General features: G+C 37.7%; 5 protein-coding genes and 3 pseudogenes across 6 annotated transcripts; 1 reads left to right on the top strand and 7 right to left on the bottom strand.

The window, feature by feature from the left end:
* Window positions 1-1336: 1336 nt before the first annotated feature.
* Window positions 1337-11363, top strand: LOC108995821 (annotated as a pseudogene).
* Window positions 11364-12205: 842 nt separating this feature from the next.
* LOC108995845 (cysteine-rich receptor-like protein kinase 10) lies at window positions 12206-16926 on the bottom strand. The gene is made up of 7 exons (XM_018971480.2): window positions 16086-16926; window positions 14486-14659; window positions 14021-14154; window positions 13572-13812; window positions 13228-13465; window positions 12898-13045; window positions 12206-12801 (listed from the first exon to the last, which is right to left on the bottom strand). Exons 1-7 carry the CDS (start codon window positions 16885-16887, stop codon window positions 12469-12471), a joined length of 2070 nt encoding a protein of 689 aa, XP_018827025.2. The 5' UTR covers window positions 16888-16926; the 3' UTR covers window positions 12206-12468.
* Window positions 16927-23463: 6537 nt separating this feature from the next.
* LOC108995836 lies at window positions 23464-25020 on the bottom strand. The gene is made up of 2 exons (XM_018971466.2): window positions 24946-25020; window positions 23464-24228 (listed from the first exon to the last, which is right to left on the bottom strand). Exons 1-2 carry the CDS (start codon window positions 24962-24964, stop codon window positions 23495-23497), a joined length of 753 nt encoding a protein of 250 aa, XP_018827011.2. The 5' UTR covers window positions 24965-25020; the 3' UTR covers window positions 23464-23494.
* Window positions 25021-28054: 3034 nt separating this feature from the next.
* On the bottom strand, window positions 28055-33039 carry LOC109003350. The gene is made up of 5 exons (XM_035688429.1): window positions 32527-33039; window positions 32095-32394; window positions 31394-31503; window positions 31163-31277; window positions 28055-28089 (listed from the first exon to the last, which is right to left on the bottom strand). Exons 1-5 carry the CDS (start codon window positions 32906-32908, stop codon window positions 28055-28057), a joined length of 942 nt encoding a protein of 313 aa, XP_035544322.1. The 5' UTR covers window positions 32909-33039.
* A 1384-nt stretch (window positions 33040-34423) lies between these two features.
* LOC109003351 (cysteine-rich receptor-like protein kinase 25) lies at window positions 34424-39028 on the bottom strand. Of its 2 annotated transcripts, none has more exons than XM_035688421.1 (7): window positions 38106-39028; window positions 37043-37183; window positions 36260-36378; window positions 35942-36152; window positions 35467-35704; window positions 34991-35141; window positions 34424-34915 (listed from the first exon to the last, which is right to left on the bottom strand). In XM_035688421.1, the coding sequence occupies exons 1-7, from the start codon at window positions 38938-38940 to the stop codon at window positions 34580-34582; spliced, it is 2031 nt and encodes a 676-aa protein (XP_035544314.1). In that variant the 5' UTR covers window positions 38941-39028; the 3' UTR covers window positions 34424-34579. The 2 variants fall into 2 exon arrangements, with proteins under 2 accessions (XP_035544314.1, XP_035544313.1); XM_035688420.1 differs by having other exon boundaries at window positions 36260-36381; window positions 38106-38963.
* Window positions 39029-39800: 772 nt separating this feature from the next.
* LOC109018777 (cysteine-rich receptor-like protein kinase 10) lies at window positions 39801-43488 on the bottom strand. The gene is made up of 6 exons (XM_035688417.1): window positions 42493-43488; window positions 41782-42056; window positions 41473-41683; window positions 40974-41211; window positions 40530-40680; window positions 39801-40415 (listed from the first exon to the last, which is right to left on the bottom strand). The coding sequence occupies exons 1-6, from the start codon at window positions 43328-43330 to the stop codon at window positions 40083-40085; spliced, it is 2046 nt and encodes a 681-aa protein (XP_035544310.1). The 5' UTR covers window positions 43331-43488; the 3' UTR covers window positions 39801-40082.
* A 5653-nt stretch (window positions 43489-49141) lies between these two features.
* On the bottom strand, window positions 49142-55271 carry LOC109018779 (annotated as a pseudogene).
* A 12650-nt stretch (window positions 55272-67921) lies between these two features.
* LOC108995856 overlaps window positions 67922-71567 on the bottom strand; it is a 5648-nt pseudogene continuing 2002 nt past the window's right edge.

A 71567-nucleotide genomic window follows, 5' to 3' on the forward strand; every position in this document is an offset into this window, starting at 1 on the left:
TCTCTAAATCCAAACCTCTCCGCTACTTCTTTTTTTTATATCTTTGATCAATTTTTTTAAAAATAAATACATAATATTATTAAAAAACACTTACTTAATTACTAAATAATAAAAAAAATAAAAAAAAAAGTGTGGGGACCCAATTTCAGTGAGTATAGCATTATTTATATATGAGTAATGCTAAATACAAGTCTCAAATAGATAAACCCCATACAAGTTTTTTGTAAAACAATAGATCTCACTAATAAATAATAGTTTTTTTTACACTTTTTTAAGGTGGAGTCCACTTTTTTACAAGGGCTTGTATGAGATTTGTCTATTTGAAACTTGTACAAATCATTTCTCTTCATGTATATATGTATGTATTTGCCAAGGAATTTGTGGTTAACATAATTCAAAAATGGCTGCATCACTGGGGACCCATTCACAGCTACAGGAAAACACGCGTAGATATTGGTTGTATCTTGTAAGACTGTTCATCCAGGTTTCGACCCGGGAATCCGGATATACCTGGACCGGAACCCGAATTTCAAACCCGGGCCGAAACACGGATGAACCAGGGTTTGAAGTCCGGAATCCGAGTTCAACTCGAGTTTAATCCGATTTTTTTTTTCATCGTTCGGATACAAGCATAATATTGTGATGAGATATGGCCAAAGACTTCTGATAATCAAAGGAAACAAAAAAGAATAATAATTGGATGAAGCAAACTTTCACTTTGAAGTGCATGACTAAAGTTCATACCAAGAAAATGGGATTTTAGAAAGGTGGTAGCTTTGGTACCGCTTCTTCAACTTCTTTATTATTGTTGTTGATGTTGGTGGTGTTCTGGGGCAGGCTCTCTCCTCCAAGAGACCTACTTTCTCCTTCATTAGCTGGTGTGCTTTGATTTAGTTCTCATCAAGCGAAGCTGGCTAAGGGCTTGAACTTGAACAGGGAAGGAGTCTTGTGGTCTTTATCTTGATGCAAATCTCGAGACTTTTTTAATAGCACAAAGAACCTACCCACAGAAAGATAAAATAAATGAGAGTGCAGCAGAGGCGCTGACACCCTCTCTTCTCTCCGCCCTCTCTACAAACTACACATTTACTGTGTGTCAGTGTGATGTGAAAATTAAAAGACAAAACAAAACGAAAAATTAGGAAGAAAAGGATGAGGAATAAATGAGAGTGCAGTAGAGGCGTTGATCAGAGGGAGATGTTTTTTGACAAATGGGTCCCTGTTTATCTCTCTTCTATGGGGAAAAGATAAAACTACAATACAGCCTGCCTCTCTCTCTCTCTCTAAGCGTCAGTTTCTCTCTCTTCGAATAAACATGTTCTCCTACAAAGCTTTAATGGGGGAGATGGTGGAGAGTTTCAGGTCTTTGGAGAGGATGGTGTCGGACTCAATCTGGACTCTGGAGCTCGTGCAGAGCTTTAATGGGGGAGGAAGAGTTGAACTCGTCGAAGTTGGGATTCGGGTGAGCTTGTAACTGGTGTGAGGCTTGTTTCAGTCTTTCAGAACTTCTATGAGACTCTTGGGCTATCGTTCTTCAAAAAGACCTGGGTACCCGAGTTTCAAACCCGTATCCGGATCGGACAGGTCTATGTTTTGACAATCTAGGTTCTGGCCCGGATTTGATCCGGGCATGAATTCGGATTTTCAGGTTTCGGAGCAGGCTGGGAAAAAATCCAGCCTGGAAGAACAGTCTTAGTATCTCGTATGATTTGTAAATGATAAATGATATTTTTAATTATGGAGTGCGTAAGCGTTGTGTAATTTTTTTAAAAAAGTGAGTAAATAAAGATTCACATGAAAAAAAAAGTTAATTTTTTAATAGTTGACCCTATTCTTTTTCAAAATGATTGCACGACATTTTCACACTCTACAATTATATAAACCATTACTATTTATATATAATAGTAAGAATAATAATAAATAATTTATCAATATTAATAAAATAATATAAAAATATCTTAAGTAATTGTATTCCCAAATAGATCTTAAAACAACTGATTACCATGTTTCTATTCAAAACATGTGAGTGATGAGATAACATACGTTGAAATATTGGTGATTTGATTAGAAAAAACAAAAACATAGTTTGAAATATTGGAGGCTGATCAATACGTTAGGTCGGATATTAATAAGCTAGAGCTACTCTAGAGAGCTGTCAAAATTTGTTACTTGCGCCATATTTACGGCCTGGATCATAATATGGTTAGGAGTGACGGCGACGTAGAGGGGTCATTTCGCTTAAAATATAAGATATTTTGATGATTTTACTTATTAATCGAATAATTTTAAAAATATAATAATTATGGTTCTAGATAAACGAAAAAATCACATTTAAAAAATGACCCAAATAAATAATATTTAATTATTATATTTACATAATATAATTTAATTTGAAAGAGAAATCTTAAAATTTGAATCTTCTAAATCAAATCTTACAATTTATCATTTTTTTTAAAAAAATCTTATTATTTAAGTAATATAGATGATGTGGTCTATATACCGATTTGATAATAGAATAACTCCTAATGAAATTCTAGCTCAACTTTGATATTTGGTAAATATTAGTTGCATTTCTTTAAAGTGAAAATATATTTACAATCATGAATTGTGCAACCGCCGCGTAATTACTTTAAAAAAAGTGAATAAAACATGAGATCTACATAAAAGAAAATTAATTTTTTAATATTGAATTTCACTCTTTTTCAAATTTTTAAAGTGATTACACAACGTTTATGCACTTCATAGTTATATCTAGAATTACTCCTTTAAATAGTGATAATTTCATATCTTTTTATTTTATTTATTTATTTATTTATTTTTATCTCTTTTACCCGAGAATAAAAACATGCAAAAACGCTTCCCAGTGGTCGGGCTGAAAATCCCACAAAAGCTATGAAGCTTCACGTAAGAAAATACACTGCAAGAGAAATACGCTCCATCACATAGAATCACGGTCGTATATAGCCCAGCCCTTTTGCCTTCTCATTTGCACTACCCGCCTCTCTCTGTCCTATCTTCCTCGCTGCATCCCTTTGCACCTCCCCAAGTCCGAAGTCGACGCTGATGCCGACGCAAGTAGTCTTCCCACCCGAACTCCGGTTCTCCACTGTCAAGCTCTTCAACCGGATTTTTCGCTGGTCTCCTACTGCTACTTCGACATCATCGAGATCGACGAAGTCAACACCAACGAGCTCTAAAAACACCGTCCAGCTCTACCTCAGCTCCTCCGTCTCCATCACCAGTAGCCACCTCAACCTCAACCTCACCCACGCCCTAAACTCCAGCGCCATCACCTTCGGCCTCTCCAATAATATCAGAGATAACTCATAAATCATGCAACAAATCAAGTCACATAAGTGTAGTCGAGAATCAAGGGAATAAACTGTTGGACTAATCACAAGAATCACGTCTCACAAGCTGTTACAATCCTCACAGCCACAATTCCAGCTAGCTTTCCTAGAATAGATTTTATATTCATTGTATATTCAATCCCAGCTAGCTTTCCTATAATAGATTATGCATTCATTGTATATATATAGCACTCTATTCATCTATATCGTGCGGCAATATATTGTAATCAAGTTTATCAATATTCAGTAAACACTTCATCAGACAGCATTGTTGACACCTACAACGGCGTCACCGTTCTCTGGGAACACGTCGTCACGCAAAGGCAAGGTCAAACCTTCTCATGGCGATTCCTTGGACTCGAGGGGACACTTGTGGGAGTCTATACTGTTTAAGCATCCAAGCATATTTGAGACCTTAGCCATGGACCCAACAAAGAAGCAAGAGATTATGGAGGATCTCATAGACTTCGTGAACGGTCAAGGATTCTACCAGAAGACCGGGCAAGCATGGAAAAGAGGTTACCTACTCTATGGTCTGCCGGGGAGAGGGAAATTAAGCATGATCGCAACCGTAGCAAATTTTCTGGGTTACGACATATATGACTTGGAGCTAACCGAGGTGCATACCAACTCGGAGCTAAGGAAGCTACTGATGAAGACGAGCTCCAAGTACATAATTGTCATCGAGGACATAGATTGATCTCTAAGTTTGACTCAGGTGAAATGCGAGGTGGGGGGTGTGGCTCGGGTGACGATGGTGGGAATAATATGATTAAGCTCTCGAAGTTGTTAAATTTTACGGGCGGGTTATGGTCTTACTGTGTGTAAGAAAGGGGCACCCATAGTGGGCACCCCTTCACCTTCTCTTGGTGGTTATGAAGTGGTTTAAGAACCACTTCATGAGACTTGATGACTGGCCATTAAGGGCTAGCCGGGGGTTACACTTAGAAGGGCTATTTACATAGCCCCTCTCCCCTTTGGAGAATACATGCATCACAAACAAGAAATCTCTCTCTCAAATGGTTCTCTCTAGTCCCGGCATTTAGGCTGTGGAATATGTGGGTGTTGCTCTGGTATTGCTATGTAGCACACTCCACCATCGATACGGGAGATTCCGGATGAACGACGATGACGACGAAGAATCTGTGGAACAACCACACTAGATCCTAGATATTTACGATGAGGTAATATCACTTCCGCTGTGTACTTTGATCTAGTATTTCTAACATTGGTATCAGAGCGAGAATTGGTTGTTCTCGTTTTGTGTTTGATGTGCATGTTGTGATTTCATTCACTGAATTTTTTGTTCCCAACGGAAAAATTTTTATTTTCTCTCGGTAACCACCATTCTACCGTGAGAGGTGGTTCGTGTAAAGTTTGTCACTGGATGCCGATCATTGTTAACGCAACCAATGAATCGCTGCGGATGTGGCCATATGTGGCAGCAACCTGCACTAGAGGGTATTGTGCACCCCGACGCTATGAGCGCCGCAAAAGACACTAGAGCGCACCGTTTGGGTGCTGCTGCACGGGTGTCGTATGAAGCACCTCAGTGCTGCTACCATCACAGATCAGGGTGCACCTCTGTGTTGCATCTACAAGGCAACAGCGGGTAGTGCAACGCACACCGTGCGGCGAACACTGCAAGCGCACTGCACGCGGTGCCATGCGCATCGTAGGGGAACATGGCAGATAGGAACGCTGCCAATTACCTGGGCTAGGCGCTGCACCGAGTGTAGGGAAGGAGCCTCACTACGGTGCAATGGCTATGCCGCGCGCAGAGCCAAGCACCAGGCCGTGCTTGCCGTGCTCAGAGCCTTGCACCATGGTGGTGCACTGCTGCGGGCAGATCCGCTGCTGGGACGCGTGACGTGCTTTGCTGCAGGTGGCGGCACCGCACGACTGATGGCAGCACCCCATGCCGAGAAAGGCAGCGCCACCAGGTGCTGCCCGCACCAGCAGCCGCATGCACATGGTGCTGCGCGCACCAGGTGCTGCGTGCACCTGAGACCGGTGGAGGAAGTCAGCTTTGCCGTTGTCTCTAGGTGCTGCAGCAGTGCCTTTGAGTGGGTGGGGCGCACGCTGCGGTTGGCTGCGGTTACATGTGCTGCATTTTTTTTTTCCATTAAAGCCAGCCACGCAGTAACCGTCGGCTGAAGGAGGAAGATGAACAGTGATGTTCATTTGTTTGTAATGAAGTTTGGGCTGGTTTTAAAGGGAGTTAGGCCTATTTTTTCTTAAATCAAGTTCTGGGTCCGGCCCATATTTTTTGTTTTAGCAAAACACATCTGTTTTAAGTAAAGGAAAACTGTTTTGGTTTAAATTATTTATGGGCTGTGGGCTGCAAAACTATTTGTTTCGGTTGAAAAAGAAAAGCCCGACTAGTTTTTTTTAAAAAAATGCAGTCTAGCTCATTTAAAAAAAAAATGCCCACTGGAAGATTTGGGCCGTGAGCCCAGCAGGCACAAGCCTGCTTTGCAATTGGGCGCCCAAGAAGGTGCGGCCCTTTGGCTGTCCAAGAACAGTGGCATAAAATTTTATTTTACAAAATGCTTGAGTGGTGTTTTGAACCCAAGACCTCACATACAAAGACTATGCTCAACCATTTGGGCTAAAGCCTATTATTGGTAAGTTTGCTGATTTTAGTTATTTATTCAGCATGTTATTGTGGCATAAATGTTTTTTGAAATATTTTTGCATGTGATTATGGTTATTAAATACATGTTTGCCATGATATTTTTTTTGTCACATTTGTTTGGCATTTTATTTTACGTTATAAATTGCCTAGATTATTATTTTTTGTGAATAATAATTATTTGGATCAAATGTGATGTGATCATTTTTGTACATGTATTGTGATTACATGTAAATGTATGAGCTTATTTTATCACTTGTATTGTTAGACTATTTTTTAGAACTGTCTTCAATTTTTTTTTTTTGGATGTGATAAACTAGAGGATTAAGTAGCCCGAGTTTGATTTGTCCATGCTTATGATTGGCTTAAATTGATTTCTTCGATCAAAGAAGAAATTATTTTTTCATATGACTAACTCGGTAGATTGCTTATCCTAGTGGGAGTATGGTTGAGATTAATTTAGAATTAATCTCCTATACGATATAAATTTGCGTGAAAATTAAGTTAGAAATTAATAATTAGACATTGAGGCGCAAGAGATGATTAGGAAGCTTAGCGAATTTTCGATCTTGCGACATGTATTAATTATTTTTATTCTGACTTAGATTAAAGCGGCAAATTTCTTAAATGTGTGTGGAATTAGATGCGCATAGTTTAGTAACTTTGAGATAACCATGAAGAAAGCCTAGAGATTATTTATACGACTTAATCGTCACATTAATCTCCTCCATGAGCAATAGTGGGAAACAAATAAAGATTATTTTGAGAGTCAGATAGTCTTAGACCATCATTATTGTAAAACCTCTAAAATGTCTAGAATAAAATTGGAAGTGCGCGTGGGACGCATGCACTACAATTTTTATAGAAGTTGATGGGATCAACTATCATATAGAGCTAAATCACTATTTTGCCTTTAAGAATCTTGTGGGTAATAGAAGAAATTGCACGTTGTTTTTATAACGCAAAGATTAATTGCTCATATATTTTGAGGTTGAGCATTACAATCTTAAAGCAATTTAGATTACTCATAGATAAGAACATACTCTCTAAAACTTGCCAGTATATCTGGCGGGTAAGGATATTAAAATCTGAGTGTGCAAGCGTGTTGAGGACATTCTTGATTGGCACATTCATTTTTTTTAAAGATTTTATCAGTGCACCTTTATGTGGTATTAGCACTAGTAATCTTGCTCAAGTTTTATTTCTCTCTAGCGAGAACAGATAGGTTCTTGTAGATATATAAACTTTGGAGCACCCCTTGAGAGTAATACCAAGCACCTTGGAGGTTTGCATGGCAACTGTGGCAAAAGTCTGAATAATTAGGTATGGCTTATCTAAACCTAAACTAAAAATTTTGCTCGTGGTTGCACTGATGCAAGATAGGTTTTAGGTTAAGATAATTTCTCGCAAAGTTTTTTCTTTTTCTCTCCTATAGTGGATTGAAGAATATGAAAAATATTGAGTATGCAAGAAATAAAGATATATCGCTAGTTAGTAGCTAAAACGTTACATACTGCATTTGTTGCACAAAATGATGTTTTTATTAGTGCTTTTAATGCGATATTTGTGAAGTCTATACCTAATTTGGTTTAAGACTTATTGAAAGTAGTGGTGTTAGTGAGAATTTCTAGATGTTTGGAAGTTGGATGGTCACTCATTGACTCAGTGGTATTATTTCTCGGGTGGGGAAATGATATACTAAAATATGCCATAGAGGCATAGGATGATGGGTGTGAAGCTTGAGAAATTAAAAATTTTCTCGCTAATGAGATCCCTCTCCTTGGTTTAGTAGAGTCAAAGAGAAAAGGCAATATGAGTATTTTCTATGTGAAAGTTCCTATACATGCACACTAAGGACTTTGATAATAAATATGTTGTTTCATCATATAAATGAGATCCAAAACTTTTTTTTATGAAAATATATTTTTCAGTTAAAATTTTTCCGAAATCGCAATCGTATGAGTTATATGATGAAAACAATTATATCGCAGTTTATTAACTTGCTGAGAATGGTGTTATAAATGAATTATGGCGCAAAGCAGTTGTTACATCACACTTGGGTTGATGTAATATAGGTTGCAGCCTTAATTCTGATTTGTCGTCCTTAGATCGAGTTCATTCGTTTTTTAGAAAGGCTGAGTGACTATTTTGTGCAAACGTGAATTCTATTAAAAGTCGAGAGGATCTAAGCTTGATCATTTTTTTTGGTTGAGTCAAGAAAATTACTCATATTTTCGGCGAGGGCGGGGAGTTGTGGATTTTTGTAACACTTATTTTTGGAAAGAATGTTTTCATCACATTTCATTCCACATTACCTTAACCTTAATTTTTTTTTTCAAAATTCTTTTTATAAGATCGCCGAAAATAGTGGGAGTAATTCAAGAACTAGTGGGAGCATACCTTTGAGTTAAGGTGTACCACTAGTGATAGTGACTTCTAAAAGTTATAGAATATAAGGATCCTCATAAATAGCGTGGTAGCTTTATATCAATATTCTTTCGTCGTTTAGAGACTGGAAGAGAATATTTGTAATATGGCTCTGCTAAAGGTATTGAATTCACATAATAGGAATCTCAATATAGAATCTTAGATTCGCTTCACTTATATGATCCAACCTGGGGTTGTTGATCTAATTGATAAAGGAAAAATGGAGTTGATAAAGGTATAGATCCATCTCTTGGCACTAATTGAGTTGCATTTAGATAGCTATTGATCGCATATTTATTGAAACTTTTCTTGAAGGTGTTAAATAGCTGATTCTCATAGGAGAATTAGATGGTTGGTTTTTGTGATGTTTAGGCATGAAGTACCTTGAGCGCATGATTGTTGCTAGTACTATTTTGGTACAGAAAGCGAATGAATGCTGCTGGTGCTGTTTACATGAGGCCTCAACAAACCATCTATTCAAAGATATCCAATGTACCTAGTCGTTTTTTTTTTTGTTATTAAACGACCTATTGAATAAAATGGGATTCTTTGAACGCTGTTGACAATATTAGAAAAGTGTCATCATAAGAGATATTGCAAACTGATTATCTTAGATAATTAATTGTCGCCTAATAAGAGGTTTTCCATACTATGAGGTGATGGACATGGGTTTGTGAAAAGAAGCTCAGATTTCATGTCTAGTGAGACTGTTTTTTTTAGGAAAACAGTTTCTAGGAGCTCTTGTTCAAAATCTATAGACAATTAATGAGATGGAAAATACTAAAGAATCTAGTTTTGCCTATATTGTTTGATGTTTCCATTATGGTTTGCTCATGGGAGTTAGAGGTTAAGTTTTTGTTAGAGGGTAAATATGACTTACTTTGTTAAGTGAGTTTGTGATGCGATTGTCATTAAAAGTAATGATAAGACTATTATGATTGTCTTTGAGAGCAAAGGCTCTAATCGCTTTACTCTTAATGAAAAATAAATAATGGTTATCTCACATGCTTTTGTTGAGTGCAAGAGATTTAAATGAAACATTGAAGTCGTAAATTAAGTTTGCTGAATAACATTTGTGGTCACTTTGTAGATTCTTAAAAATCGCAGTTAGACTTGCTGACTAGAATCTACGGCTTATATTGTGAGTTTGACCTAAATGAGATTCGCGATGAGTCATCGCTGACTTCATGATTGTGCAAATGACTTTTACATGTAAAAGTTGAGTCTCTTGGTACGAGCATGTTTTGGAAAGTTACTATACATTAGAATGCGTATGGAGAGAAATGGTCATTAAACACCACTTGAGAGTTGTGGCTTAATAATTTGTTGTTGACCATGTGATTTCTCTGTACCTCACGGTATTGCTCGTCATGCACATGATACTGATGTGTTCTATGATCATGTGGCGTGATTGGAAGCATTTTTTGGTATGCACACACATTCACCATAAATTTAAGAGTTATGGTGAAAAATGTATATTGACAGGCTTAGATCGGCTCACTCACACGAGCGATCGCCTTTGCGCTACAAAGAAGTAGCGAGCAAAGATGAGACAATGTGTTACTCGGTACTTGTCCCGAGAGGGATAAGTTGGAAGACACAAAAGATATGTCGCCTTAGTGGGAGCTAAGATGAGGTCTAAGGACCGTGCATGGTTACCCACATACCATGTAGCATGTGGTTTAGCCAGATGCGAGATCCTCTTTGGCGCTTTGGATAGCGAGCAAATGGAGGGACTCGGGTTAGGCGCTGAGATAGCGACTAGACTAAGATCTGTATGGTGAATTGAGAATAGATATACGCTCTTTCTTTGGAAAGAGAACTCCACCGTAGCATGTATTTCATACTACATGTGCTTTTACGACCAACAGTAGAGGTGAGTGAATGGTTCCCTGCTTCCTCACCATGTGAGTCCTGTATGTCATAATTGATGACCTTAATTTATTTATGCCCTTAGGAGACCTTTGACTATGTCACGAGGTTGATGTTTTAGTGTCTGCTACTTTGGCATGTTATCTATGGCCATGAATGATGCGGTCTAAAGAGGCATTGCTGGGGAAGCGACTGAACTGAAACTAAATGACATGAGTGCGAAGGGAAGACTATTTGGTAACACATTGATAACGGTGTATACTCATTGCCGGCAAGTTATGTTGCTTCTTGGGAGTTGCAATATAACTGTGAGTACATCATGTTTTATGGAGATTGAGCATTGCTCTGAGCCATTTGGACTCGAAAGGGATTAGGGATGCTTAGTTTGATGTGACCAAATGAGTCGGGGCATAACGAGACACTTTTTTAGGGATGTTGCTATACTGTTATTCTCTAGAAGAGATTTGGTAAAGTGCTCCCATTTTTCTTTTACAGCTGTGCTCGATGGTCGCACGGCCTATTTGCCAGTATGAACAAGATTGAGAACATATTGAGGGATGCAGACCTAGGGTCTTGCCCACTATGTGTGAGTGGGAGATGTAAGAAAGGGGCACCCATAGTGGGCACCCCTTCACCTTCTCTTGGTGGTTATGAAGTGGTTTAAGAACCACTTCATGAGACTTGATGACTGGCCATTAAGGGCTAGCCGGGGGTTACACTTAGAGGGGCTATTTACATAGCCCCTCTCCCCTTTGGAGAATACATGCATCACAAACAAGAAATATCTCTCTCAAATGGTTCTATCTAGTCCCGGCATTTAGGCTGTGGAATATATGGGTGTTGCTCTGGTATTGCTACGTAGCACACTCCACCATCGATACGGGAGATTCCGGATGAACGACGATGACGACGAAGAATCTGTGGAACAACCGCACTAGATCCTAGATATTTACGATGAGGTAATATCACTTCCGCTGTGTACTTTGATCTAGTATTTCTAACACTGTGAGAGCGAGAGGATTTTCATGCTCACCACGAACCACATTGAGAAGCTTGATCCGGTGAAAAAGTTGACTTAATATATCTGGAAACGGATTAAACATAGTAAATTAACTTTTTCGGTCCATTTTCATGGCTCCCCAGTCACAGATTCTATCAACTTCAATTCGAATTTTTTTTTTCAATGCAAAGGTGAAGTTCTGAGTTTGAGTTCGAATCAATCTTGAGAACCCTACAATTACTTCATCAGTTTTTGTAGTCAAAAAGTTTTATTTTTCTTTGTTCATCAATGGCTTGCTTGTTCTATTTTTAACAATATCATTTTGAAAGACCGCTGCCCCGCAAACCAGCCCTCTCGCCATCTTTCACACCGAAGAAGAGGCATAGAAGCTGATGTCGTGCATGCTGCTACTTCCTCTGGGTCTTCGTTCTCGTCCTCGCCGGCGCCGTTGCCTTTGGCCTTTTCTACCTCTAGTTTCAACTGAGACTCCCAATTTTCCACTTGCAGTCAGTTTCGATGGGTTGAAATTAGCTTTAAGGGGGTGTGAGGGCTAAGGGGATTCAATCGCCAAGAAGAGCTTGCCATTTTTTGGTGTAGTGCTGCTTTAAGACAATTGTGGTGGAAAGTTTGTGTTAATATGTGATTGGCAGACTGTAAATTGGCTAATAGCAGCCCGACAGGTCCTAAGGATTTCCCTAAAACGTGACAAGCCTACAAAATCACAACAATATCCATTTTGTCAGATGGATCCTGCTACAACCACGTACAAAAGCCACCGATGGGTGGCCACCGAATAGGCTATTCTTTTTTCTTATTTTTTTTGCAATTTTTGATTTTTTTTAAAACTTTTTTTAAAAAAAATCACAACATCATTTAAAAATTCTTCTTTAATCACAAAGTACAAAAAAAGTACCCAAAAAAAAAAAAAATCGGCGGCCAGGATCGTGCCTGTGGGATAAGCATTTCCCTTTGTCAGATAAGTGTGATGATGAGGGGAATTCGTCCATCATTACACTTGCTTTACAACGTAACAACAGTAAGGTTACAAGTCATAGATGTCTTCTAGCTAGACTTGTTTTTATTAAGACACGGATAAATACCATCAGCAGGCTACTAGAGTTTTCTAAACCTGGCACTCAGGTGACATGTTTTTACAATATTTGCATATGCCTTGTTTCCTCACACTATCGAGGCTGTGGTTCGGTAATGGGCGCGTCATCAACAGACCATGGCATTGTCATGCCAATAGATTGAGCAGACTCCATCCCCATTGTAGGTATGTTCGGATCACTTCTACTGCCAAGGAAAAATGCAGGCTGCTGAGGTGATGGAAGAGTGACAGAGTAGCTATTAAGCATGAGAACAACTGATGCCATGGTGGGTCGATCCGCTGGATCTTTCTGAACACATAATAAGGCTATATGGATACATCTAATGACTTCCTCTTTCGAATAAGAGTCTCCCATTGTTGGATCCAACAATTTCAGGGGGCTTCCGTCTCTCCAATGTATCCAAGCCTGCATGTTTTATCAAGTAATATTGGTCAGAATATCTCCTTGCACTTGGAGGGTATGATAAAAAAAAAAAACAAACATCTGCTGGTTTATACTCACATAGCTCAAGAGGTCATCAACATGCTCTGATTCAAAACTACTGTTCTTCTTCCCACTGATGATCTCTAGGACTATGACACCAAAACTATACACATCAGATTTTGCAGAAAATTCCCCGTGCATTGCATACTCTGGAGCCATGTAACCGCTACAAAGTAGCACCAGAAACATATAAGCAGTGTTACTAAAAGACGTAGGAAGGCAATGGCATATGTTTCTTAAGATCAAAATTTTGGAATGACCGTCTATTTATTTATCCTTAATTATTTCTGGCACTTGAATGAATCCGTTCTAATGTTCTAAAACAGAGAGAAGCAACTTAGAACTTACTACGTCCCCACGGTTCTACTTGCATCATTTTGATTTTGATCAGCCTCAAGAATCCTTGCCATACCAAAATCTGAAATTTTTGGATTCATATCTGCGTCCAACAAAATACTGCTAACTTTCAGGTCACGATGGATAATTTTAAGTTGAGAATCTTCATGAAGATACTGAATTCCTCGAGCAACCCCGCACAGTATCTTGTAACGTTTTGACCAATCCAGTTGTCCTTGTCTCTTAGGATCTACAAGTTTATCAAGATGAAAGAGACTTTTCAATCAATAAATGAAGGACCAGATGCACATGCATACTGATGTAAAAGTATTAGACAGATGTTCCGGTAGACACACCATAGAGAAAATAGTCGAGGCCTTTATTAGGAAGAAATTCATAGATTAATATCTTTTCTTCTCCTTCCAAGCAGAATCCCAATAGCTCTGTTAAATTTTTGTGTTGAAGTTTCGCTGCCAGTACAACCTCGTTCTTAAATCGACCTACACCTTGTCCAGAGCTTCTCCATAGCCCTACACCTTGTCCAGAGCTTCTCCATAGCCTCTTTACTGCAATTTCTTGTCCAGTAGGAAGTGTAGCCTGCCAATATAGGTACTTCAACCAGCTTTAGAATAATTTCATTGTAGAATTTAGAAAATACTGACTTCAAAAGGTTTTCAAAATTCTGAATTTGTTTATATTGAAATGCAATAAAATTGATAGATATGGTTCTTTTGAGAACTATTAGAAAATTGGAAAAAGAAAAAAATGAAGAAAGTCAATAAATGAATATTGATTAATTTAGTACCTTGTAAACCTCCCCAAATCCACCAGAACCTAACTTGTTGTCATTTGAGAATTTGTTGGTGGCAGCTTCAATTGTTCCATAATCAAATTGCAAGCAGTCTGCTGTTGCTATTTCCTTTGCAATTTCATTTGCAGCTATGTATCCCAAAAAAGGAAGAGATTATACAGCAATTTGTGCAGACATGAGGACGCAAAGTTTGATACCATTAGTGATTCAGCTATATGATAGAGATAATTTACTATTCTCTTCATCATGATATAATTGTCTTATTTCGTGTTGTACTAAAACACAAAGGATGTGTGGCATGTTTTCTCTATATATTTATCATTCCCACAAGTGGAGGTCGAAAAACGACTTTAATTGGATGAGTATAGAATACAGATACATGTTTGATTTTTTTTTTTTTTCCGGGGCCGATAGATGCTTGAATCAAAATGCTCAAGAGTGAGATCTATAATTGCATACCATTATAGGTTAGGACATGATCTGGTTTCTCAAAACTTGATCCTTTTTCTTCGTTCAACTTCATTCTTGCTGATCTCCTAGTTATGAAACAGTAGGACAGGACTAGGAGCATAGCAGCGGCAGCAATTGGAGCAACAATGGCTACTATTGTTACAGCTGAGATTTTGCTTTTTCCTGCATAAAAATATCACGTTTCATTGATATACGAAGCAGTACCATAGTTAATGAGGAGTAATGCAGGGTAGAAATTAAGGCCCATTTGGATACATAAAATCATCACATCTCATCATTACAATTTTTCCAAACTCTAATACAAAATATAATAAACAATTCAATTTTTTTAAATCTCAAAATAAAAAAAAAAATTAAAAAATTATATTCTAACAATATTTTATTCAACTTTTAACGAAACATTTTATTTTATCTAATCTGAACTGCATGACCAAACGAGGCTAAGTTTTATGTACACTCATCTTACATATATAAAGGGAGATTAAGTAAGACGAGCCTTTGAGGTCAAGAATTCCAAAACTTGTTTGATGATCATTCCGGATCCATTCAGATATTCTGACAATATCTCAAAGTTATCCAATAGGGAAAAATACACAGTTTTCTCAAATCACTACCAATTTCTAAGCACCCCTTAAAATATTTAATTTTGGCAATCACTCTCAGACTAAAAAAAAATTAGCAACGAGTCAAATGACTCCATTTTCAATTAAAAAGATGATATTATTCTATTCGAATTATGTTTCTCGACATTTTACACCACATATTATATATATTTTAATATTTTTATTTTATTCATACTAAAATAATTGAGTTGCTCAGCTAAACACTACATACTTATTATGAATAATAAATAAATAAATAAAATTTGATGTTTGGGGATACTAAATAAAATTATTCTATTCCTAAAAAGTTAGAGCATTAGCATTGGTTTATGTATATGCATATGTAAAATTACTTCTTTTGCATATCCACTTTGCCATTCAAGCAAAATTTCTACATTGGCTTATGCATATTTGAGATAAAATAATAATAAAATATTATTATTTTATTATTATTATTTTTTTACTAAAATCAATTTTTTATATATATTTTACGATTAACATCCACTACATATATTTGAGATTAATAATACAAATGTAATAATAAAAAATATAATTTTTTAATAATAATATATTAAAAATATAATAAAATGAAAAAAAAAATATAATATATTATAATAATAAAATGAATATGCAAGTGAATGTTTGTTTTGTTGTTAAGGAGGGAGAAAATGAAAAGATTGTGTGAGAGAGAGTGGGAGGAGAGAGAAATAATTATTTAAATATAATTTGTAGGGTGAATAGTGATTATCCAAATTTGAATAAGCACTATTCATAAGTAACTAAATATTTAGATATGCATAAGTCAATGTGAAAGATTTTAGAATCATATTATGTAAATATGATTTTGCATATGTATATACATAGACCAATACTAATGCTCTTAACTAGGCCTGAAATTGACACATAGTTACTTTTTCCGTTACTTTATAGACGGAGAAAGTAGAAAGTATAAACGGAGAAAGCAGTGTTAAGTCCAGTCACGGAACCTGCAGATGGAGGTGGAAGAGCTGGCGTAGGAGGCGTCGGTATCGCAGTTGCCGTCCGGTAAAAAGGGTACAATTCGTACCTAACATTACAACTGGGAAAAATAACTCTTCCCCCTTGCTTTCCATCACAGCATATAGGAAGACGACCGATAGCTGCCTCAAGACACCTCTTGCAATCGGTACCGGACAGGTCCGGCGTACACTGTACAAGGTTGTACAGATTTTGAAACTCGGAAAATTTTACTTCCTCTGTCCCGTACTTCTTAGCACCGGTCGGGAAGTTCGAGGCCCGACTTGCTAAGTTAATCATCGTCGTGTTAACCAGCCGATTAAATCGGTCCTGCTCGGTGATGTTCTGAGTGTTCAATAGAGAAATTCTAGGCCTTACGGCCACGGTGGAAAAGATAGACTCGTTGGAGTAGCGAATCATGCACTCGTCGTACCAAATAACAGCAACCTTTTCCCTTGAACATTTAGCGGCGAGCTCTTTGGTCGCGGCAGCCACGCATGCTCGGCACATTTGGGAAGTGACATCGCCGCGGCAGAGGAAGAGGCCGTAGACGGGGTCGGAGGTGTTCTGACCGGAGGTGGTGTTGTAGAATTCGATGTTGCGGGTGACGTTGGAGGAGAGATAAGAGAGGAGGGAGTTGAGACTGGAATTGTAGAGGCTATTTTGGGAGAAGGTAGCGTTTTCACAGAAGTGGTAGAGTGGAACTGGGTCGGCTGCGTGGGTGCAGGTCAGGCCAAGGAACCTGAGCATGGAAAGCAACGAAAGGATCATGGAGAGATTGAAGAAAGTCATTTTGATAAATCAGTTGCAACTCAGTAATGGATTGGAAAATTATCGTGAGCAATGCTAAATATATTTTGTGCAACTACTGATTTTTTTTTTTTAAATAAAATTTATTATTAAAAAATTAATTTTATATTTTTTTATATAAATCTCATATTTATTTATATAAACACTACTTAATACTGCAAATATTATTTGATTAAAATGAAGACGCACTAAATAAATATAATAATTATTTGTACCGATAAGGATTCGGACATCAAGAAATATCCCCTGAATAATAACAAAATACACTGATAGCGCTCTAGTAAAGATGAGAAGGACATTAGTGGGTGTGAATCTTCCAAAAAAAAAAAAAAATGGTAACAGTGGCGCAGGTCAATGAATCAAGAATTTCTTTAATTTTTTTCTGTCGTTTCTAGAAGGGAAAGTGACAGAATTGAGAAAATAATGAAATGACAGAAAATTCTGGTCAGAGATTTGGAAAATAAGGTTAAGGCAGATGAAATACTTTTAACCTATTTTATTATTATAATTTTTATATAAATATAATAAATAATTTAAATTTTTTAAATTTTAAATTAATAATAATATTTTATTTTATTCATTTCACCTCGTCTCATTATTTATAACAAATCTTAAAAATTAATAAGAGAACCTTAAAGTCACGGGGATAGGGCTAACAGCCTAAAGTGAAACCGACGAAAGCATTTGACAAACGTTGTATTGATTGTTGGTGCTTTTTCCATGCCTTAGAGCACTATCATTGGAATAGTTAAATTAAAGTATATTTTTTATGAATGTAAGATAAATTTAACTTTTAGCTATTCCATTTATATAAATCTCTACATTGGAATAGCCATTTTTTCATTATATGACAATAAAATAATATAAGATGAATTTAATTTTGACTATTCACATCAAATCTCCAAATTGAATTATCTATTTATTCATTATATAGTAATGAGTAATTAATAATTTTGAAAATTTTTTAATTTTTTTAATTATGAATTTATTTTATTTTTTCATATTTTACTATTTATAATATTATATATTAATTTGTAATTGTATTATAATTATATTTTTTTAATTGTCATTTAAAATAGAGAGAGAAATAATTAATATTAAAATGAAAGAGAAATAAATAATATAAAAAAGATTTGATGAATGAATAGTGTCTTCCAAATTTGAAAATTAGTTTGGATATTACTGTAGCTATATTCCAAATATTTGGAATATAGCTAATTCAATGTGAGCAATTTATCCACCTAATAGCTAAATTCTCATTGGATTTAGCTTTTAGCTAATCCAATGAGAATGCTCTTAGAGCCTGTTTATTTGACTGCTTTTGTCAGAGAAAAATATTTTAATATTATACAAAATTAAATTCATAAATTAATATAATTTAATATAATATATTAAATTATAAAATAAATCTAATAAATTATATAAAATTACATTAATTTATAAATTTATTTTTATATATTTTCTTTGTATAGGTAGTAGTTCTCTTTACAAAAATAATACTGCTCTTAGTCAAGTTCGAGGTCAGCAATAAGCAATTTGGAATTTAGAAATTTATCCATGAAGTGATACATCCTTTTATATATTTTTCAATCGTGCACTTGTTGTCTAACACTTTCTCGATCAGGAACTTCCCATATTTTCCACAAATTCTAGCAAGTCTACGTTGCCATGGTGAGAAATGTTAATTTGGAGAAGAAGCTTGGAATCACTCTCAAGGGTCTATGCATATATGCTTTCTGAATTGTGGCGTATTGCTACTTGTCATTAGAAAATTGGTTCCTAGTGTCATAATCAAAGTTGAGGCTGTGTTTTTGGAGTGTTAGGGCCTGCCATTCTTCTATATTTGATCGGTCCTTTGGTAGTGGCCCATGCTGCTTAATGCTCATTGTAATCTCCTTTTGACTTGGTCAACGACTAGTGATCTAGAATGTCTGGTCCAGCTTGTTCATGGTGGATATTGTTGTGAAGAAACCAGTCCATGTCCATTACTACTGTAACATCCGGATCCAAGATTAGTATAGTTAGATTGTAAATTTTTTTATTTATTTATTTGGAGATCTATGCCGTTTATTTATTTTTTTTATTTTATTTTTATTCTCCCCTCTTGTTTTATTTTTTTTTCGTTTCCTTCTCTTTTCGTCTATATTATTTTTTTCGCACGGCTTTTTTTTTTTCTTTTTCCGTCGCACAGCATGCATACACACATGCATTCGTTCACGGCATGCATGCACACACACGTCTCTCTCGACTCTCTAGGGTTTCACCTCACATATATATAGATGATTATGTTTTTTCCAAGCACTGAGATTTTACCCAACACTGCCGCCGCTAGAAACTCCTCCCCACGCAAACGGCAACCTGATCTCTGCACCTTTCAGCCATCCCTGTTGCCGTCCAACACCCTCACGGAAGCCCAAACACGTTCGTCACCACTGTTGCCCGGTTCGCCCTCCCCTAACCTCCATCTCCACGTAAAACCGACGCCCGAACAACCCTCGGAAAACACTTTCGACAGCCACGGGAAACAGCAACCCATGCTTTTACCCAATTGAAATCCTCTATTTCTCCTCTCAAAAACAGAGCAGCACCACTTATACAGTTAGTCACCACCGTACGTCGGGGAAACTATCGGACCAGCCACAGAATCTGCCGATTGTCACTTTTCCGTCAGCCTCGAGCCGCCTCAGTCCCGCCTTGTCCCTCGTGGTGAGTACCTCCCTCAGTTACTCCATCCTTTCTCTCTGCCCTCTCTCGCTCACTTTTCCCTCTCCTTCTCTAGTGCCCAGCGCTGCTCGACGGAAGCTTCGCCCCGCTCCTGCTCTTCTGCCGCGCCACCGCAGTCCCTCCAATCAGCCCCGTCGCGCCTCACCCTCGAAGCGTGCCTCGGTTTCCCTTGGTTAGTTTCCGCCGTGCATGTTATTCAGTTAACGTAGGTTTTGTTTTGGTTAGTTTTCAAGGAACTAATTGAATTACCGTAATGCCCTTCACTGCAGGTTATATTAATGGGCTTTTATATATATATTTTTTTTGTATTAGTACACTGTTATTTAATTATGATTACAGAAAATTATTTTATTATGTTATTAAGTAAAGATTTATGTTAAGAGTAAACAATATTGGAGTAATGTTGTTTTTACATTTTAGATATGTTTTAGTCTATTTAATAATAGTTATGGTTTACTTTAAAATATTTTGGGATAATTATATTATCTAGTATTGAACTTTATAAGTGTTTTCATTAATAAATAAGTTAGATTTTTTAAATGTTTTTAGTCAAAGTTATCAATTGGACAGTGGGGATTTTAGAAAAAGATGATAAATTTTAAGGTTATGAAATTTTAGGTTTTGAGGAATTAAGTAGGTTATTTTAGAAATTTAAGATTAAATATCGAAATAAGTGGTTGATTGGAAATTTACGGGAATTACTTGATTATTTGATAGGTGACGATTGTTAATTGTTCGACATTTTGAGGAAAATTCTGAAAAGCTAAGAAGTCCAGGTAAGCGGGGTTCCTATACTAGACTTTGCATTAAAATAAAATGAGCTGAGGTCATTTTTGGAAAATGTGCATGTTTTGCTATGAAAAGAAATTTGAACTACCTCAGTTATTTGTTCTGCATTACTCATGAGATTCTGTTTAAGAAGAAAATATTTTCTGTCATGATTGGTGTAGACATGAGCTTATTTTTGACATTTTGTTTCTAAACTTTGAAAATGAGAGCGAATATTAAATTTGTGCATAAATTATGTTGTGATATGATTTTGTTCTGTTCCGAAGATTTTTTATCAGTACACTGTTTGGAAAAGACGTGATTTCTGAAAACCTTTGGCATGACTCTCTGTTTTGAATTTGATTCTGTTTCTGTTCTGTTCAGTTACGGCCCTGCCACGGGTGATAATAGTGGCATACGGCCCAACCACAGGTTACAATAGTGGATACGGCCCAACCACGGGTTATAATAGTGGATACGGCCCAACCACGGGTAATAATAGTGGATACGGCCCTGCCACGGGTTATAGTAGTGGTCTCTGTTTTGAGTGCACACCTTGGTGACAGAGTGTTTTATGTTCTGCTTGGCTATCCGTAGATGCACAACCCTACCACGAGGATTATATATGGCCTCTGTTCTGATATGATGTTCTGATGATAATGATGATATTTTATTTTATGCCAAAGAATATTTTGAATGAAATTATTTCCAAATCTTTGTTCTGATATTTTGATAACATGTTCTGCTTCCGCACTCTGAAAATGAAAATGTTTTGTTCTGCATTCTAATTTCTGTAAATGCTCATGTTTATACACTGGTATATGTTCTCTGCTTACTGAGTTGTTGATAACTCACCCCTTATCTCCATATATTTTTCAGATAATTTTGATGGTTCAGCTGGGGAGCAAGAGTAGAAAGTTTAGCAACGTGTGATGATCGTAGTGTAATAAGTGCCTGAGGGTACAAATGCTTATTTGAGAGTCGTAGTTAGTAAGCTGATTTATTTTTTCGGGTATTTGATTTGATGAGTTGAGGATGTTTTCGAGTTTTTGGAGAATTTCTAATTTATGTTATTGGGGATTTCTTTATTGTCGCCATGGAGGAACTTAGATTTTTGATTTGATTAAGTGTATTAATATTTTATGGGATTTTTTTTCTGGAGTTTATAGTTGTGTTATTTAAGTTAATTTTAAGTATTAATAGCTAACTCTCCGAACCTCTAGGAACGAGGCGTTACAACTACAGCTGCAAAAAGAAGAAATGAATTCATCAGGAGACATTTTAAGAACAGCATAACAAGGATTGTTGGTAATGATTTCTGAGACCCAGTTGATTGTTGAGCTGCCTGTTACTCTTGGCTAGGGTTTGTGTAACACTCAGTGAAAAGAGACTAGATCAATGTAATTTTCTCACTTTGAGGATGAGAATCCTCCAGAAAATTAGAGAGAAAATGAGGAAATTGTATTCAAATAACTGTTCTGATGATTCCTTCCACGCACTGAGGATATTAGTAACTAACATTACACACCCGCGGCATTCCCAGAGTGCCATCCAATAGGATTACAATATCACATAACATATAAGGGTAAAATAGTAATAATTATTGCTAAAGATCCTAATGGGCTCAATAAGGCCTTACAGATGTACAGAAAGATAAAAAACAGATAACAGGGTCTGCAAGTGCCACTCTATGCCTTCCACTGTGCCTTTTCTTACTAAGCCTCCCGTGTCCTGGCCCACGTCAAGCCCAGCTCTCTATTCCCATCAGACCTTTCACGCGTGTGACAGTTTGTAGTCAGCGATTCTTGGGATCACTGAAGCAACAACCTCTTCTAAGAATGTCTTCGATTTGAGAATGCCCTTCCATAATCATGAAGGATCAAGGCAGATAGAGCTCGTAGTAAGGTTTGCTGGCCTAAAGATAAAGTCAATTGCTCGAAGTAAGTGAGATGCTTTGCTACTCTAAGAGATTTTCTCCTAATTAAGTACCAAACGTCAAAGACTCATCCTAGGGCTACCAACAATGTGTCCGGAAAAGTGTAATCCACTTTTCTTTTTTCTTTTTTTTTTTTATGTATTTTTTTAATCTCTTTAAATATTTAAAAAAAATTACAACATCATTAAAAAAAAACAATTCATTAATCATTAAGTAAAAAAAAAGTCAAGAGATATTATCAGGACAATGTCTCGAGACCCATAGCATTTTTCGTGTCAGAAATGCACTCTGCTGCTCAAACAAAACTGTGCACGTGTACGCATGCGTTGTTGTTACATGTTGTTCTTTGGCATAGCTAGCCAGAGGAAACAACAACTATTGTGAAAAAAATGACAAAAAAGTAAAAGCAAACAAGAAATAAGTAAACAATCAATCACATGATACAAATTTACATTATTAGACAACATGCCAACATTCATGGAGTTACAAAGGATTTTATTATGCTGAGCAATTACAAAATTTACTTTGAAGTGAAATTTCATTATTCAAAACGATCATACTATTCATAATAAATATATTTATAGGGTTACAAGAATAAAATTTTAATTTTCACTTTTCTGCAATATTCACTCAAGTGGAGTATCAAGCGTACATTGAGTGAACTCTCTATATGGTGTTTGCTCGAGCTCCGAGTTGAGCGACTGTCGAGCAAACTCTTTGTCTGAGTTTTGCTCGAGCCCACTTTTGATTATGACTCGGGCAAACTTTCTGGCTCAATGTTGAGCAAACATCAAGCAAATTTTCTGTCTGGTGCTTCCTAAGTAAAAAATAGTGTCAAAATCCACTCATTAACCATAACAAATCATTTTTGGGTCGGATCATCAAGTCGGGCCACCACAACAATTTGCCAGGCTCCACAAACCCAACAACAACTTTCCTCACTATTAAAATCACTACAGCATGAATCAAATGATATATTTTCAACTAATATTTACTTTTGCATAACTGCCAAACAAATAACATTCGTCCTAAGATATATACAATAACCAAATATAAATTCTTACTCACGAAACTCCTTTAATCAAACATTCCCAAAAAAAAAAAACAAAAAACAAATAAAACCAGAAAATCGTAAAGTTTCACCTAGTTATTACAGAAACACTAAATAAGTATATGGTCAAAACAAGATCCAACTCCAAAAGAAGAATAGGCAACAGCAAGCCTGTCCTTCCTGGCCCTTAGCTCCAACAGTTCAGCTTCTTTCTTTGTAATTGTGGCCTCCAACTCCGCAAGCTCCTGCTCTGGTGGAGGGTTGTGAAACTCCACAATCATGTGGCGGAGATGACCAAGTAGAAATCGCACGTCAAAGCCAGTTGCGAGAACTTCCTTCAGTGCATCGCGCCACTCGTAAACACGAGTAATATCCAAGTCCTTCAAGGGCACGCGGCAAATATCTAGAAGTATAGCAGATAGAAGCTTTAGAAACATGCTCCCAGCCATGTTTCCTAGCCTACACTCTGCTGTGAAGTCACCATAACGGCTGTGGAGCTTCTCCAACAAAGGGACGCCTTCCCTAGGGATGGTGAACCGTAGGAATTTCTCCACGTTGCCGTCGAAACAGTAGAAATGAGACACCGGCTGACTGTCATTGGATCCTGTATCAAACTTGTCCAGTGCCTCCTGTAGCTTTGAACTATATTGACTCGTTCCAGTGGCTTGGCTAACCTTCTGTTGGCTACCCATGTTCATAGACTCTGTACGGAATACAAAACAAGCAGACAAAAATGAACGTCTCCCCTTGTTCTTCTTTGGTTGGCTAGGAACCATATTGACGGGGCTACGCATTGTTAATAGTTCCTCATTCCCCTCACCAGGCATTGTCCCAGTAACAACTCCTGCCACATTAATCCAAATACGTACATCCAAAAGGAAAGAGGGCAGATGAATAGAGAAGGGGGCTACTCATATATTCTTGGCTTCCCTCACTGACAGACTCATTATCGCTATTGTCCTCACTCTATAATTTATTTCCCTCTAGATCAGAGGTCCATCACCCCTTCTACGGAAGGAAGCCAAGCCTTCTCCTAATCTAACTTACCTTCACTACAAACCAAGTAGTGTGTGGGGGCTTGAAAGATCATCGATTCATCCATTTAGATTTAAGCCCCTCGTAATTCAAAAATCGTGGGAAAATGGTCTCTACCCTCTAGACCAGCGTGTGCAATCACTACTGGATTACAAACAGCTCGGGGGCCTAAAGATTGAGGCCAAATCTTTTCCCATATTTCTAATTCTACCGGAGTATGGCCCCACATTAAAATACTAATAAGTACACTTATCTCATTTGTTATAAAAGTTGAATAAAATATTATTATAATATAATTTTTATTTTAAAATTAAAAAAAATAAATTATTTATTATATTTTATGTAAAAAATTTTAAAAAAATTATAATGATTAGATGAGTTGAAATAAAATAAATTGAGATGATTTGTGTAAAAAACAAGACAACTTGTTTCCTCAGTATTGGTCTGATTTTATGCTATTAAGTTTTATTATACACTGCCCAATTTTGAAGCATTAAAAAAACAAAACAAAATTCACTGTACTTACCGACGTTCTTCCTAGCCATCTTTGCTCTTATATAGATGCCTGTGGAGGCTATGATTAGTAGCACAGAAGTAACAGTTAGAAGAACGGCAACGATAAGGACGACATATCGAGATGTACTGTTCCTCTCCTTCCCTGCACATAGAATATATAATATTTTTGTACTTGTTGTTGAGGGCTCGTCTGGATATGAAGAAATATACTTTAAAGCATGTAATAACTTATTACTTGAGAATGCTTAATTAGCATGAAGTGAGATTATTAACATTGCATTATTCGAAGGATTATGAACCCCAATAATATACGCCAAAAAATTTCATGGATCTACAGTATATCATGGAGCATAAGCTCTACTGTAAAAACTTTGAATAGTCTTAATAAATCAATATAGCGAGAGGCTAGGGGCTAGACCTTTTTTTTTATAGAAGAGCCGAAGTCACCTGTTCATGAGTGACCCCGTCCCAAATTTTATTAATAACCCTCACTTGTGGCGGAGGAATACCGTGGTTACAGACCGACACCTAGTATTACAAACAATATTACCAGATGTCAAAATTACAAAACAAAATTACAAACCTACTAAAACGGACAAACATTTCACAAGAACAAGACACTAACGATAACGTAATGAAGGCAAACCCAAATTATCCAAACGGATTAAACCACGAAGTACCCTCGGCACCTCCCTAACAAATCTCCACTCTGAATTAAGACCCGACGCACCACTCCGAGCCAACCAATCCGCAACTTTATTTCCCTCTCTATAAACATGACGAACAACGCACACCATAGAATCCATGAGAGCCAACGTATCTTCCCAAAAATCTTCTAAATACCACACACCACACCTTCTCCTATTCCACCACGAAATCACCACTTGCGAATCTAATTCAATTTCCACAAAATTAATCTCCAAATCCTTACATGCCTTGAGTCCCTGAAGAACAGCTAACAACTCCGCTCTATTACTTGTACCGATACCAATAGAAGAATTAAAAGCATAAACCATAAGACCACGATCATTCCTAATGATACCGCCCACCCCTGAACAACCAGGATTACCCAGACTACTCCCATCTGTATTCAATTTAAACCACCCATGAGCTGGCTTTTGCCAAGCCACTAGCTGTAAATGCTTTCTAATAGGAACCAAAACAGGAATATTCAATGACTGTAAAACCTGTGAATCATGTCTGGAACAATTACTAACCTTTTTCATATCTCGAACTACAACTCTCATCCATCTACTAATAGAAAGCCGAACCGAAAAAATAGACTGGAACCTTCCCTCCATACGCGCAGCACAACGTCTAGTCCATAGATGCCAAGTAATAATAGACGGTAAAATCCCCACTATTATTCCCAGTTGAGAATTAAAAGATGCCCTTCGAAACCAAATTTGTACCGTCTCCCTCCAAGTACGACCAATAGGAATACCAAAAATAGATCCATAGAAATGCCATAAAGCCGATGCAAATTCACCTGTAAGTAACACATGATCTTGGTCTTCATAATTACCTTCATCACAACAATCACAACGAGAAACTATCTGGATCCCAATGCGCCGAAGACGATCATCAACACTTAATGCCATGAACCACACCTTCCACATTAAAACCGAAACTTTAAGTGGAAGTAATTTATGCCATACCCAAGGATGCCACTCCATACTAGATCCTTGAACACGAATATAATCCCAAGCGGATTTGGTCGAAAAATTCCCACTGTCATTCTTCATCCAGATCAATACATCAGATCCTCCCTTACACCCAGCCAAAGCCTCAATAATACTCTCCACCTTATCCTGACCAACCAACGTACTCAAAAACTCCACATCCCAACTATTGGACAACTTACACTCTTTAACTTGCAACATCGGATTACCCACTATCTGTAACTCATCAATTAGAGGACCCTCATCTCTCCATTTATCATACCAAAATAAAATATTACCATCTCGAACTCTCCATTTAGCATTATTAAAAACACTCGGAATACTTTTGACAATCATTTTCCAAAACCTCGTACCTTTTCTCATATCAATAAGACACCAACTCGAATTTCCCACATATTTTCCTTTAAAGAAACTAGCCCACAGAGATTCTCCTTTCAAAAGATTCCAAGCAAACCTCATGTGCAAAACTCTTTGAATATCCCCCAAATTCCGCAAACCAAGACCACCCTCCTCTATTGGCTTACAAATATTCTCCCAAGCCACCCACTTTTTTTTTCCTTTACCATTAATCTCACCCCAAAAAAATGTGCTCAACAGTCGATTTAAAACTTTAATAATAGATTGAGGAACCTGTAATACTGCAAAAATATGTAAAGCCATACTAGACAGCAAATGACGAAGTAAAATTAAGCGCCCACCCGCAGATAATAATTTCATTTTCCAACCACTGATTTTATTCCAGACTTTGTTAATCATCTCCTCTAGATGCTCATGCTTAAGATGCCCTAATACAATCGGAACCCCAAGGTATTTAAAAGGAAACAAACCTTCAGAGAACCCTGTCAGCCTTTTAAGATCTCTCTTTCTTACTAACGAAATTTTAGGAGAATAAAATATAGCCGTCTTTTCTTTACTAATTTGCTGACCTGACCATTTTTCATATTTTTCAAAAACCAACAACAGTTCCTTAACCGATTTCTTACCCCCATTCAGAAAAATAACAATATCATCAGCATACATAAGATGAGAAATATGAGGAGTACCTCTAGCTTGGGAAAATTTTCCAATCTTGTTCCCATCAAAGCTTTGTTTCAAAAGTCTAGAAAGCACTTCTTGAAGAATAATAAAAAGGTAAGGCGAAAGGGGATCCCCTTGGCGCAAACCCCACCTCCCTTGAAAGAAACCTTTCGTCGTACCATTAAGCATCACAGAATACCACACATTCGAAATACAAGCACGAATCAGAGCACAAAAGGAAGAAGGAAAGCCAAAACACCTCAAAACCTCAAGCAAAAAATGCCACTCCACCCGATCATATGCTTTAGCCATATCAACTTTAATCATAATATTACCACCATGTGACGTCCTCTTCAGAGAGTGAACCATTTCCTGGGTAAGACTGATATTCTCAAAAATACTTCGCCCAGGTATAAACGCTCATTGTTCAAGAGAAATCATTTTGGGAAGGAAACCTGTCATGCGATTCACAATAATTTTTGAACAAATTTTATAGAAAACTGAACAAAGGCTAATTGGCCTAAATTTATCAAACCCCGAAGGCACATCTACCTTCGGGATAAGCACAATAAAAGAAGCCGAATAAAATCTCGGAAGGCGTTTTGATAGAAAAAATTCTGAAATAGCTTCTAAAACGTCCACTTTAACCACCTCCCAGCAACTCATAAAAAAACCCGCGCCAAAACCATCTAGACCCGGAGAACTATTAATAGGAATAGTTGATAGAGCCTCTTTCACTTCAACCAACGAAGGGATCCCACAAAGCCGGACACAATCCTCATCATTAATAACCGACGAAATTAAACTAGATAAATCAGGCACCTCCCTAACCGGATTAGATCTTTGAAGAAACTCAGAAAAATAATCAACAGCTCCAAGATGAATTCCTTCCGGAGAATTAAACTCCAACCCATTCGAAGTTCTCAACTGATGAATTTTCCTATGCTTTTTATTAGATAACCAAACATGAAAGAATTTTGTATTCCTATCACCATCCAATCTCCACTTAATTTTAGCCATTTGTGCCAATCTAATATCCTCCCTAAGCCTCCAAGAAGACAACTCATTAGAACTCCTCACTAATTCCCTTTCAATATCATCATCCCAATCTCTCTGCAACAAATTTTCCAGATTCTCAATCTTATCGTCAAGAATAGCAATCTGATTATTAGTTCTCCCAAATACACTCTTGTTCCATACACGCAACGCCACCTTAAGTTTTTTAAGTTTAGTAGCTAATTTAAAAAGCCCCGAACCTATAACCGATTCAGACCAAACATTTTGAACAAAAGTCATAAAATCCGGATGCTCAACCCACATTTGCTGAAAACGAAATGGAGGTGGACCATAAGAGAAAGGATCACTTAAAAATTCTATAACCATAGGACAATGGTCCGACGTAGTCCTAGGGAGATACAAACAATGAGCAGTCGGAAAAAGAGACAGAAAATTTGCATCAAGTAAAACTCTATCCAACTTTGCCCAAGCTCTAGATAACCCTTGCTGACCATTACACCATGTAAATTTACCACCTTGTGAATTCATTTCCAACAACCCACCCTGATGAATCCATCTATTAAACTCATCAATTGCAACTCTATTCCTCGGACGCCCACCACACCTTTCAATATCCGACCGAATTACATTGAAATCCCCAGCAAACAAGCACGGCTCCACACCCATTCTATCCGAATTCAACTCCTCCCAAAGCAGCTGTCGCTCAAGCCTATTACACTTTGCATAAATAAAATTACCCAAGAAATGATTATTTCCTTCGGTAATACATAATGACACAAACTGCGAACTCATTCGAACCACCTACACATCCAATTCATTTTTCCAAAACACCCAGATTTTACCACCATCCGTCTCATTTGATATCGCCTCATCAAATTTCAAAAACCGCATGAAACTATGGATTTTAACCACACTCTGAAAAGGTTCCAGCAACACTATCAATTTTGGCTTATATTTAGATAGCATTTTTTGTAAACGTCTCTTAGAGGTACCTAAACCTCTTACATTCCAAACTAAAATTGATCCAATCATTGAGAAAACTTTTGTGTTCTAGTGATCACCCGCCTAGAACTACGAATCTTCTCAAACTGCCTCTTTTGATATTTACGCTTAACAACTTCATCTTCTGCAGCCGAGTGATATTCCTTCTCCTGCAAAAAAACTTCCGCACATTTCTCAGGTTCCGGATCAGACATCGACCCATCTTCCAGACATACCTCTTCCTTAGGTCCATCATAAATATCTTTTTCTGCAGAACTAGGAATAACTACCCCCTCTCTCATATCAGTTTCCAATTCTGTTTCCCTTAAACGGTTCGCGCAATCCAAATTTCCGTCCATAATTCTTGGAATCATCTCTTCCGCAAGTTCTGGAATCTCAAGATTATCCTCTTGATCCTTTTCCGGTTCCAACTCCGCATGATCAAGATTATCCTCTTGAACAACTATTACCCGATTCTCCTCTGCTGGTTCTTTTGGCTCAACGTCTGTATTTTCAAGAACTGGATTATTATTCTTATCCGTCGGCTCCTCCACGATCGGTTCTTGTTGCCGAACCCACACATTACTTCCTACATTTTTTTTCCCAGCACGGCAAGTCTTTAAATTATGTCCCTGTATATGGCATTTAGAACAGAACGCTGGCAACGTTTCATAAACAATTTCTTGCTTTCTGCTAGTTCCCAAACCAGGCATTCCAATCCAAAAAGAAGGTAACGGTTTCTTAGCAACATCCATTTCAACACAGATACGAGCACCATCAGTCCGAGTAACACAACGAGTAGAGTTATCACTTCTAATAAATCTACCAATAGGGGCAGTAAGAATTTTAAGGAAAGATTCATGATAGTAATTCGGAGGCAAACCTGGAAGTACAATCCACACCGGAACAAGCGAGGTTCTTCTTCTTCTTTAAATTCTGGAGTCCAGTGGAATGGACGGTAAGGAATCCCATCTATATCATTGACTTCACGAGACAGAGCCTTATTGCAATCTTCTTCTGAAACCATTCTAATAAAAACATTCCGAGGATGCCGCATATTGGAGACGACTGGAACTCCATCAAGATTCCATCGCTTATGAATGAAGGACCGAATGGCATCCAATGATGGTCTGTTTCTCAAAAACTTCAACACGATCGAATACCGAAAAGGCTCGGCAGAACGTTGGACTTCCTCCTTAGAAAACTGGAAAAAAATTTCTCCATCCTTAGACTTCGGCAGACGAAAGGCCACAGACATATCTGGAAGAGGCTGAGGAACCACCGATACTAGATCCACGAAGGGACGCCGACCTCCGTTGATAGCAGCAGCAGCCATTACTTGCGTCAAACGAAGCAAGAAAAAACTTTCAAGAAGAAAGCCATTCTTGGAGCGTTCTTGGAGCGTCGGAATTCATAGAAAATATCAAGTCTATCTTAGGGACTTTTACACTCTCTAACATAATTTTGACACATAAGCATTCTAAAAGAAAAATAATAGAACCGCATGCACAACATGGAAGTAAAACTTACTTTTTCTTTTCTTCCTTTGCTCCCTCTCTTTTCTCGTCGTGCGCTCTGATATCTTTCTCCTCTCTCTTATTGTATTTGGCAGTGTGCTCTCTCTCCTCACTCTACCATTGTTGGCCTAAAATCTCCAAATTCAAATAAGAAATCACAAAAAGGTTTGCAATACAAATCAAGAAAATGGTTAAAAAAAAACAGAGATGGGAAAAAATAGAAAGCTGAATATAATTTTCTCACCCTTTCCTTCTTGCCCAAATTCGGAGGGTTTATAGAAAGGTTGTTGTATACTAGGAGATGGCGTCCTATCGCGAGTTTTTGGTGCTTCAATCTTTTTGGGTGTTTGTTGCCTGTCCATAAACATTGGCAAATTCATAAAGAGAAGCACACAAATTTGGGTGTCTATGTCAAAAATTAGCTCAGCACAAGAAAAAATAGAGAAAGAGAGTGGAGAGGGGGAGAAATAGAGAAAAAGTGGATTTGCTTGTGTGGTTTTATTATTATTCTTTTAAAATTTTTATGTGTCAAAATTTTATTAGAGGATTTAAAATCCCTTATTCACCTAATCTGGTTTGAAGTTAATCTCATCAATATATATAACTCATGAATCTAAATTCTTGCTAAAAGAAGAAAAAAAAAAAAAACTTGATCCATCATACATCCTTAACTTCCATATTCATCATGATCAACAAAATTTGTAAGTACTGTTTTTAATGAAATTGTAAGACATACATAGAGTCGACATTAATTACAAATTAAAACAAGGGCCGTTTACATCTCGTGACAATGTTGGTTTGTAAAGCCCATTACAAATAATACTCATCGACTAGTAATATTTTTTCTTTTTTCTTTTTTTATATATCGTTTTTAATTATGTGACAGCATTATAATGGATCGACATGCAGAAAATTAACTGATGACCTAGCTAGTCACATCCTTACCTTGAGAAGCTGGGAGGGGCCGGAGGGCGTCGAGCAACCAGTGAAAACTTGCGTTGTACCGTCGGTTTATGAACTTACCGGTGGTAAAAGAACCACTCATGTAAACCGATTGAACCGAGTCATACCGGACCAAACAGAGTTCAAACCATATCATAGCATCTTCACTTACGCACTGCTTTAAGATTTCCTTGGTTGCAGTCTGTATACAAATCCGACAAACTGTGGAGTTGACATCCCCTCTGCGAAGCGCCTGTCCATAGACTATATCGGAGTCCTCTCCAGTGCAGGTGTGGTAGAAACCTATCAAACGATGAGAATTGTTATTCTAATAACATGGAAGAGGGTTATAAAAATTATAGCTAGAGTAAAAATATAAGCCACTAATCCATCCCCCCACCCTCCTAATTAGCATATTCTCTGCTTCAAACTTACCAAGTGCTGCTGCAGCACGAGGTGGGCTCCTCCATGAAATCCTATATTTTCCGGATGTTTTGAGTACCACAGTTAATCTAAAATCTGTTTGACAAAATGGCGTGTTCCACATGAATAAATCAACAATATTGGAGCCGTTCGAGTGGGGTAATCTCAAATGGATGTGGGGAGAACCATTTGAGTAGGATGACAGGGAGGAGCGGCGGAGGTGATGTTGGATGCATGCGTCGGATGTACGTTTAGCAGTGCAGTCGCTCTCTCCAGATGAACAAAAAGAGTTTAGATCAAAGGCTGGCTGCCCGACGACTACAGCAATTAGCATGAAAATAGCAAGGCTGAAAAGAAGCAATCTTGAGGAAACCATTGCCGACCACGTGTTCATCTTCGGACTGGCAAGGTTAAGACCTCCGATAAAGAGAGGCTTTTAACGAAGGAGATGGTGTTCGTAGTGTGAACTAATGGGCTCAAATTTAGGTTTTTGGTGGAGTTGTAGGTGCCGCTTTTGAAGCAGCTCGGAAGTTTATCGTAACATATTCGAACTCTTTTTTCTCAGAAATTCAACCTCTGTTTTTTGAAACGTAAGAATATTATACATTAAACCAAACTTACAAACTTCCATCACTTCGTTGTCATAGATTTTGCCACGAAACAACCTATGCAAATACTTTATGCTCGATTGACTTCCACTAACGAAGACTTGGAAAATTTCTTGAAAATTATATCCCTGTTTGGCGTAAGAAATGATTAAATTAGTGGCCGGTCAGCGTGACATTAAGGGTACGTTTGGGTAGTGAGAATTATTGAGAAGTGTTGAGAATGTTTGTGAATAGTTATGAGTAGAGATTGAAGTGAGTTTGTGGGTCCCATTGAGAGTATTTTGAATTGTTTGGATGTGTAAAGTATGTTGAGTTGTTGACTTTTGAGTAAATAGTTTAAAAATGTGTGGGTCCCATAAATATTATACTTATTTTATTTTTAGTAATAAATATTATAATGATTTTATTATAGTGATTTTTTAATATTAATAAATATTGTAGTGATTTTATTTTACTTTTATATATAATAATGATAAATATTATAATAATTTTATTTTTAATTTATATATAATAGTGATAAATATTATAATGATTTTATTTATATATATATAATAGTGATAAATATTATAGTAATGTTATTTTTTATTTATATATTATAGTGATTTTATTTTTTATTTATATATAATAGTGATAAATATTATAGTATTTTATTTTTTATTTATATATAATAGTGATTTTAATTTTTATTTATATATTTTAGTGATTTTATTTTTTATTTATATTTAATAGTGATAAATATTATAGTAATTTTATTTTTTATTTATATATTATAATGATTTTATTTTTTATTTATATATTATAGCGATTTTATTTTTTATTTATATATTATAATGATTTTATTTTTTATTTATATATAATAGTGATAAATATTTTTTATTTATATATTATAGTGATTTTATTTTTTATTTATATATTATAGAGATTTTTATTTATATTTAATAGTGATAAATATTGTAGTGATTTTATTTATTATTTATATATAATAGTGATAAGTATTATAAAATGTTTGTGAATAGTTATGAGTAGAGATTGAAGTGAGTTTGTGGATCCTATTGAGAATATTTTAGATTGTTTGGCATGTGAAGTATTTTCAAAAGTACGAGAATACTTAAAAAGTACTGAGGATACTTTAATACCCAAACACACCCTAAAAGATCCTTCATTTTCAATTAACAAAAGAAAATTCAGTTGGACTTCTAATTCATCGGCCGTAGTTTCCTGGAAGACATCCTCTGTCGGAATATCAGAGTGTCCCAAAAATTGTTCGGTTCGACTTTGGATTCCATTTTAATATTGTTAAGAACCAAACCAAACCGTTGAGAGGAATTGCATAAAAAGCTTATTACACATACATGAACTGTCTTTTCGCAAGAAATAATATGCAGCATATGGTGTTGGTGTTCCATGACTTATTTATAAGAGATACTAATTTTGGAGGTCAAGTCGTTGCACTCACTCTATCGAGGGTATACTTCAGTAATCTTTGATTCATCGACAGACAATGGAATTGACTTGCTCGAAGATCGATCTGACTCCAGCTCTTTGGTCGGCCTGCTTGACTGATTCAATCCACCTTGGAGGAAAAATGCTGGCTTTTCAGGTGTTGGCAAAGTAACAGAGTAACTCTCAAGCATGACAACTATTGATGCCATTGTTGGTCTGTCGTCTGGATTTTCTTGAACACAAAGTAAGCCAATATGGATGCATTGAATCACTTCATTTGTTGCGTAAGAATCTCCCAAAGTCGGATCCAATAACTCAAAGGATGTCCCGTTGCTCCAGTGTTTCCAAGCCTGCATCAAGCAGTCAATATTAATTCTTGGTGTCAACAAAGAAAAGAAACTTCAGCATATGTTCTTCATACTCACATAGGTCAACAGGTCCACAGCAGTGTCTGATTCATAGAAAGAAGCGTTGTTTTTGCCACTTAATATCTCTAGTACTAGGACACCAAAACTATATACATCCGATTTTGCCGAAAACTGTCCTTGCATTGCATATTCTGGAGACATGTAACCACTGCAAACATATCAACAATGTTACCAAGTGACTATGAAATCACAGAATTACATCTGATACCTGTGTGGATCATCATTAACTACATTCACAGCCAATTGGGTTCTGCTGAAAATGTAATGCATTTATTATATCTAATGCGTAATGCAGGGAAGGTTGCACTAACAATGTATATATCTCTAAATTATCCATCAGTAACTATATATCAAATTTTTTCAGATCACAATGACCTGTTTTCTTTCTGCTTTTTCATGAGATTGATTTGTTACGAAGACAAAAAATAGTAAAGTTCGTTAATTTCTAGTAACTTTCTTTATCTAATACTTACTATGTCCCGACAATCCTATTGGTATTTCCTTCCGTTTGGTCAACTCCAAAAAGCCTTGCCATACCAAAATCTGAAATTTTTGGATTCATTTCCTCGTCTAACAGGATGTTACTGGCTTTAAGATCTCGGTGTATGACTTTAAGGCGAGAATCTTCGTGAATATAAAGGATTCCTCGAGCAATTCCTCTAATAATCTTGTATCGACTTGGCCAATCCAATAGTCTTTGCTTGTCAGGTCCTACAGATCATCGAAATACAACATTCGGATTAGAATAGAAGAATCAGAGTACTTGCACTACTCTATCTCTTGCATCTTCATGATTTCCAGTATGCTCTTAAAATGAACCCTTCCTTTATGAATTTGATCCTCAAATGAATGACGTGTTAATATCAATAAAATCAAACGTATACTCAATACACGCATCGTATGATGAAACAAAGGACATTGGACAATTGGCTAGAAAGGACAACAAACCAAACAGAAAATAGTCAAGGCTTTTGTTGGGCACAAATTCATAGACGAGCATCTTTTCCCTCCCTTCCAAGCAAAATCCCAATAGCCTCACAAGGCTTCGATGTTGAAGCTTGGCTACCACAACAATTTCATTCTTAAATTCCTCTGCACCCTGTTCAGAACTTCCTGAGAGCCTCTTTACAGCTATATCTTGTCCATTGGGAAATGTACCCTGATAATGTAGTTCAACGCAATCAGAATAGATAAATAGAATTCATAAATTCCCCACCTCAGAAGCACTGAATAAATCAACAGTAACAAGAAATGAGTAATTCCTACCTTGTAAACCTCACCAAATCCACCTCCACCCAGCTTGTTATCATCTGAGAACTTGTTTGTGGCAGCCTCAATTGTAGCAAAATCAAATTGCAAGGACTCGACAGTTGTAATCTCATTGGCTGCTATGCACACAAAATGCCTTAAAACATTGTAGGAAATTTTAGCTGTGCAGGGAAGCATATAAAAAAATACTTCTTTTGAGTATCACGTGTGTGTGCAATTCTTTGTTAATATATATATTTTTCTCTGTTAGTGTAGAAACAGAGAACAAAAGGAACAGAGAGGTGATCCAATCACCTAGAATCAAGAAATGAAATTGAAGATACTAAAGAATGAGAAAACTTCATAATAATTTCGTATGTACATCAATATATATAGCTGATCTAAATTTAACACGCGATACATTGTAACCAACTGCTGACTGGACTAACAGACTTAACTGTCAACTATATTCCGCAGTTGATGTGCAGCTGATCTGTGTACTCTAACAATTAGATTTAGACTTAGGATCTTTAGTACCATATCGTATGATGAAACCAAGAACTAGACAGTTTCTTCTTATTCTCTTAGAATTCCTTAGATTTTCATTCATGCACATTTTCAATATTTCAGTGACTTCCACTATCTAAACTTACATTTTTTTTAACAAAAACTTAATTAGAAAAGTTATGGATTCAGTTATTACCAACAAACATATAAAAGGATTACACTACAAGAACAGTTTCCAGACATGTGGAAATTACACATTGGATAAATTCAATTCAATAATTATGAATTGTTTACCATTTTCCTCGGGTAGAGCATTGGGCTTCTTCTTTCTTGCTCTCCTTCTTAAGAAGCAGTAGCTCACAGAGAAGATCACCAGAGAGACAGCAATTGAAGCAACAATGATGACAATTGTTATCGTTGATATTTTGTCTTTTCCTGCATAAATCAATCATAATGTTTTCATGAGTATGCCTAGCTGTACAGTGTACAATAGCTGTTGCATCAACAATGTCCAATCTTATACCATAACTTGTAAGAAGCTAAAGTCCGATCTTAAAACAAAAGGTAGTTGAACTTCAAGGACAACTAATTTTGCCTCAACAGTATTCCTTTCACAAGGCGAATTTCCCTTCCACTGACAGATAAATTAATGATTGTCAGGCTGGGTCCTAACCACGTCTTATTGTTCGATTATCTTCTATAAATTGTCTTAAGTAAGAACAAAATAACCATAATCACTTACAATATTTCATCTGAACAAACTACAAACCAGGTAGGATCTGAAAGAGAGAAGTTCAAAACTTGGCACTAAGGCTTGGTTTTGTTTTACAAAACTTTGATATCCTATCGTCCCAACTTATCTGATCTCAACAATCAAACCCTATTTAAACATAAAAAATTTTCAATTTCAAAATTTTAAATTTTAAAATTTTTATTTAATCATTCCTTAATCATTACAATTTTTTCAAACTTTCAAACAAAACAAAAAAAATAATTCAACATTTTCAAACCACAAAACAAAAATAACAAAAATAATATTCTCTCTTTAACTTTATAATTTTTTTATTTAAAATTTTCTCTCATTTTTTAAAATTCTGTAAAAATCTTAATTCAAATAATTTTACTATCATTCACATATTATTTTCACAAATTTTTAATCTCATCACCTATATATATATATATATATATATATATATGCGTAACAATTCGAGGTGTAAAGACTTTCACCATGCCAATCCTGTCTTCATTTATGACGCATGCATGCCATCGTATTTGAATGATATATATCAATATATGAAAATTGGTAGTAAATTCTGATTTTAAATTCTGATTTGACCTTTCGGTCTAAGGACAGTACCTCGAGCCGGAGAGAGGAGCACAGGTATCGGTGTCGGTGCGGGTGCAGCGGCTGATTGTGTCAAGTAAAATGGGTATGTTTCGAACCTGACGTTGCAACTTGGACTCAGAACTCTACCCCCTTCCTTCCCATCACATGGACCACATTTGGGGAGGCTTGTGATGGCTTTCCGAAGACACGTACTGCAATCGGAGCTATTTATGTCCGGGGTGCACTGGACAAGGCTGTATAGGGTTTGCAATTCCTGCAATCCCGAAGCATTTGTGACCGCCTTCACCGCAAATTTCTTAGCACCGGACGTAGCATTTGCGGCCCGAGGCACTAAGTCATTCAATGTGGATACCGCCAACCGACGGAACTGGTCTGGCTGTGTTGCATTCCTCGTGTTCCACATAAAATATCCAGGTCTTTCCTGCATGGTGGAGAAGATTGACCGGTTTGAGTAACGTAACATGCATTCATCATACCATATCACGGCCACTTTTTCAACAGGGCAGTACACCCGAACAATCTCTGTGGCGGCGAAGGCCACGCAATCTCGACAGGTATCTGTGCTGAGGTCACCACGGCAGAGGAAGAGGCCGTAAGTTGAAGTGTCAGGAGTTTGGCCGGCGGTAGCGTTGTAGAAACCACCTTCACGCGTGGCATTTGAGGAAAGGGAAGAGAGCAGGTAACTGAGGTTAACTTGGTAGGTGCTGTTTGGGGTGTAAGTGGTATCATTTGGGCATACATGGACTCTGTAATTTGGTACTGCTGCACTGGAAAGGTTAAGGAAACCGAGCAAGTATAGAACCATAATTAGGATCATGGAGACGTCGAAAGAGGGCAAGCCCATATCTTCTTCCTTCTTCTTTCTTCTTTAATGATCAGTATCTTGGAACTTGGAATTAGAGGGTTTGGTTTATAAAGAGTTTCTATCTTCTGATCTTTCTTCGAAAATGCTTGCTAGGAATCACAATATATAACGAGATCACTGGCGCTACTGGACGTGAGCGTTTACGTGCCCGGGTGGACGTTGACCCCCAGTCAAAGTGTTTTGGTCAAGCCGCGTCATGATTTTTTCGATTTGCTGGCCTACGACAGAAAAGAGGGTTGAGACGTGGAAAATAAGGCATGGAAAAGTAGAAAGTAGATTCGTGGAATTTAAGGCAAAGTCAGTGAGTCAGTGACGAGGAATATTGAAGTATATAAATGTTGCATAGTATACAATGTATACCTTCATTTAAAGAATGATTTCAACTGTTTGATGGGGTCCGAATATTTTGATCTTAGATGCATTTCCTTTTTCTAGCACTTTTGAAATTTTTTTGCCCCATGTCGTTTAATTCAAGCCTTGATGTGCTTCTAGGCAGAGGTAGAATGCTTCTGAAACTGACGAGTGACGGCATGTTACGTAAACAGACCAAACTTAAGAACTGAAACAACATGACAAGAAATTCAAGAAGACAACAAATTTTAAATGAAAAATTCTACTCTATACAGATCAGAGAGAGAGAGAGGGAGAACAGTTCTACGAATATTGAAATATTAATAAAATCAGAAATCAGCCCACAAGTCTTACTTCATGGCTGAAGCTTGATATGTGCATGTACACGTGTACACACGTATAAAATGTGGATTAATTAGTCATTTGATTTGGTAAATTATGTTGTATTCTAATTGCAAGGGACCAGCAACTCTTTAATGTCCAATCAATAGAAACCAATACTTTTATTTATTTATATATGCGCGCACAAATTTAAAAGCAGTCATTTTACTCGCTCAACATACACGGAGCAGGATGGTAATGTACCTACGCTCTTATGTAGGCAGAACGGTACTAAGCTGATAGATCGGCCCGAATCAACTTGGTAAGAGTTTCAGTCCTCGGAATTTCCGGTCCGCTAGTTTTCCCTCATAGCAGAACCAGTGATATTCTGGCAAGCTGCCCTTAGCAACTGAGTATTGCCGGTTATACTGAATCCCATGCTGCTCATACTATCGAGGGTACAGCTCAGTAACAGATACTTCGTTGACGGTGCATGACATTGATTTGCTTGTGGATTGATCCGCCTCCGGCTCCTTTAATGGCAGTTTTTGCTCTGTTCGACTATGAAGCCAATACGCTGGTTGTTTAGGCGAGGACAAAGCAACAGAGTAACTGTTTAGCATTAGAACTACCGATGCTATTGTTGGCCTGTCGGCTGGGTCATCCTGTACACAAAGTAATCCAAAATGGAGACATCTAATGACTTCATTTATTGAGTAAGAATCTCCCAAGGATGGATCCAACAACTCCAAGGGTGTCCCGTCCCGCCAATGTTTCCAAGCCTGCACCAATTGCACAAGCAACGTTCTCATGTTATTCTCTTCCTCCCCAAATGGATGTGATGATGTCAGCAATAAAACAGGAAAATAAAATCAGAATATTTGGTTCATACTCACATAGGTTAAAAGGTGTCCAGAACCATCTGATTGAGAGAAAGAACTGATCTTCTTGCCACTTAAAATCTCTAGAATTAAGACTCCAAAACTGTACACATCAGATTTTACAGAGAATTTTCCATGCATGGCATATTCTGGAGACATGTAACCACTACAAACCAGCATCATTGATACACCAATGTTAGTTATACTACATGCTAACTTGGTACCTAACTAGTGTAAAGTCCTCTGTCAAAATTACTTTGATGCATACGCTCTTGACAGTCACTGACACAAGGAAAATTGGTGTCTATGCATCTCTAACTTATAAGAATTTCTAGTATATAAGATGGACCTTTTCACTTTTTTTCCCCGACAGCACTTACTTTACTTGGAAGAGATGATAATTTCACGAATGTAGATTTCATATTAAGTAAGAGAAATAAAAAAAGATTCAGAACTCACAATGTGCCGGCAATCCTACGGGTCTTTCCCTGTGTTTGATCAACTCCAAAAATCTTCGCCATGCCAAAATCAGAAACTTTAGGATTCATATCCCCATCTAGCAAAATGTTACTGGCTTTAAGATCACGATGTATGATTCTAAGCCGAGAGTCTTCGTGAAGATAAAGAATTCCTCGAGCAATCCCTACAATAATCTTGTAACGCCTAGACCAGTCCAGTTGTCCTTGCCTTTCAGGGTCTACACATTCATTAGAACCCAATTATCAGGTCTGAATATTTAAATCAGATACGTATCAACAAATTCAATCAACTTCAAATTAAGTACACTAAAGACCTTTTGAGAAAACGAAATTTAATCAATTGACTTCTTTTAAGTTCTACAAAGCTCAATAAATTGGTTGATTAGCAAACTGCAAACAACGCCCTATTTGAGTGGATTCAATCCTCATATATCCTTCAACATTCATGAAAATTAGGAATATGCTTAAAAGGGACAAACCATATAGAAAATAGTCAAGGCTTTTGTTGGGAACAAATTCATATACAAGAATCTTCTCCTCTCCTTCCAAGCAAAATCCCACTAGCCTTGCAAGATTTCTGTGTTGAAGCTTGGCTACTAATACAACCTCATTTTTAAATTCATCTCCCCCTTGACTAGATCTTTTCGATAACCTCTTCACAGCAATTTGTTGTCCATTAGTAAGTGTACCCTGGCAACATACTTTAACCAGCCATTAGAACATTTCAACGAGTAGAGTCCTCGCAAAAACAAAAAAGAGTACACAAATAATGAGGACTCATCCTTTACCTTGTACACCGCACCAAAACCTCCTTCACCTAACTTGTTATTAACTGAGAACCCCTCTGTTGCAGCTTCAATCGTAGCAAAATTAAATTGCAAGGACTCTAGAGTGGAAATATCATCCGTAGTTCCACTTTTTTTACTATTTTCCGCCTGCATAGCGTTATATTTTGTTCTTGCTCTCTTACGGAGGAAGCAGTAGCCCATAAGGAATAGCGCCGTAGAGACGGAAATTGAAGCAACAACGATAATAATAGTCAGCGATGAGCTTCGACCTTTTCCTGCATGAACAACAATGGCACTCCATTAGTTATTTTTGCAGAACATTAATGCAAGGACAGTAACCTATGTTGATCTGAAGTTGAAATTACGAAGTCACCACGACGAATGAGAAACCAAATGTCTGTTTATATATGTAGGGTATCATCCAGCAATGTTTTCCGAACTCGTTTGATGTTCTATTTGTATTTACACTAGTAAGCCTTTCAGTAATTTAAATAAATAAAAAAAACCACTTTCAGTAGTTAGTAAAGAAGATGAAAAAGGCCTGACTTTTACATGTTAACATCTGCCAACATCATGAAAATAAACAACACAGATATATGGGAAAGCAAAAACAAAGTTCTAATCATAATTGAGAAACCAACTGTACCTTCGGTATTTTCGGATTCCTTTCTTTATCCCCTAAAAAAGAGCAAGAAAAGAATATAACTTTACCAGGAGGTGGAGGAACAAGTGGATTAGGCCTTGCCCCCGAAGTGTTTACAGTCAGGTAAAACGGGTGCACATTGTACCTAACTGTGCAGCTGGGAAAGAGAGCTGAGGCGCTTTCCTTTCCACTACAGCAACCTGGCAAATACGACATCGCTATCTGAAGACACCTATTACAGTCGGAACCGGTCAGATCCGGCGTGCACTGCACAAGGGTGTACACAGTTTGTGACGATGTGAATCTCGCTTCCTTCGTCCCAAACTTCTTGGCCCCAAGCCCAAGATCTGAAATCCCGGTTGCCAACTCGTTGAATGATGCCCTCAGTAGCTCACTAAACCGGATTGCGTCAGAAATGTTCTTATTGCCCGAGGTTAAAGAGTTAGGGTCAGGGGCCAAGCTGGAGAAGATATACCGGCTTGAATAGCGTAGCATGCATTCCTCGTAATAACCGACGGCCCCTTCCTCCTCGGGGCAGCGCTGGACAAGGTCTTTGGTTGCGCCGGCAGCACAGTCACGGCAGGCTTCGGCGGGGAGGTCACCGCGACAGAGGAATATGCCGTAAACGGTGTCCTCGGAGGTTTCGGAGGAGGCGGTGGCGTTGTAGAATCCGGTGGTGCGAGTGGCGTTTGATGAGAGATAAGCGAGGAGGTGATTGAGGTTGGATCGGTAGGTGCTGTTAGGGGTCGTGATTTCGTCCAAGCAGAAATGGCGCAGATAAGTTGCAGCCGCTTCAGTTCTCGGTGGACAAACGCAGCTGATAAACAAAGAAACAAATACAAAGAGGCTGGCGCAGAAGTTGGAGGAGGAGGATGAGGCCGACGGCAACTTCAAGCCCAGTAACATGACGAAGACGGACGAAGTCGAACCCCTCGCTAGCTCCTTGGTCCTCGCGCAGTCGCAAATCAAGGGGTTCAGAATATTTGATCCGATTGTTGTGGACCGACCGAGTTTGACTGCTATCGACTGAAGCAAGTCAAGTATGTAACTTGTTTTCTTTTTAATATTTTAAGTTTCTCATGTCGAACGTCATTCCTCTGTCAAACTTAAATAACTATAACTTCTTGAACCCTTGGAAATATCAAAGAAGAAGATAGGTGGCCCACGTGTGAGAGCTAGATAAACGATGGCTAAATTATCTTGAATTTAAATTTAATATAAATATATTAAATTAATAGTCAATAAAATATAATTAATAAACAACAGTTTACTCGTAAAACTTATAATTAATTCTTGTAATTTTAACAAATTCTATGTTGAACAACGTCAACACTTTTCAGTTTCAAACTCAAGTTAACCTTTCTTAGGTATTATTAGTAAATATTTTTTCATCAATTTAGTTGAATTATGAATAATTCATATAATTATTAATATATTATATATAAAATTATGTTAATTGAATTAACATAAATATAGGAATGAGATCAATTCATTTGTATGATATTAGTTAAAACAGATGGTATTTAAATAAATCTAATAAAAAATTATAGTTAAATAAATTATGTGAATTATATCATTTCACTCGAGATTTATATAGATAAATCTGATTGATTTAATTAAACAAATCGTATTTAAATTAATTCATATAATCGGTAGGTAAATAACGTAAGTCCTACGAACACGAATTGACATCGTTGTTGATCATAGTCAGTAATTACAAATAATAAAAAATTTAAAATTTAAATTAAAAGAAAAATACTAATAAAATAGAATTGTCATTTAACAACTATTATTTATTGGTTTGGATAATAACATCTAAAAGAAATATAACAATTTGAAAGATAACATAATTTTTATGTAAGTGGAGTATTATTTTCTATCCATAATACTTTTTTTAATACTTAATTTTGAAAATAAATCAATACCATCAATTTCAAAATATACATTATATTTTAGAAAATATTCAAGAGTAATAATACATCATTATTTTGACATTTTATTCCAGTTTCATCGTTGTTTGAACATTTCTCTACATTTTGGGTGAAATTGTTAAGAAAGAAGTGAAACGTGTTTGAATAATTTATATTTTTTTTGTATTCTGCTTTACAAAATATATAAGTGTATAATGAAACTAATTATGAAAATTTACATATAAGGAAAAGATACTATTGTAACATATGCCTAAAATTAAGAAATCCTTAATTTTGTGCAATCTAAAATATGGGAAGAGGTGATTCTGTCAATACTCCCCCTCAAGTTGGCGCATGAAGATCCGTAATGCCCAACTTGCATGAGAAATGATGGAAAAGATCTTGTCCTAAAACTTTGGTAAAGATATCTGCAATTTGCTGATGTGAAGAAGTGTGAATTGCTTTAAGGAGGCCAGAGCGAATTTTGTCGCGAATAATGTGGCAATCGATCTCAATGTGTTTAGTACGTTCATGGAACACTGGATTGTGAGCATTGTGAAGTGCAGACTGATTATCACAGTAGAGATGGAAAGGCTCGGAATGAGGGATGCCAAGATCAGTGAGAAGTTGCTTTAGCCAGGTGAGTTCACAGGTGGTGACAGCCATGGCGCGGTATTCAGCTTCAGCGGAAGAACGAGCAACGGTAGTCTGTTTTTTTGTGCGCCACGAGATCGGACTGGTACCGAGCTAGATGAAGTAGCCTGTGGTGGAGCAACGGGTGGTTGGGCAACTGGCCCAATCAGAATCAGTATAAGCTGTAACCTGAGTGGTGCTGGAAGAGAAGAAAAAAATGCCTTGGCCGGGGCTCCCTTTGATGTAACGGAGAACACGCGTAGCAGCAATCATATGAGGAACATGAGGAGCATGCATAAACTGACTAAGAATGTTGACGACATAAACAATGTCAGGTTAAGTGATGGTCAAGTAAATGAGACGGCCAACTAGACGACGATAAATGCTAGGATCAGGAAGTAGAGGTCCATCTTCATTGGAAAGCTTCAAATGTTGTTCCATCGGAAAAAAGGCGGTCCGGGCACCAAGTTGACCACTGTCAGAAAGTATATCAAGAGCATATTTCCGTTATTCAGAAAAATACCTATAGAAGAACGAGCAACTTCAAGGCCAAGGAAGAACTTCAGAGAGCCAAGATTCTTGATTTTGAAGTGAGTGGAGAGAACATGCTTGAAAAACTCAATTTGGGGAAGAGCATTGCCAGCAACTAAGATATCGTCAACATAAACAAGAATAATAGTGATGCTGGTGTGAGTAATAAGGGTGAATAAGGAGTGATCAACCTGAGATTGACGAAAACCTGCATAAAGAAGCATAGTAGTTAGTTTGAAAAACCAATTGCGGGAGGCTTGCTTGAGACCATATAGGGATTTTCTAAGGCGACAAACACAGGTCTCCCCCTGAGTGCAATAGCCAGTAAGTGGGGTCATGTAGACTTCTTCATCAAGATCGTCGTGCAAGAAGACATTGTTGACATATAGCTGATGAATGATCCAATTTTTTGTAGCAGCAATAGCCAATAAGCAGCGGACAGTGGTCATCTTGGCTACCGGAGCAAAAGTTTCATGGTAGTCAAGTCCTTCAACTTGAGTGTAGCCCTTAGCAACTAGTTGGGCTTTGTATCTCTCAATAGATCCATCAGCTTTGAGTTTGGTTTTGAAAACCCATTTACAGCCAATGGGTTTCTTACCAGGTGGAAGATGGTCAAGAGTCGAAGTGGAGTTAGCTTCTAGAGCCTGGAGCTCAGCAGACATTGCCTCGCTCCAATGAAGATGTTTGAGAGCATCATAATAGCATGAGGGTTCAACACAAGAGGTGAGAGCATTTAAATAAGTAATATGTGAGGGAGAAAAGCGAGAATAAGAAAGAAAAGCAAATAAAGGATGAGCAGTACCTAAAATCGTTGTAGCAGGTGAAGACGCCGTGGGCTCTGTGCGTAAGGTGGGACATATGTAATCATGGAGATAGGAAGGCCGGGTAGTATGTCGGCGAGGACGAGAGACAGGTGGAGGTGAAGGTGATGAGGGTGGAGTGGAAGGAGGGGAAGATGAAGAGGGTGGAGTTTGAGGAGGGTTTAGAGGTGTTTGAGAAGTAGGTAAAGTGAGTTTAGGAACCGGAAGGGGAATGATTGGAGATGAAAAAGAAGAGGAAGAGGTGTCTGAAATATTCTAAAAGGGAATTGTTGTTCATGGAAGGTGACATCACGAGAGTAGAAAATGGACCATGTATCAAAATTGTAGAATTTGTAGGCTTTGTGAGTGCTAGGGTAGCCAAGAAAAACACATTTAGTAGCACGAGGAGAAAATTTATCACGGTGAGTACGAAGAGTTTGTGCATAAAAGAGGCACCCAAGCACACGAAGGTGATCGTAGTTGGGTATTTTGTTAAAGAGAACCTCAAAGGGTGATTTATTTTGAAGAGTATGACTGGGAGTGCGATTAATGAGCTATGCAGCAGTGAGAACACAATCACCCCAAAAAAGGAGGGGTAAGTGTGCTTGAAAACGTAGACTGCGAGCAACATTAAGAAGGTGCCGGTGTTTACGTTCCGCAATACCATTTTGTTGAAAAGTTTCAACACAGATACGTTCGTGAATAATGTCGTGGACAAGAAGATAAGTTTGAAATTGATGAGAGAGAAATTCTTGTCCATTATCAGTTCTAATGATTTTAACATTGGTGTTAAACTGAGTTTTGACAAGAGCAAAAAAATGCGTTAAATGTGTACGTTTTAGATTTAAAACGCATTAAATATATCCAAGTGGTGCGGGAAATCATCCACTATTGTAAGAAAATAATGTGCTCCAGATAAGGAAGAAGTATGATATCCACCCCAAATATCACAAAAAATACGATTAAAAGCAAAAACATTTTTATTAGCAAAAATTGGAAAGGGTAATCTTGTGTGCTTAGAACGAGCACAAACATCACAATTAAAAAGAGTACAAGGAGAATCTAAAATATTAGGAATAATAAAACTAGAGGGATGACCTAGACGTTGATGCCATAGGGTCTTATTAAAAGTGGATTGAGCAGCAAAAACCATAGGGGGGTCGGGACGGTACACGTAAAGCCCATTGCAGAGTTCACCCGCTCCAATCGGCTTCATCGACTGTGGGTCCTGAAATAAGCAATTATTAGAAGAGAAAGTAATAATGCAAGAATTGTGAAGGGCAATTTGGAAAACAGATAATAGATTAAAGGTTAATAGAGGAACAAAATAAACTTGAGTGAGGGTTAGAAAATGGGAGAGAACACATGTGCCGAGACCCTCGGCAGGAACATCCTGACCCGTGGGAAGCCGAATCGAGTGGGGGGTTGCAAGGGGCTGGAGATCAGTGAAAACTTCCTTGTGGTGGCAGATATGGTGGCTCGCGCCACTGTCTACCACCCAATGGAGGCGCCGATTGAGAGGAAAATCAAGGTGAGGGGAGAAGAGATTACCAATAAAGTTGACAGAGGACTCAATCGGAGAGGAAGATGGCGCGAGCAAGCCGAGAAGCTTCTAATAGAGCTCCGGTGACAGGCCAGGAACTGGACTTGAAGCCGATGAAGCAGCAGTGGTCTGGTTGACGCTGGACGGAGGTTGACCGAGAATGGATGGTTGGGTCTTGGGTCACGGGTTGCGGCCAGGGAGGTAACTGACGAGGGTCCAACAACGATCTTGGGTATGGCCATCTTTGCCGCAAGTCGTGCACTTGAAAGGGGGTTTTGGACGCCCACCAGATCGGACTGCCATGGCCATGGTTTCCGATTGAGAGGGTCGAATGTTGAGCAGCCTTTGTTGCTCTTTTTAAAACAAAATAGAGAAGACTTTGCTTATGGGTGGGAGTGGATCCATGGCTAAGATTTGAGTGCGGAGGAAGGCGAATGAATCGTTGAGACCGAGGAGGAACTGGAACACCTGTTCATCATCGGCTTGCTGCTGTAAAGCTTTGAGGTCAGTGCTTTGTTGGAGATGACCAAGTTCATCCCAAATTTGTTTGATTTGGTTGTAGTAATCATGAATGGAATTTGTGGTTTGATGTAGGGAAGAGAGAGTCCGTTTGAGTTGGTAAATTCTGGCATTATTACCATGACAAAATTGAGAGGAAAGGTCAACCCAAACATCACGTGGGTTGGTATGATATTCAAGAGAATTGGCAAGAGAGGGGCTGAGAGAAATGAGGATCCAGGTAAGAACCATATCCTTCGTTTAGTTCTATCGGGTGTATTCGGGTGTGTTAGGTTCAGGAGGTTTGAGGGTGCCATCAACAAAACTAAGTTTGTTTTTGGCATTGAGGGCTCGGGTCATGGCTTTTTGCCATTTGGGATAGTTGTCTCCGGTTAGGAGTCCATTGACAAGGGTTAGGCTTGGTGAATTTGAGGGATGAAGAAGATAAGGGGAATGGAGGGAAGGGAGAGGTGGGTTGGAGGATTCATCCATGGTGATGCAAAATCGAGTTCTAGCCAGATACCATGTTAAGAAAGAAGGGAAACGTGTTTGAATAATTCAGTATATTTTTTTTGTATTCTGCTTTACAAAATATATAAGTGTACAATGAAACTAATTATGAAAATTTACATATAAGGAAAAGATACTATTGTAACATATGCCTAAAATTAAGAAATCTCTAATTTTGTGCAATCTAAAATATGGGAAGAGGTGATTCTGTCAATAGGAATGTTTTTAGTAAAACTTCTGCATTTATTGGGTTTTTACTTTTACTTCTCCAAGGATGAAGAAATAACATGGATTAATTTACATTGCAATGGATTAATTTACATTGCATGGCATATTCTGGAGACATGTAACCGCTACAAACCAGCATCATTGCTACACCAATGTTAGTTATAATACATGCTAACTTGGTACCTAAAACAGTGTAAAGCATATGATCCCTGTTTCAAAATTACTTTGATGCATATGATCTTGATGCAATGAAGATTGGAGTGTCTATGCTTCTCTAACTTGTAAGAAATTTCTAGTAGTATATTAGATGGCCTTTTTCCAAACTGCTTTACTTTAAGTGGAAATGAATTCACAAATCTAGATTTCATATTCTGTAATAGAAATAAACAAAGATTCAGAACTCACAATGTGCCGGCAATCCTACGGGTCTTTCCCTGTGTTTGATCAACTCCAAAAATCTTGGCCATGCCAAAATCAGAGATTTTAGGATTCATATCCCCATCTAGCAAAATGTTACTGGCTTTAAGATCGCGATGTATGATTCTAAGCCGAGAATCTTCGTGAAGATAAAGAATTCCTCGAGCAATCCCTACAATAATCTTGTAACGCCTAGACCAGTCCAGTTGTCCTTGCCTTTCAGGGTCTACACATTCATTAGAACCTAATAGTCAGGGCTGAATAATTAAGGCAGATACATATTGAACTGATTCAGTCAACTTTAAAATAAATACACCAAAGATCATTTGATAAACCGAAATTTAATCAATCGACTTCTTTTAAGTTTTACAAAACTCAATAAATTTGTTGGCTAGCAAACTGCAAACAACGCCCTATTTGAGTGGATTCAATACTTTCATTTCCTTTAACATTCAAGAAAATTAGTAATATGCTTAAAAGAGACAAACCATAAAGAAAATAGTCAAGACTTTTGTTGGGAACAAATTCGTAGACAAGTATCTTCTCCTCTCCTTCCAAACAAAATCCCACTAGCCTTGCAAGATTTCTGTGTTGAAGCTTGGCTACCATTACAACCTCGTTTTTAAATTCATCTCCTCCTTGCTTGGAACTTTTCGATAACCTCTTCACAGCAATTCGTTGTCCGTTAGTAAGAGTACCCTGGCAACATACTTTAACAGGCCATTAGAATATTGTACCCCTTCCTATTCATATAAAACATCAAAAGCATCAGCATTATCATGTTTTGCATCCACTAAATTAGCTACATTTCAATGAGTGGAATTCTCACAAAAAAAAGTAAACAAACAATGAGAACTCATCCTTTACCACATAAACTGCACCAAATCCGCCTTCACCTAATTTGTTATTAGCTGAGAATCCCTCTGTTGCAGCTTCAATTGTAGCAAAACTAAATTGCAAGGAGTCTACAGTGGTAATATTATCCGGAGCTCCACTTTCTTTACCATTTTCCTCCTGTATATACTTTGTTTTTGCTCTCTTACTAAGGAAGCAGTAGCGAATAGCGAATAGCACCACAGAGACGGAAATAGAAGCAACAATGGCAATAATAGTCAGTGATGAGATTCGACTTTTTCCTGCATAAACAACAATGGCAGTCTATCAATTATTTTTGTAGAACATTAACATATTGGCAAGGATAGTGACCTATGTTCTGAAGTTAAACTACAAAGTCGCCATGTGGAATGGGAAAACCAAGTCTGTCTTTTTATATAAGGTATCATCCCGCAATGTTTTCCTAACTCGTTTGATGTTTTATTTGTATTTAGACTTGTAGCTTAAACACACTTTCAATAATTTAAATAAAAGTAAATGTTATTCTTCATTCTTGATTTTTTCATCCTCAGCCACACTGGCATGTTTTAAGTGGTTGTTCCTTCAAGTGACTGGCATATAAAACCACTCATTATCGGATCACAACTCAATTATCATTAATACAGCAGGCAACACTTACACTAGGTCAAACTCGGACAAACCTTTCGAATTTGAGATCTTTTGGGCCCAAAACGCCGTAAGTACCACTACTGTCATAGTTCCTTAGTGCGACCAGTTGAGAGTATTGGCAAGTTGGGGGGGTTGAGACACATTTGTAGCGCATATTATCTTTCGGATGTATGAGTAAAGACAGGATGATTGGGGATGACAAATTCAAGGATGAAGAAAGAAGAACAAAAGGCCCGACTTTCGCATTTTAATTACTCGGTGATATCATATTCCAAGGTCCAACATCTTGACAACAACCAAGACAGATATATAGGAAAGCAAAAATCCCCAAGTTCTAATCATGCATAATTGAGAAACCAACTTTACCTTCCGTATTTTGGATTCCTTTCTTTATCCTCTAAAAAAGAACAAGAAAAGGATTAAACTTTACCAGGTGGTGGAGGCACAAGTGGAGTGGGCCTTGCCTTCGATGCGTTTACACTCAAGTAAAACGTGTGCACATCGTACCTAACTGTGCGGCTGGGAAAGAGAACTGAGGCACTTTCCTTTCCACCACAGCAATCCGGCAAATATGACATCGCTATATGAAGACACCTATTGCAATCGAAACCCGTCAGATCCGGCGTGCACTGCACAAGGGTGTACACGGTTCGTGATGCTGTGAATCTCGTTTCTTTCGTTCCAAACTTCTTGGCCCCAGGCCCCAGGCCCAAGATCTGAGATCCCGCTTGCCAACTCGTTGAATGTTGCCCTGAGAAGCTCGCCAAGCCGGGTTGCCTCCGAAATACTCTTATTGCCTGAGATGAAAGCGGACGGGTCGACGGCTGAACTGGAGAAGATATACTGGCTAGAGTAGCGTAGCGTGCATTCCTCGTAATAACCAGTTGTCCTTGTCTCTTGGGATCTACAAGTTTATCAAGGTGAAAGAGACTTTTCAATCAATAAATAAAAGACCAGATGGACATGCATACTGATGTAAAAGTGTTAGCCAGATGTTCCGGTAGACATACCATATAGAAAATAGTCAAGGCCTTTATTAGGAAGAAATTCATAGATAAGTATCTTTTCTTCTCCTTCCAAGCAGAATCCCAATAGCGCTGTTAAATTTTTGTGTTGAAGTTTCGCTGCCAGTACAACCTCGTTCTTAAATCGATCTACACCTTGTCCAGAGCTTCTCCATAGCCTCTTTACTGCAATTTCTTGTCCAGTAGGAAGTGTAGCCTGCCAATATTGGTACTTCAACCAGCTTTAGAATAATTTCATTGTAGAATTTATAAAATACTGACTTCAAAAGGTTTTCAAAATTCTGAATTTGTTCATATTGAAATGCAATAAATTTGATAGATATGGTTCTTTTGAGAACTATTAGAAAATTTGAAAAAGAAAAAAATGAAGAAAGTCAATAAATGAATATTGATTAATTTAGTACCTTGTAAACCTCCCCAAATCCACCAGAACCTAACTTCTTGTCATTTGAGAATTTGTTGGTGGCAGCTTCAATTGTTCCAAAATCAAATTGCAAGCAGTCTGCTGTTGCTATTTCCTTTGCAATTTCATTTGCAGCTATGTATCCCAAAAAAGGAAGAGATTATACAGCAATTTGTGCAGACATGAGGATGCAAAGTTTATACCATTAGTGATTTAGCTATATGATAGAGATAATTTACTATTCTCTTCGTCATGATTTAATTGTCTTATTTCGTGTTGTACTAAAACACAAAGGATGTGTGGCATGTTTTCTCTATATTTATCATTCCCACAAGTAGAGGTCAAAGAACAACTTTAATTGGATGAGTATAGAATACAAATACATGTTTTTTTTTTCTTGGGGCAGATAGATGTTTGAATCAAAATGTTTAAGAGTGAGATCTATTGAACACAAGACAACTTAATTGCATACCATTATAGGTTAGGATATGATCAGGTTTCTCAAAACTTGATCCTTTTTCTTCGTTCAACTTCATTCTTGCTGATCTCCTAGTTAGGAAACTATAGGACAGGACTAGGAGCATCATAGCGGCTTTGGGGCAACAATGGCGACTATTGTTACTGCTGAGATTTTGCTTTTTCCTGCATAAAAATATCATGTTTCATTGATATACGAAGCAGTACCATAGTCAATGAGGAGCAGTGCAGGATAGAAATTAAGGCCCATTTGAATACACAAAACTAGGGCTGTGCAGAAAAACCGCAGGCCCGACCCACTCGAATGAACCAACCCGACCGATAAACACGAGTGAAAAGTATTTTCGGATTGAACCCGTAAAATGCCGGTTTCAACCCGTCGAAAATCACACAAATCACACCCTAGCTCTCTCATTACCTTTGTCGATTCTTGCTCCTCTTCTGTCTTCTCCTTCGATTAACTGAGATCCTGTCGCCAATACCCACTGTTAGGTTAACACGAATCCAGGAGACGGATGCAAAGGAAATCATGGCTAGGGGTTGGAAAGCACTGGACCCGATTTTCTTCTTCATGAACCCTAGGCCTATCTATGAGGTAACGTTCTTGAGCCAGTTACGAATAGAAGCGACATGCTCCTCTGGGAAAAGTCCGCATGATGTTGCAAATTATGTGCAAAGAATCTTGGCTGCTACGCTAGGGTTTGAGTGCACGAACTTTACTAGAAGGGACAAGTATAGGGTTTTGGCTGGAAAATGATGGAACTGTGTCTTATATTTCGTTCATTGAACTTCTTTCTTCTGGGCTTACTTGCCAAGTCCAATAGCAACGGATTCTGTATCAGCAAACCATATTTCACCGGGTGTTCCTTCTCTGTTTTAGCTTTCTAAATCAGTCAGATTGGTACAGGAAAAACTTCTAAATCAGTTAATCCCTTGGTTTCGTCGCTACTTGGAGAGCTAACAGCAGCTGATGAAATGGCAAGTGCCAGGCTATAGGAAAAGAGCATATTCCTGCGAACCTTTGCAGAGATTAGCCACAGTTGAAGAGGAGGAATGCCAAAATGGCATCAACAAGAAAGAATAGAGAGCTCCCGTGAAAGCCTAAGCCTAGAGAAAAAGAGAAAGTTATTCCCAAGTTAAGAAGATGGGTGAGCATCTTCAACCCATTTCTTTGATTCTTGCTCCGCAGTGTGATGAGTCTTTCTCCTTCAATTCTTGTTCTTCTTCCGTCTTCTCCTTGTCCTCCTCCTCTCTTGCTTCTCTATAGGCCTTTGGGACTCTCAAGCGGCTCGACGATCTTGGGTTTGACAATTTCAGCAGCAAACTCACCACATTTGGGGCACATGAATGTGATCACCAAAGTTTCAGCACAAGAAAAAATGATAACGGGTCGGGTCGTGCTTATATTCACCCATGTTCGAGTCGGGTCGGGTCGGATCGTGCCCAAATATTAAACGATTTAGTCGGATTGCAACCCTAGAACCATGTCATTATTATAATTTTTCTAAACTCTCACACAAAATATAATAAACAATTCAATTTTTTTAAATCTCAAAATAAAAATTATATTATAATAATATTTTATTCAACTTTTAACGAAATATCTTATCTCATCTTATCTGAATTGTGTAATCAAACGAGGCTAAATTTCATGAACACTCATCTTACATATATAAAGAGAGATTAGTAAGGCGAGCCTTTGAGGTCAAGAATTGGAAAACTTGTTTGATGATCATTTCGGATCCATTCAGATATTCTAGCAATATCTCAAAGTTATCTAATAGGGAAAAATACACAGTTTTCACAAATCACTGTCAATTTCTAAGCACACCTTTAAAATATTTAATTTTGGCAATCACTCCATTTTCAATTAAAAGGATGATATTATTCTTCTAATTATGCTACTCGACATTTTACACCACATATTATATATATTTTTATATTTTTATTTTATTCATACTAAAATAATTGAGATGTTCTGTTCAACACTACATACTTATTATGAATATCATGCACTCGTCGTACCAAATAACAGCAACCTTTTCCCTTGAACATTTAGCGGCGAGCTCTTTGGTCGCAGCAGCCACGCATGCTCGGCACATTTGGGAAGTGACATCGCCGTAGCAGAGGAAGAGGCCGTAGACGGGGTCGGAGGTGGTGTTGTAGAATTCGATGTTACGGGTGACGTTGGAGGAGAGATAAGAGATGAGGGAGTCAAGACTGGAATTGTAGAGGCTATTTTGGGAGAAGGTAGCGTTTTCACTGAAGTGGTAGAGTGAAACTGGGTCGGCTGCGTGAGTACAAGTCAGGCCAAGGAACCCGAGCATGGAAAGCAACGAAAGGACCATGGAGAGATTGAAGGAAGTCATTTTGATAAATCAGTTGCAACTCAGACATGGATTGGAAAATTATCATAAGCAATGCTAAATATATTTTGTGCAACTACTGATTTTTTTTTTAAATAAAGTTTATTATTAAAAAATTATTTTTTATTTTTTATATAAATCTCATATTTATTAATATAAGCTCTACTTTATACTGCAAATATTATTTCATTAAAATGAAGACGCACTAAATAAATATAATAATTATTTATACCGATAGGATTCGGACATCAAGAAATATCCCCTAAATAATAACAAAATATGCTGATAGCGCTCTAGTAAAGATGAGAAGGACATTAGTGGGTGTGAATCTTCCACATAAAAAATGGTAACAATGACAGAAATGAGAAAAAAATGAGATGACAGAAAATTCCGGTAAGAGATTTGGAAAATTAGGTTATGCAGATGAAACACCTTCATTTTATCTTAGGACGGTTCTACTCCCGCAGAGGGAGTCCACCGAAATCACCACCGAACAGGCAAAAACATTTTGTCTTTTTTTTTTTTTTTCCTACAAATTCTAGCAAGTCTAGGTTGCCATGGTCAGAAATGTTAATTTGGAGAAGAAGGTTGGAATCACTCTCAAGGGTCCATGCATATATGCTTTCTGAATTGTGGCGTATTGTTACTTGTCATGAGAAAATTGGTTCTTAGTATGATATAATCAAAGTTGAGGCTGTGTTTTTGGAGTGTTGGGGCCTGCCATTCTTCTCTAATGCTCATTGTAAGCTCCTTTTGACTTGGTCAATGCCTACTCAAGAATGTCTGGTCCAGCTGCCTATTACTCTTGGCTAGGGTTTGTGTAACACTCAGTGAAAAGAGAGCCAGATCAATGTAATTTACTCACTTTGAGGATGAGATCCTCCAGAAAATTAGAGAGAAAATGAGGAAATTGTATTCAAATAACTGTTCTGATGATTCCTTCCACGCACTGAGGATATTATTAACTAAGGAATACACATTACACACTCGCGGCATTCCCAGAGTGACATCCAATAGGATTACAATATCACATAACATATAAGGGTAAAATAGTAATAATGATTGCTAAAGATCCTAATGGGCTCAATAAGGCCTTACAGATGTACAGAAAGATAAAAAACAGATAACAGGGCCCAGGGTCTGCAAGTGCCACTCTATGCCTTCCAATGTGCCGTTCCTTACTAAGCCTCCCATGTCCTGGCCCACGTCAAGCCCAGCTCTTTATTCCCATCAGGCCCTTCACGCGTGACAGTTTGTAGTCAGCGATTCTTGGGATCACTGAAGCAACCACCTCTTCTAAGAATGTCTTCGATTTGAGAATGCCCTTCCATATTCGATCAAGGTAGATAGAGCTCGTAGTAAGGTTTGCTGGCCAAAAGATAAAGTCAATTGCTCGAAGTAAGGGAGATGCTTTGCTACTCTAAGAGATTTTCTCCTAATTAAGTACCAAATGTCAAAGACTCATCCTAGGGCTACCAACAATGTGTCCCGAGAAGTGTAATCCACTTTTTTTTTTCTTTTTTTTTTTAATGTATTTTTTTAATCTCTTTAAACATTAAAAAAAAAAAAACTCACAACATCATTAAAAAAGAACAATTCATTAATCATTAAGTAAAAAACAAAAAGTCAAGAGATATTATCAAGACAATGTCTCGAGACCCATAGCATTTTCCGTTTCAAAAATGCACTCTATTGCATAAATAAAACCGCACACGTGTATGTATGTGTTGTTGTTACATTTTATTCTTTGGCATAGCTAGCCGGAGGAAGCGACAACTGTTGTGAAAAAAATGACAAAAAAGTAAAAGTAAACAAGAAATAAACAAACAATCAATCACATTATACAAATTTTCATGAATAGGCAACATGCCTACATTCACGGAGCTACATAGGATTTTATTATGCTGCGAAATTACAAAATATACTTTGGAGCGAAATTTCATTTTTCAGAATGGTCATACTGTTCATAATAAGCATATTTATAGGGTTACAAGAATGAAATTCTAATTTTCACTTTTCAGCGATATTAACTCAATAGGAGTATCAAGCGTACATCGAGTGAACTCTCTATATGGTGTTCGCTAGAGCTCCGAGTTGAGCGACTGTCGAGCAAACTTTTTGTTTGATTTTTGCTCGAGCCCACTTTTGATTATGACTCGAGCAAACTTTCTGGCTCAATGTCGAGCAAGTGTCAAGCAAATTTTTTGTCTGGTGCTTCCTAAGTAAAAAATAGTGCCAAAATCCACTCATAAACCGTAAAAAATCATTTTCGAGTCGGATCATCAAGTCAGGCTGCCACAACAATTTACCAGGCTCCACAAACCCAACAACAACTTTCCTCACTATTAAAATCACTATAGTGTGAATCAAATTATATATTTTCAACTAATATTTACTTTTGCATAACTGCCAAACAAATAACATTCGTCCTAATATACATACAATAACCAAATATAAATTCTTACTCGCGAAACTCCTTAATCAAACAGTCCCAAAAAAAAAACAAATAAAACCAAAAAATCGTAAAGTTTCACCTAGTTATTACAGAAATACGGGTGTGTTTGGATATTGAAGTGAGTTGAGTTGAGTTGAGATGATAAAATATTGTTAGAATATTATTTTTTAATATTATTATTATTTTGGGATTTGAAAAAGTTGAATTATTTATTATATTTTGTGTTGGAATTTTAAAAAGTTGTAATGATGAGTTGAGATGAGTTGAGGTGAGTTTGATAACCTTTTAAGTATATGGTCAAAACAAGATCCAACTCCAAAAGAAGAACAGGCGGCAGCAAGTCTGTCCTTCCTGGCCCTTAGCTCCAACAGTTCAGCTTCTTTCTTTCTTCGTAATTGTGGCCTCCAACTCCGCAAACTCCTGCTCTGATGGAGGGTTGTGAAACTCCACAATCATGTGGCGAAGATGACCATGTAGAAATCGCACGTCAAAGCCAGCTACGAGAACTTCCTTCAGTGCATCGCGCCACTCGAAAACACAGTAATATCTAAGTCCTTCAAGGGCACGCGACGAATATCCAGAAGTATAGCAGCTAGAAGCTTTAGAAATATGCTCCCAACCATGTTTCCTAGCCTACACTCTGCTGTGAAGTCACCATAACGGCTGTGGAGCTTCTCCAACAAAGGGACACCTTCCCTAGGGATGGTGAATCGTAGGAATTTCTCCACGTTGCCGTCGAAACAGTAGAAATGAGACACCGGCTGACTGTCATTGGATCCTGTATCGAACTTGTCCAGTGCCTCCTGTAGCTTTGAACTATATTGACTCGTTCCAGTGGCTTGGCCAACCTTCTGTTGGCTACCCATGGTCATAGACTCTGTACGGAATGCAAAACAAGAAGACAAAAATGAACGTCTCCCCTTGTTCTTCTATGGTTGGCTAGGAACCATACTGAAGGGGCTACGCATTGTTAATAGTTCCTCATTCCCCTCACCAGGCATTGTCCCAGTAACAACTCCTGCCACATTAATCCAAATTACATACTTCCAAAAGGAAATAGGGCAGATGAATAGAGAAGGGGGCTACTCATATGTTCTTGGTTTCCCTCACTGACAGACTCATTGTCGCTATCGTCCTCACCCTATAATTTATTTCCCGCTAGATGCAAAGGTCCATCACCCCTTCTACGGAAGGAAGCCAAGCCTTCTCCTAATCTAACTTACCTTCACTACAAACCAAGTAGTGTGTGGGGGCTTGAAAGATCATCGATTCATCCATTTAGATTTAAGCCCCTAGTAATTCAAAAATTGTGGGAAATGGTCTCTACCCTCTAGACCAGCGTGTGCAATCACTACTGGATTACAAACAGGTCAGGGGGCTAAAGATTGAGGCCAGATCTTTTCCCATATTTCTAATTCTACCGGAGTTTGGCCCCACATTAAAATGACTAATAGGATATGCTCAGTCACGTTTGGTTATATATACGGCATATGAGATGAGCTAAAAGTTAAAAGTTAAATAAAATATTATTATAATATAATTTTTTAATATAATTTTTGTTTTAAAATTTAAAAAATTTAAATTATTTATTATATTTTACGTGAAAATTTTAAAAAAATTATAATGATTAGATAAGCTGAAATAAAATAAATTGAGATGATTTGTGTGAAAAACAAGACCACTTGTTTGTCTACCCATTTGTTTCCTCAGGATTGGTATGATTTTACGCTATTAAGTTTTATTATACACTACCCAATTTTGAAGCATTAAAAAAAATAACAAAATTCACTTTACTTACCGACGTTCTTCCTAGCCATCTTCGCTCTTATATAGATGCATGTGGAGGCTATGATTAGTAGCACATAAGTAACAGTTAGAAGAACGGCGACGGTAAGGACGACATATCGAGATGTACAGTTCCTCTCCTTCCCTGCACATAGAATATATATTTCTGTACTTATTATTGAGGGCTCGTCTGGATATGAAGAAATATACTTTAAAGCATGTAATAACTTATTACTTGAGAGTGCTTAATTAGCATGAAGTGAGATTATTAACATTGCATTATTTGAAGGATTATGAACCCCAATAATATACGCCAAAAACTTTCATGGATCTACAATATATCATGGAGCATAAGCTCCACCGTAAAAACTTTGCATAGTCTTAATAAATCAATATAGGGAGAGGCTAGGGGCTGGACCTGGACGGGTGAATTAGGGACTTTTACACCCTCTAATAGAATTTTGACACATAAGCATTCTAAATGAAAAATAATAGAACCGCATGCACAACATGCAAGTACAACTTACTTTTTCTTTTCTTCCTTCGCTCCCTCTCTTTTTCCGTTACGCGCTCTGATATCTTTCTTCCCTTTCTCACTGTACTTGGCAATACGCCCTCTCTCCTCACTTTGCCCTAAAATCACCAAATTCAAACAAGAAATCGCAAAAAAAAGTCTAAAATACAAATAAAAAAAAAGGGTTAAAAAAAATAGAGATGGAGAAAAATAGAAAGCTGGAGGGTTTACAGAGAGGCCGGTGTATACTATGAGAGGGCTTGTTATCGCGAATATGAGTTTTTAGCGCTTCAATATTTCTAAGCGTTTGTTGCCTGTCCATAAACATTTGCAAATTCATAAAGAAAAGCACACAAATTTGGGTGAATATGCCGAAAATTAGCTTGGCACAAGAAAAAATAGAGAAAGAGAGTGGAGAGAGGGGGAGAAAGAGAGTGAGTGACGGGAAAATGAGAGAGAGTGGATTTGCTTGTGTGTAGTTCTATTATTATTCTTTTAAAATGTTTATGTGTCAAAATTTTATTAGAGGGTGTAAAAACCCCTTATTCACTTAGTCCGGTTTGAAGTTAATCTAATCAATATATATAACTCATTAATCTGAATTCTGGTAAAAAGAAAGAAAAAAACTTGATCCATCATACATCCTTAATTTCCATATTCATCATGATCAACAAAATTTGTAGGTATTTTAATGTTTTTCTTATGAAACTGTTAAGACATACATAGAGTCGACATTAATTACAAATTAAAACAAGGGCCGTTTACATCTCGTGATAATATTGGTTTGTAAAGCCCATTACAAATAGTACTCATCGACTAGTAATATGTTTTTTTTTTTATATATATTGTTTTTAATTATGTGACAGTATTATTGACATGCAGAAAATTAATTGATGACCTAGCTAGTCACATCCTTACCTTGAGAAGCTGGGAGGGGCTGGAGGGCGTCGAGCAACCAGTGAAAACTTGCGTTGTACCATCGGTTTATGAACTTACCGGTGGTAAAAGAACCACTCATGTAAACCGAGTCATACCGGACCAAACTGAGTTCAACCCATATCATAGCATGCATCTTCAGTACTTACGCACTGCTTTAAGATTTCCTTAGTTGCAGTCTGTATACAAATCCGACAAACTGTGGAGTTGACATCCCCTTTACGAAGCGCCTGTCCATAGACTATATCCGAGTCCTCTCCAGTGCAGGTGTTGTAGAAATCTATCAAACAATGAGAATTATTATTCTAATAACATGGAAGAGGGTTATAAAAATTATAGCTAGAGTAAAAATATAAGCCACTAATCCATCCCCCCACCCTCCTAATTAGCATATGGTCTGCTTCAAACTTACCAGGTGCTGCTGCAGCACGAGGTAGGCTCCTCCATGAAATCCTATTTTTTCCGGGTGTTTTGAGTACCATAGTTAATCTAAAATCTGTTTGACAAAATGGCGTGTTCCACATGAATAAATCAACAATATTGGAGCCGTTCGAGTGGGGTAATCTCAAATGGATGTGGGGAGAACCATTTGTGTAGGATGACAGGGAGGAGCGGCGGAGGTGATGTTGGAAGCATGCGTCGGATGTACGTTTAGCAGTGCAGTCGCTCTCTCCGGATGAACAGAAAGAGTTTAGATCAAAGGCTGGCTGCCCGATGACTACAGCAATTAGCATGAAAATAGCAGGGCTGAAAAGAAGCAATCTTGAGGAAACCATTGCCGACCACGTGTTCATCTTCGGACTGGCAAGGTTTAGACCTCCGATAAAGAGAGGCTTTTAACGAAGGAGATGTTGTTCGAAGTGTGTTAAGAGGTGGCTTGAATTCAGATGGAACAATGCATGTGTCGTAGGTTCGCTCTAGCGGAGGTTCACTCGGCTCAAGCAAAGTCAGACAGAGAGTCTCGCTCAAGCATCGCTCGAGATTCAGCTCGAGTAATATGAAGATAGAGAGCTTCGCTCGACATTCGCTCGACACTCAGCTCGAGCGAATTCAGACACAGAGCTTCGCTCAACATTCGCTCGACACTCAGCTCGAGCGAATTCAGACAGAGAGCTTCGCTCGATATCCACTCGACACCCAGCTCGAGCGAGTTCAGGCAGAGAGCTTCGCTCGACTCTCGCTCGACATGCAGCTCGAGCGGTATCCAAGTCAGAGAGCTTCGCTCGACCCTCGCTCGACACCCAGCTCGAACGAGTTCAGGCAGAGAGCTTCGCTCGATTCTGGCTCAACTGTTGGCTTGAGCGAAGTGCAGAAAACCTACGTTCGCTCGACACTCGCTGGAGTGTTCGCTCGAGCCAATGTTCACAAAAGTGAATTTTACTGTTCCTATAAATACCAAACAGCGCCTCCACTTTAGAAACACTTCAGAAATCACTTTTTGTCTAGTTTTTAGTGTTTTCTTGAGAGAGAAGTTTAGAGTGAGTTTGAGAGATAACTTCCTTGTGAAGTTTTGTTGTATTCATCTATACTCCATCTTTGTTGATAGTGAAATCTCCAATACCGACCCCACCAGTGGACGTAGGCTCATTTTGAGTCGAACCACTTAATTCTTGGTATTCTTTCTGTGTGATTGTCATCAATTTCTTTCATTTAGTTCCGCTACTATACTTCGAGTTAGTCTTAGATCTACAGTTATTCCCAACAAACTGGTATCAGAGCTTGGCTCAGGGTGATCTGGAGGGATGGCTATGGCTAAGTTCGAAGTGGAGAAATTTGACGGTCAGAACAGTTTCAGTTTATGGCGCATCAAGATGAAGGCTTTACTGCGACAACAGGGCTTGTCAAAAGTATTAGAAGTGTCGGTATCTGACGATTCTCCGGCTCCTTCGAAAGAAGAAGAAGAAAAGGTACACAGTACTATTCTTTTGTCACTATCTGATGGAGTTTTAAGAGAGGTTGCTGACGAGGAGACTGCAACTGGTCTCTGGTCGGCACTTGAGAATCTGTACATGAAGAGATCTCTCACCAACCGTTTGTATTTGAAACAACGGTTATACACTCTCAAAATGAAGGAAGGTATTCTTATTTCTGAACACCTAGATGAATTTAATAAAATCATTATGAATATGAGGAACATAGATATTAAGCTTGAAGAAGAAGATCAAGCGTTAATTATTTTATGTTCATTACCCACATCTTTTGAGAACTTTGTGAATTCCATGTTGTATGGTAGAAATTCAATTTCCTTGGTAGATGTAAAGTCTGCTTTGAATTCTAAGGAGTTGAGGAATAAATTGAGTGTGAAGAACACTAATGAACAAGCTAGTGGCTTGTTTGTTAAGGGGTCTACAAGCAGGGGTAGATCGAATGACAGGGGTTCAGAGAAGAATAAGGAGAAATCCATGGGCAGTTCACAAACAACGTTTAGTAAGAAAAACGTCAAATGTCATTACTGCCATAAGTTTGGTCACTACAAGAATGAGTGTCCAAAATTGAAAAATAGAGAGGACGGCACTAGTTCATCTAATGCTGTTAGTGTTGCTGATGATAGGTCTAACGACCTAGATCTTGTTTTAGCAATTAGCGACTCAAGTAGTCGCTTTAGTGACAAGTGGGTCATGGACTCAGCTTGCACTTTCCATATGTGTCCCAAGAGGGACGGGTTCACTAACTATGAATCGGTCAACGGAGGCTCCGTTTTGTTAGGGAATGATATGGCTTGTAGAATTGTTGGAATTGGTTCAGTCAGAATTAAGATGTTTGATGGAATTGTCCGAACATTGTCTAATGTTCGACACATTCCAGAGTTGAAAAAAAAAATCTTATTTCTTTGGGTACTCTTGATTCTCTGGACTACAAGTACACTGGTGAAGATGGAGCTATCAGAGTCAGTAAGGGCTCTATGGTTGTAATGAAAGGAGATAAGACAAATGGTCTTTATTTCCTTCAGGGCTCTACAGTGACAGGTGCAGCTGCAGTGTCAGTTTCAGATGATCCAGATTCAGATGTCACCCGTTTGTGGCATATGCGTTTGGGTCATATGAGTGAGAAAGGGATGTCAATTTTGAGTAAGCAGGGTTTGCTATGTAATCAGAAGATAGGGAAACTGGATTTTTGTAAACACTGTGTGTTTGGAAAATAGTGCAGGGTTCAGTTCTCTACAAGGGTTCACAGAACCAAAAGTTATGTGGACTATATTCATTCTGATCTCTGGGGCCCATCTTCCGTCCAGTCAAAAGGTGGAGCTCAGTATTTGCTTACATTCATTGATGATTTCTCACGGATGGTTTGTGTTTACTTTCTGAAGCAGAAAAGCGATGTATTTGTTAACTTCAAACAGTGGAAAGCTTTGATTGAAAATCAGACGGGCAAGAAAATCAAGCGACTTCGCACTAACAATGGTATGGAGTTTTGTGGAGGTGAGTTTGATGAATTCTGCAGAAATGAGGGTATTGCCAGATATCGTACAGCTAGACATACTCCATAGCAAAATGTGGTAGCTGAACGGATGAATAGGACTCTCTTGGAGAGAGCTCACATCATGCCTTCTAATGCAGGCTTGGCTAAGGATTTCTGGGCTGAAGCAATCAACACAGCCTGCTTCTTGGTCAATCGTTCTCCAGCCACATCGATTGGTTTGAAGACTCCAAATGAGGTATGGTCTGATACTTCTGCTGATTATTCAAATTTGAAAATTTTTGGTTGTCCTGCATATTTCCATGTTAATGATGGAAAACTTGAGCCAAGGGCAAAGAAAGGCATATTCATTGGGTATGCCAGTAGGGTGAAGGGATTCAGGTTGTGGTGTACTGATCCTAAATCACCCAAGTTTGTGATCAGCAGGGATGTCACTTTTGATGAAAAATCCATGCTTAGTCCGAGAAAGGAGATTACTGAGTCTACAGGACAAGAACAAGATGTTAGAAAGCAGGTGGAGTTTCAAGTGGAAGCACCACAAGGGCTGCCCAGTGGCGCCCAAGATCATGCTATTGCAGATGAGCATGATTCTGATTCGAGTAGCGGCGCACAAGGTGAGCAAGACTACAATATAGCAACTGGTAGACAGAGGAGGCAGATTAGACCACCTCAGAGATATGCTCATGCAGATATGGTGATGTATGCTCTTACTACGGAAGAGAATATTGTTGGTCAGGAGCCTTTCAGTTATTCAGAAGCTGTCAAGAGCGCAGAATCTGTACAGTGGTGTGCAGCTATGACTGAAGAGATTGAGTCTCTTCACAAAAACCAAACATGGGATTTGGTTCTGTTGCCAAAGAAGGTGAAGACTGTTGGCTGCAAATGGGTCTTCAAAAGAAAAGAGGGAATCCAGGGTGATACAGATGCAAGATACAAGGCACGCTTAGTTGCTAAGGGCTTCAGTCAGAAAGAAGGCATCGACTTCAATGAAGTCTTCTCTCCAGTGGTGAAACACAGTTCGATCAGATTGCTACTTGCTATAGTAGCATTGTATGACTTAGAGCTGCAGAAACTCGATGTTAAAACAGCGTTCCTACATAGTGAGCTTGAAGAGACCATTTATATGCATCAGTCAGAGGGATTCATTGTTGAAAACAAGGAAGATCATGTGTGCAGATTGAAGAAATCTTTATATGGTTTGAAGCAGTCGCCAAGGCAATGGTATAAGCGGTTTGATTCATTTATGATTGATCATGGTTATTTGAGAAGTAACTATGATAGTTGTGTTTATCATAAGGAATTATCTGATAAGTCTTTCATTTATTTGCTATTATATGTTGATGATATGCTTATTGCTGCTAGAAGCATATCTGACATAGGTTTGTTAAAGACCCAACTCAGAAATGAGTTTGAAATGAAAGACTTAGGCATTGCGAAGAAGATTTTGGGAATGGAAATCTTCAGAGATAGGAAAGCTGGAAAGTTGTACTTGTCCCAGGGAAAGTACATTGAGAAAGTGTTTCAAAGATTTGGAATGTTTGATTTCAAACCAGTAAGTACACCACTTGCTACGCACTTTAAGCTTTCAGCTAGCCTATCTCCTCAGACAGATGAAGAGGAACAGTTCATAGCTAGTGTTCCTTATTCAAGTGCAGTTGGCAGCATCATGTATGCAATGGTTTGCACCCGTCCAGACATTTCACAGGCCGTGAGCGTAGTTAGCAGGTATATGGCTAATCCGGGTAAGACTCATTGGTAGGCTGTGAAATGTATACTCAGGTATTTGAGGGGAACCATGAACTTTGGGTTAATATTTGATAGAGATGTCGATCTCAGTTTCAAAGTTACTAGTTTTGTTGATTCTGATTATGCTGGAGACTTAGATAAGAGAAGATCATTGACAGGTTATGTTTTCACTTTGTGTGGGTCTGCTATTAGTTGGAAAGCAACACTGCAATCCACTGTTGCTTTATCAACTACAAAGGCAGAGTACATGGCAGCAGCAGAGGCTGTTAAGGAGGCCATTTGGTTGAAAGGCTTGGTCAATGATTTGGGTTTACAGCAAGATGGGATCTCAGTATTCTGTGACAGTCAAAGTGCAATACATTTGACCAAAAATCAAATGTATCATGAGAGAACGAAGCACATTGATGTCAGGTATCATTTTCTCAGAGAGATTGTTACAGAAGGTGTTATACAGATTCTGAAGATTGCTACTACAGAGAATCCAGCAGATATGATGACTAAGCCAGTTGCAGTATACAAGTTCAAACTTTGTTTGGACTTGATTGGTGTTCGCATTTTGTTATTCCCGTAAGGGATTTGGTGGTGGGGATTGGTTTTGTGGTCAGAGGTTTTTTGTGTTTTGGCAGAGTTCAAGCCAAGGTGGAGATTTGTTAAGAGGTGGCTTGAATTCAGATGGAACAGTGCATGTGTCGTAGGTTCACTCGAGCGAAGGTTCACTCGGCTCGAGCGAAATCAGACAGAGAGTCTCGCTCAAGCATCGCTCTAGATTCAGCTCAAGCAATATGAAGATAGAGAGCTTCGCTCGACACTCAGCTCTAGCGAATTCAGACAGAGAGCTTCGCTCGATATCCGTTCGACACCCAGCTCGAGTGAGTTCAGGCAGAGAGCTTCGCTCGACTCTCGCTCGACATGCAGCTCGAGCGGTATCCAAGTCAGAAAGCTTCGCTCGACCCTCGCTCGACACCCAGCTCGAGCAAGTTCAGGCAGAGAGCTTCGCTCGACTCTCGCTCAACTGTTGGCTTGAGCGAAGTGCAGAAAACCTACGTTCGCTCAACACTCGCTCGAGTGTTCGCTCGAGCCAATGTTCACAGAAGTGAATTTTACTGTTCCTATAAATACCAAACGGCGCCTTCACTTTAGAAACACTTCATAAATCACTTTTTGTCTAGTTTTTAGTGTTTTCTTGAGAGAGAAGTTTAGAGTGAGTTTGAGAGATAACTTCCTTGTGAAGTTTTGTTGTATTCATCTGTACTCCATCTTTGTTGATAGTGAAATCTCCGATACCGACCCCACCAGTGGACGTAGGCGCATTTTGAGTCGAACCACTAAATTCTTGGTGTTCTTTCTGTGTGATTGTCATCAATTTCTTTCGTTTAGTTCCGCTACTATACTTCGAGTTAGTCTTAGATCTACAGTTATTCCCAACAAAGTGTGAACTAATGGGCTCAAATTTAGGTTTTTGGTGGAGTTGTAGGTGCCGCTTTTGAAGCAGCTCGGAAGTTTATAGTAACATAATCGAACTCTTTTTTCTCTGTTTTTTGAAACGTAAGAATATTATACATTAAACCAAACTTACAAACTTCCATCACTTCGTTGTCATAGATTTTGCCAAGAAACAACCTATGCAAATATTTTATGCTCGATTGACTTCCACTAACGAAGACTTGAAAATTTCTTGAAAATTATATCCCTGTTTGGCGTAAGAAATGATTAAATTAGTGGCCGGTCGGCGTGACCACTAAAAAGATCCTTTCATTTTCAATTAACAAAAGAAAACTCACTTGGACTTCTAATTATCGGCCGTAGTTTCCTGGAAGACATCACACTGTCCCAAAAATTGTTCGGTTCGACTTTGGATTCCATTTTAATATTTTTAAGAACCAAACCAAACCAACCTGAGAGGAATTGCATAACAAGCTTATTACACATACATGAACTCTCATTTCTCAAGTAATAATATGCAGCATATGGTGTTGGTGTTCCATGACTTATTTATAAGAGATACTAATTTTGGAGGTCAAGTCGTTGCACTCACTCTATCGAGGGTATACTTCAGTAATCTTTGATTCATCGACAGACAATGGAATTGACTTGCTCGAAGATCGATCTGACTCCAGCTCTTTGGTCGGCATGCTTGACTGATTCAATCCACCTTGGAGGAAAAGTGCTGGCTTTTCAGGTATTGGCAAAGTAACAGAGTAACTCTCAAGCATGACAACTATTGATGCCATTGTTGGTCTGTCGTCTGGATTTTCTTGAACACAAAGTAAGCCAATATGGATGCATTGAATCACTTCATTTATTGCGTATGAATCTCCCAAAGTCGGATCCAATAACTCAAAGGATGTCCCGTTGCTCCAGTGTTTCCAAGCCTGCATCAAGCAGTCAATATTAATTCTTAGTGTCAACAAAGAAAAGAAACTTCAGCATATGTTCTTCATACTCACATAGGTCAACAGGTCCACAGCAGTGTCTGATTCATAGAAAGAAGCGTTGTTTTCGCCACTTAATATCTCTAGTACTAGGACACCAAAACTATATACATCCGATTTCGCCGAAAACTGTCCTTGCATTGCATATTCTGGAGACATGTAACCACTGCAAACATATCAACAATGTTACTAAGTGACTATGAAATCACAGAATTATATCTGATACCTGTGTGCATCATCATTAGCTACATTCACAGCCAATTGGGTTCTGCTGAAAATGTAATGCATTTATTATATCTAATGCGTAATGCAGGGAAGGTTGCACTAAAAATTTATATATCTCTAAATTATCCATCAATAACTATGTATCAAATTTTTTCAGATCACAATGTCCTGTTTTCTTTCTGTTTTTTCATGAGATTGATTTGTTAGGAAGACAAAAAATAGTAAAGTTCATTAATTTCTAGTAACTTTCTTTATCTAATACTTACTATGTCCCGACAATCCTATTGGTATTTCCTTCCGTTTGGTCAACTCCAAAAAGCCTTGCCATACCAAAATCTGAAATTTTTGGATTCATATCCTCGTCTAACAGGATGTTACTGGCTTTAAGATCTCGGTGTATGACTTTAAGGCGAGAATCTTCGTGAATATAAAGGATTCCTCGAGCAATTCCTCTAATAATCTTGTATCGACTTGGCCAATCCAATAGTTTTTTCTTGTCAGGTCCTACAGATAATCAAAATACAACATTCGGATTAGAATAAAAGAATCAGAGTACTTCCACTACTCTATCTCTTGCATCTTGATGAGTTCCAGCATGCTCTTAAAATGAACCCTTCTTTTATGAATTTGATCCTCAAATGAATGAATGACGTGTTAATATAAAAAAAAAAAAAAAAACGTATACTCAATACACTCATCGTATGATGAAAAAAAGGACATTGGACAAATGGCTAGAAAGGACAAACCAAACAGAAAATAGTCAAGGCTTTTGTTGGGCACAAATTCGTAGACGAGCATCTTTTCCCCCGCTTCCAAGCAATATCCCAATAGCCTCACAAGGCTTCGATGTTGAAGCTTGGCTACCACAACAATTTCATTCTTAAATTCCTCTGCACCCTGTTCAGAACTTCCTGAGAGCCTCTTCACAGCTATATCTTGTCCATTGGGAAATGTACCCTGATAATGTAGTTCAACGCAATCAGAATAGATAAATAAAATTCATAAATTCCCCACCTCAGAAGCACTGAATAAATCAACAGTAACAAGAAATGAGTAATTCCTACCTTGTAAACCTCACCAAATCCACCTCCACCCAGCTTGTTATCATCTGAGAACTTGTTTGTGGCAGCCTCAATTGTAGCAAAATCAAATTGCAAGGACTCGACAGTTGTAATCTCATTGGCTGCTATGCACACAAAATGCCTTAAAACATTGTTGGAAATTTTAGCTGTGCAGGGAAGCATATAAAAAAATACTTCTTTTGAGTATCACGTGTGTGTATGTGCACGCGAACGTGCTTGCAAATCTTTGTTAATATATTTTTTTCTCTCTGTTAGTGTAGAAACAGAGAACAAAAGGAACAGAGAGGTGATCCAATCACCTAGAATCAAGAAATGAAATTGAAGATACTAAAGAATGAGAAAACTTCATAATAATTTCGTATGTACATCAATATATATAGCTGATCTAAATTTAACATGCGATACATTGTAACCAACTGCCGACTGGACTAACAGACTTAACTGTCAACTATATTCTGCAGTTGATGTGCAGCTGATCTGTGTACTCTAACAATTAGATTTAGACTTGGGATCTTTAGTACCATATCGTATGATGAAACCAAGAACTAGACAGTCTCTTCTTATTCTCTTAGAATTCCTTGATTTTCATTCATGCACATTTTCAATATTTCAGTGACTTCCACTATCTAAACTTACATTTTTTTTAACAAACACTCAATTAGAAAAGTTATGGATTCAGTTATTACCAACAAACATATAAAAGCATTACACTACAAGAACAGTTTCCAGACATGAGGAAATTACACATTGGATAAATTCAATTCAATAATTATGAATTGTTTACCATTTTCCTCGGGTAGAGCATTGGGCTTCTTCTTTCTTGCTCTCCTTCTTAAGAAGCAGTAGCTCAAAGAGATGATCACCAGAGAGACAGCAATTGAAGCAACAATGATGACAATTGTTAGCGTCGATATTTTGTCTTTTCCTGCATAAATCAATCATAATGTTTTCATGAGAATGCCAAGCTGTACAGTGTATAATAGCTGCTGGCATCAACAATGTCCAATCTTATATTATAATTCGTAAGCAGCTAAAGTCTGATCATAAAACAAAAGGTGGTTGAACTTCAAGGACAAAGAGATTCTTAACTTTTTTTGATAAGTTGAGATTCTTAACTTATCCGAAAATAGGTAAAGAACTTCATTTTAACTAAAAGGGTTCGGTACACAATGTCAACCGGTGGCTATTTGGTTGCCAACCCATCATTTTGAAATTGAAACTGTATCATACCAATTTATATATGTTTCTCAAAGCATGCTATTATGAAGGACGGAATCATGATTCCTCATTGGGAGAGACCAAAGCATGAATGATGAGATATATAAAACTCCTATCCATTTAGGGCTCGTTTAAAGAGTGAGATGAAATGATAATTTTGTGAATGGTAGTAAAATAATTTGTGAATAGTAGTGAGATAGTTTGAGTAGAGTATTTTTTAGATTTTGAAAAATGAGAGAAAAAGTTAAATTAAAAATATTATAAGTTAAAATATTGTTAGAATATAGTTTTATAATATAATTTTTGTTTGGAGATTTGAAAAAGTTGAATTGTTTTTTAATTTTTGTTTGAAAGTTTAGGAAAGTTGTAAGGATTAGTTTGAAAATTTTGTATTTGAATTATGTTTGGGAAGGAGATGGGATGAGAATTTTGGGATGAGATCTATTTCCAAACAAGCCCTAAGTGTTAACAAAGTATAAACAAAAGAAA

Source organism: Juglans regia, chromosome 3, assembly GCF_001411555.2.
Source record: "Juglans regia cultivar Chandler chromosome 3, Walnut 2.0, whole genome shotgun sequence".
In the NCBI taxonomy this organism is placed as follows: Eukaryota; Viridiplantae; Streptophyta; class Magnoliopsida; order Fagales; family Juglandaceae; genus Juglans; species Juglans regia.

Excerpts from the sequence above, each read along its gene's own strand:
- LOC108995845 (XM_018971480.2), bottom strand. The coding sequence starts at position 16,887 with ATGACTTTCTTCAATCTCTCCATGATCCTTTCGTTGCTTTCCATGCTC. Across the intron at positions 14,155-14,485 it reads TCATGTCCTAACCTATAATG|CTGCAAATGAAATTGCAAAG; the intron begins GTATGCAATTAT and ends TGGGATACATAG. Across the intron at positions 13,466-13,571 it reads CCTCGACTATTTTCTCTATG|ATCCTAAGAGACAAGGACAA; the intron begins GTGTGTCTACCG and ends ATAAACTTGTAG.
- LOC109003350 (XM_035688429.1), bottom strand. The coding sequence starts at position 32,908 with ATGAACACGTGGTCGGCAATGGTTTCCTCAAGATTGCTTCTTTTCAGC. Across the intron at positions 32,395-32,526 it reads TCGTGCTGCAGCAGCACTTG|GTTTCTACCACACCTGCACT; the intron begins GTAAGTTTGAAG and ends ATCGTTTGATAG. Across the intron at positions 28,090-31,162 it reads GCAAAGGAAGAAAAGAAAAA|GTTTCCTTCCCAAAATGATT; the intron begins GTAAGTTTTACT and ends ATCGCATGACAG.
- LOC109003351 (XM_035688420.1), bottom strand. The coding sequence starts at position 38,940 with ATGGGCTTGCCCTCTTTCGACGTCTCCATGATCCTAATTATGGTTCTA. Across the intron at positions 35,705-35,941 it reads CCTTGACTATTTTCTGTTTG|GACCTGACAAGCAAAGACTA; the intron begins GTTTGTTGTCCT and ends GATGATCTGTAG. Across the intron at positions 35,142-35,466 it reads AATAGGATTGTCGGGACATA|TGGTTACATGTCTCCAGAAT; the intron begins GTAAGTATTAGA and ends ATATGTTTGCAG.
- LOC109018777 (XM_035688417.1), bottom strand. The coding sequence starts at position 43,330 with ATGTTACTGGGCTTGAAGTTGCCGTCGGCCTCATCCTCCTCCTCCAAC. Across the intron at positions 41,212-41,472 it reads CCTTGACTATTTTCTATATG|ACCCTGAAAGGCAAGGACAA; the intron begins GTTTGTCCCTTT and ends ATGAATGTGTAG. Across the intron at positions 40,416-40,529 it reads CTGGACACCTTTTAACCTAT|GCTTGGAAACATTGGCGGGA; the intron begins GTGAGTATGAAC and ends CAATTGGTGCAG.